At 37.6% G+C, this 67750-nt stretch overlaps 1 protein-coding gene and 5 non-coding genes across 6 annotated transcripts; 1 reads left to right on the top strand and 5 right to left on the bottom strand.

The window, feature by feature from the left end:
- Positions 1-22582: 22582 nt before the first annotated feature.
- LOC140141308 (large ribosomal subunit protein uL13-like) lies at positions 22583-41953 on the bottom strand. Its single transcript, XM_072163136.1, has 8 exons — positions 41885-41953; positions 34103-34175; positions 30335-30400; positions 29567-29668; positions 28617-28702; positions 27140-27199; positions 25314-25436; positions 22583-22861 (listed from the first exon to the last, which is right to left on the bottom strand). The coding sequence occupies exons 1-8, from the start codon at positions 41900-41902 to the stop codon at positions 22778-22780; spliced, it is 612 nt and encodes a 203-aa protein (XP_072019237.1). The 5' UTR covers positions 41903-41953; the 3' UTR covers positions 22583-22777.
- On the bottom strand, positions 25087-25165 carry LOC140141709 (small nucleolar RNA SNORD34). Its single transcript, XR_011857435.1, has one exon. It is a non-coding gene; the product is annotated as a small nucleolar RNA SNORD34 (small nucleolar RNA).
- LOC140141714 (small nucleolar RNA Z195/SNORD33/SNORD32 family) lies at positions 29093-29173 on the bottom strand. Its single transcript, XR_011857438.1, has one exon. It is a non-coding gene; the product is annotated as a small nucleolar RNA Z195/SNORD33/SNORD32 family (small nucleolar RNA).
- LOC140141710 (small nucleolar RNA SNORD34) lies at positions 30167-30246 on the bottom strand. Its single transcript, XR_011857436.1, has one exon. It is a non-coding gene; the product is annotated as a small nucleolar RNA SNORD34 (small nucleolar RNA).
- On the bottom strand, positions 34846-34926 carry LOC140141715 (small nucleolar RNA Z195/SNORD33/SNORD32 family). The gene has a single exon (XR_011857439.1). It is a non-coding gene; the product is annotated as a small nucleolar RNA Z195/SNORD33/SNORD32 family (small nucleolar RNA).
- Positions 41954-42157: 204 nt separating the features above from the next.
- Positions 42158-42229, top strand: Trnaw-cca (transfer RNA tryptophan (anticodon CCA)). The gene has a single exon. It is a non-coding gene; the product is annotated as a tRNA-Trp (tRNA).
- The last annotated feature ends 25521 nt before the right edge of the window (positions 42230-67750 follow it).

Below are 67750 nucleotides of genomic sequence, written 5' to 3'. Positions count from 1 at the left end.
AGGCCTCACACAGTATTTCAATGGTGACGAACTTTGCACTTTACAAAAAACTTTTTTTGATTTTTTTTGGCAAGTTGTTGGGTCTGATTGTCCCCATAGAAATTATAACATACAAAGATAGTTTGAACCTACCTAAGCTTGGAAGTACCAACGTTGTAAATGACAAATAAAATCTCAAGAATTCCAGATCAGTCAAAGTCCATTCCCACAGACGGGAGCCGTCTATATTAGCGAGGTTTATCTGCTATATGTGTGGAATAGGGAGACATGAAGTCCATGTACAAAAACCAGAAATTACATTTCAAATGTACACCAAGGTATTCATTCTTCCCTAACTATTTCACTTGCCATTTGCTCGAGAACTGTAGCTTCGAATTTGCACACGATAGTTACGCATTCGATGCTAGAGTACTTTACTATGTTTTTTCGGTCGGACAGCGGTGCAATTTTTTACACCGGAGGTTATTTATTCTGTTAATGTTGAAATTTGAATGAAAGTTATTTCGATGAGTCAACTGTATCTTTTGAGCAAGATTTGCGTATTTTGGACAGTCTAAAATTTTGCTGAAGTGTAATTTTAGCAAAATTTTTGATGCAATCGCCTGTCGTGATCGGCTGTGTTTACTTCTGACCTTCCATTGCTTTACACGGTGTCATGCTTCAGCGAATCCGACTAGATTTTGAATGCAAAGGTCTCTAGCCTAGAATGTGAAGCTATCGGTGAGCAAATTCTTGGCTAGAGTTCTCGAGCAACTTACCATGTCACTGTTGCCCTAAACATCTTTGAAGTAAGCTTCCTTGGTTGTATTATGTCTCTGGAAATTTATTGGTCCAAATTTGTAGTTAATATCCTGAAATTATGTGTCCTGCTTGTAAGCTACAACATGCTTCAAATGGTGTTGATCAAATCTGGCTCTCAAAATGTCTGACAAAACAATCCTTAACTTTTGACCTTTCATAAAGACATGTGTTATTCTACCAATACCCCACAGAACAGAGACTGTGACTATGAGGTTGATATCATGACATTGCTAAATATGACACATCAGCAGTTGAAACATGTGCAGGTCAATGAACATATGAACTCTCAACCAGTCTCTTGTTCAGCATATTGGGCTATTGACTGCACATGGCAGTGCTATCAAGGACTTGTGCATGTGTCTAAGGTCTGAAAGGTTAAATGATTTTGGGTCATGTTGTGAACATATACAATGGACATGTACTAGCTGAATTTGTCATGTGGATATTTAGACTTTTATCAATAAAGTAAGTACAAATTGGGGATCATATTTTTCAGATATGGAATAAGGACTTTGAGTGCATTTTAAAAGTGGTATGTGGGGAATTTTTATAACTGGTGCAGTTATCATGTTTTGAAATATACACTCTTTGACAGCTCTATCCGTGGCTGTTTGAATGCTTAGTTATACCATGTACCGGATTGTACCCATACGCTAGGTATGGGTACATGAGACCAGGTACAGTACTGGCTGGAATCCACCGGGCAAAAATTGCGTGGGTTTTGCACGGCATTTTGCATGGACCGCTCAAAACGATCTTCACAGATCGTACCGATTTCGGCGCGGTTTGCACGGTTTTTGCGTGGTACCATTAAAAGTTGTGCTAACCAGCCAACTGCCCGCGCGGTTTATGAGCGGGTTGTTGCACGGCATAAGCCTATTATAGATCTAATTTGCTCTTCTTTGTCAAGCACTTGACAAGTGACACACACATTCGGAAGTGGTACTTCAGTTCGCAATGCAATCAATATGTATTGTAGGGCCTACTAGTTACACGTTTAAAATATTAAAATTACATAAATTTGTTTTCATTTTGTCTTTCATAAAGATGTAACTTGTATTAAATTGAGTATAAATTGATTAACAATTTATCATTATTCAATTAATAATAGAGCTAGGGGCCAACTTCGAAAAAAGAAAAATATATCAAGAACGATCGAGATAAAAATAAAATGCGTCGATGGAAGAACATATTAATGAAAATTTACTTATCATTGGGCTTAATTTTCACGATTATCACTTTGTTTGCGACAAAATATCGTAAAAAGTATAGACCCATATTAGGGTGCATCAGATGCCCCTCATGTCAATGGATTCATCTGTCCCTAGTCTTAAAATGTTCCTATTGTCACAAAACTAACATGTGCCAAGTTTGAATTAATTAGGAGGTCGTCCTGAGGGGCCACCGAGAGCCTAAAGTTACAATGTGTGTTCCTATGTAGTAAAGTTCGTTGACCCTGTACAATTCCAATTAGAAGCCGATCGAACAATTTAAAGTAGCTGCCATATCAAAACCGTTTGGATTTAGAAGCTCAAATCTTGGGAGCTAAGCGTACTGATAATCATCTTTGAATCTGTGATGAAAATCCATCTCCAAAGAAATGACTGTGTGTGTTTTATTGTCAAAAGCGCCCCCACAGTCCATATTCGTGGGAAAATCTATAATTTCTGTCTTTCATTCATAATGAATGTGCTAAAATACTTTATTTCACACTGAAAGTTGTTAATATGTATTATATATTGATCTAAAGTTCAGAAAATCTGCTTTGTAAAAGTGTAATGACAACCAGGACATCAACATTTGTAAAATTTGAGGAAAAAATTACCACAAAATGCCTATTTCACTGAAATTTTGTATCGAGGGCGCTTGTGCCAATTCCACACATGCTCATTTTGTTGGTGATTAATTTTTATCACCGATTCGCCGATGATAATCAGTACTATAAGCGCAAAAGATTTGAGCTTTTAAGTCCTAACGGTTTTGATATGGCAGCTACTTTAAATTGTTCGATCGGCTTCTAATTGGAATTGTACAGGGGTCAACGAACTTTACTACATAGGAACACACATTGTAACTTTAGGCTCTCGGTGGCCCCCCAGGCCGACCTCCAAATTAATTCAAACTTGGCACATGTTAGTTTTGTGACAATAGGAACATTTTAAGACTAGGGACAGATTAATCCATTGACATGAGGGGCATCTGATGCACCCTAACCCATATTACATTCTGCCACTACCAGAGTTGAAGAGAGAAATAAACTTCACCAAGCATGGCACCAAACCATCCCGAGCTCCGCGATCGCCTGAGCTGAGTGCCTTCCAGCGGTACAGTATCGGACTATCTTCGCCGCAAAATCATCATCATCATCATCATAAATTCATGTTTCTCGCCGAGTCAATTTATGTAAGTCCTGAGTGCCGTGTGTGGGTCTGAGGACACGGCATTTATTCGACTTTAAAATCATCTTACCTTTAGTTCTATATTTATTAAATCTATCATCAAAAATATAAAAGCTGCAATTTATTCCAGAAAGTATGTCGATAGCCGTTTCATTTATAAATGGCCTGCCATCGAAGAAAGACACAAGAAGAGGTGTTGAGAAGATCAAAGTTCCTTCTTTATTGTAAAATTCCCCATGTCAACCAGAATACAAGGTCATTCGAAGCATTTCACCAGTCGTCGTCATTTTAATTGAAACGCACTTGTTTGTCGCATGCTCTTTATCAAAACATAGTCAAAACATTCCCAGGTGCAAAGCAATGAATTTTGTAGAACATCCATAGGGTCACCGTCTAGAGCTTGGTTTATGCCATGCGCTATACCACATTCCATTCATACCATGTCCGTGAGTCCGTCCACCAAGATGGGATGGTATACCACAACACGTGTGTGATCATAGATCGATCGGAAGACTAGAGATTGCATGATACAATACAACTTGTCCCGGGTAGTTTAGCCTATTTTAAGTTTTTTACTATTAATTATCATATCCACACATCTTTCAATAATATAATTAATATTCTTCCCACGAGACCACTAGTTGACATCGAAACCCGAATAACGAACAAGCCGAATGCGTCGATGTCAACATGAATTTTTTTTATGAATGGGGAGATTATAAATAAACCTAGGAAACAAGCGAAACAACCCAATACGCGATCTCATTGGATGGCATTTCTCAGGCCCTGGTATTTCCCCGGGGTATTTCTTTGCGACCCTGTGGATCACATGATCATTAATTATTCATAATTTTAAGGGCTGTACAATAATTATGAGCCCGGGCCCGGAGGGGGAGGAGGGCAAAGCTTTTTTGGCAAGCGGGGGGGTGTCATTCAAGCAATTTTAAGCAGGGGTGAGGCAAGCAATTTTTGGCACGTCATTTGAAACTCCCCCCCCCCGCTCATAATTAAATAAAATTAAAAAAAAAAAAAAAATGTTGTCAAAAAACAGTTGCTTTTCCATCACTTCTCGCGAGACATTTCTTACCTATTTAAGATAATATTCCACCAAAATCGTTGTTATCATCCCGGGAATTTAAATATCTTTCGTTGGTATTCTAAATTCATGAAATTATCCTGGCACTAATTATAATATCAAATCAAAACATGTGTATACGGCACTTTCCCCTTTCCCACACATCGCATACGGTCTAAATATAGATTGGGGCTGACCTAGATTAGCACCTTTCACCACGCTTGTGGACCAGCTGAAGGGATAAGAATATTTTATTGGTAATTATTTTTCATTTAATCGAATTGAACTTTCCAAGTTTCGCTTTAACATTTTTCTTTGTTTTAAAATATTCACAATGATGTTAATAAAACCGTCAAAATATCCAACAAAATAAAATCTGTGTGTCGTATTGCGTTCTTCATTTGCAGCAATGATTTCACACTCATCAGAATAGTGATAGCCAAAGCACAGTCCACACCCATTTGCCTCATTAATTATTTATTAGCTCAAACCAACGATCCCCTCAACTTTATGTCTGGCTCAAGATCTGCATGCGGTCTGACTAGAAAAATTAAGATGGCACTAAAAAAAAAAAGAGTAAATATTTGGAATTGAAAGAGAGAGAGAGAGAGGGGGGGAGAGAACCGGAGGGGTGGTGGAGGAAGTAATAGAGGAACTTGAAAGAGATGGCAGGGTGAGAGAAAGAATGAGTATTGGGAAGAGAGATGGGTCTTTTAAAAGTTTTAAAAGATACCCAGGAAAAGTCAATTTTATTTTAACAAAACTAATACAAAAAAGGGTAATATTTGGAATTTAAGAGAGGGGGAGGGAGAGATGGATGGAGATAAACGGGAGGAGGGGGTAGAATGAAGTAATAAGGAGGTGGAAGAGACAAATGGCAGGAGGTGAGAGAAAGAAGTAAGGGGAGAGGGTGAGGTAGTAAAAGTTACACCAATACACCAAATGACCCTATTTGGCATAAAATAATGAAATATATGCGGCATTTGCCAATATTATTATTTTCATTATTATTATTATTGATCTATTAAAATATTTTGAGCATAAGTCAAAAAATTTCAATTCTGTGTTTTGTATGAACTTGAGTCAAGTTTTTAGAAGGGAATTTTAATCCAACACTTTCACCATCTTCACGATTTTTCTGTCATTTTCAGTTCAAGCAAATAGGCTAGATTATTTTTCTTTGTAATATTGCCCTGAAGTAAATATTGATAAAAGTTGATGAACCAACCCGAAATATAATAAAGTGATAGTATAGAGCTGTAATCCCTTACATAATTACGCAATCATCCAACAAAAAAAGTGGGCATTTGCTAGGAATTTCCGTTCTTTTGAAGGAGCACCAGTATGATACATTTTGTATGCGTGCCTGATGGATGTGGTCAATTGGCTTCACAGCACACCAAATGACCCTATTGACAATTAGTATAAAATTTCATGAAAAAATATTGAAATATATGCGGCATTTGCCAATATTATTATTTTTATTGTATTATTATTATTATTAAGTTTTAAGGTATTTGACCTCTGGGTGACCCCGAAATGCCCTTCAAAAAATTGAACTCTAAATGTTGACTGTACCACCAAGTTTCATGCCCATACAACAGTTATTTGACCTCAGATGACCCAAAAATGACCTTCACAAAATTTGGCTCTAAATGTTGACTGTACCCACTAAGTTTCATACCCATACGACAGTTTTTGCTCAGATGACCCGTAGATGACCTCGGGTGACCTTGACCTACTAACCAATACAAACTTGTTCTGTATGGGATCAAGATGCACCCACCCACCAAGTTTGAGGAATGTGCGACCCCTAGTCTCCGAGAAAATAGGCGGACAGACAGACTCACTCACAGAGTCACAGACAGACAGAGGCACAGACTACCAGTATTATTATAGACTAGGCGGTTACCCATATTTGGCGGTTCTCGGCTGTCGCGATTACCTGGCTGATGGTGACTGTACTCACCAAGTTTTATGCCCATAGGACAGTTTTACTAATTTGACCTCAGATGACCCCTTGTGACCTCGAAATAACCTTCCAAAATTTGGCTCTAAATGTTGACTGTACCCACCACGTTTCATGCCCATACGACAGTTTTTAGTAATTTGACCTTGGTTGACTCCAAAATGACCTTCCAAAAATTTGACTCTAAAAGGTGACTGTACCCACCAAGTTTCATGCGCATACGACATTTTTTACTAATTTGACCTCAGATGACCCCTGGATGACCTCGGGTGATCTTGGCCCACTAACTGAAACAAACTTGTTCTGTCTGAGGTCCAGATGCACCCATCCACCAAGTTTGAGGAACGTGCGACCCCTAGGCCCCGAGAAAAAAGGCGGAAACAGTGGTTACTGATTTGACCTCAGATGACCCCGGGTGACCTTGACCCACTAATCAATACAAACTTGTTCTGTCCTAGGTCAAGATGTACCTACCCACCAAGTTTCATGCCCATATGACAGTTTTACTAATTTGACCCCTAGATGACCTCTGGTGACCTTGACCCACTAACCAATACAAACTTGTTCTGTCCCGGGTCAAGACGCACCCACCCGTCAAGTTTGAGGAACGTGCGACCCCCAGTCTCCGAGAAAAACAGTTTTTACTAATTTGACCCCTGGATGACCTTGGGTGACCTTGACCCACCAACCAATACAAACTTGTTCTGCCTGGGGTCAAGATACACCCACCCACCAAGTTTGAGGAACGTGCGACCCCGGTCTCCGAGAAAAGAGGCGGACAGACAGACAAACAAACAAACAAACAGATGTACAGATTCTGGTGAATTATAGTAAGATGTATGAATGTCACAAATCATGACATTTCTTGCCAGATTCTTTACGAAAGAAGTTTTTTGTTTTTTCCTAATAATAATGTTAGGCCCATTTTCGAAGAAAAGTAACTTGGTGACGTCAGATACTAAAGAAAAAGGTGGTATTTATTATATAAAGAATAATACGCATAAATTAAATGAAATATTAATCAAAACGCAAATCGTAGTATTTAAAAACAATTACACGTACACATTAATAACAATTATATATAAAGAAAGGTGAAAGAAAATGTTAATTGATTTAAATTTGCCCGTGTTAAAAAAAAAATAATCACACACACCACAGATCCTGGAAAGAAATGGGGTTACCATGGTGACCTTGGCTGAAAGCTGACTAGCATCTATTGTTTGAGCGCCACGCCTCCCCCAATAACTAGATCGAGGGTCACCCAGCGGTTAGTAGAGGTTGTTTACAACTATTTGCGCACTTTCCCACACTATCTGAGGGTCGTGCCTACGTGCATCAGGGGACCCACGTGGTCACGTGCTCACTGTGCAGTAGAGCACGCACGGGCATGTCAAAACCCAGGTCAAAATAAATATTATTGCGTGATTCAACCGGGATTCTGTAGGGAAATATTCTTCGGAGTTTGTATTTTTAAGCTTTTAATATCAGCATTTTCATTTGAAATGAAGTTTGGATCATGGGTTTTGGAATCATATAAAGCAATTAGCTGGAATAAATTGCATCATCAATCACAGAACCCGCTTTTCACGTTCGAAAAGTTGCATTTTTCTCGCGCCTATAAATAGGTGAATGTTATGACATGGTGTGACATCAAAAATGTTGGGAGTGGACTTTCTTATTATTGTTTTTAAAATACATCATTTGATGTTCACACCACATTACAAAGATAACTCGATACGCGGTACGGCAATTGTTGGCCAATTTGAATAATTCAAATAACATGAAATTGGTCATAATCGGCTGATAAAAGATGATAAAATATTGGTCGGAGCAGCAATTGCAAGGATCTCTGGTTAGTCAGCTCATAAAGGATTAATAAGTCGTGCCAGGATCCCGGCCAGGATCCTCTGTGCCAGGAATCAGGATGATCTTTTCAAAGGTGCGGTCTCAAAAGCCTTCCGTTTCATCTCTTGCCAAGGCGCATATCGGGGTTGTTTGGCAGCTGCCGCATGCCGGGCTGGGGCATTGGAAGACCCAAGGGTGCGTCTGGCTTCTCAGTCCTGGGGGCTTCAAGCACTTGGCTATGGATCATTGGATGTATAATCTCACGTGCACTTTTAGTTCTGAAGCGAAAAGGAAATACATGTAGAACAAGTATTGTGAGATCGTAAATATGTGTTTGTCTCAAGGTAAGAACAAACAAGAACAGCTTGAAAACCTGGCCCGGGGAAAACTGGGTATCAAACATGTCGGCGAAATAATATTGAAAACATAAAATAATTTTGACTGCAAATGTATGTACGTACAGACACATCACTGATGTAACGAATGTTGAATTATATCGGCCATCTTCTATGTATCGGTCTGTAAAATTTGTAATGGCAAGACGATTATGTTTTGGGTGAATAATTTGCTATTTCATAAGATTCATGTGTGGGGAAATTTGATGCACAAACCGATGTAAGTGCGGGCAAAAATGTCAGGTTCCCGGTTGGGTTCTTGCCAATTTATCGCGGGAGAAGTTTTAAAGTTAATAATAGCGCTCGTACAAACACAAGTTTGAGCATAAAGCGGGATTTTTCTCAAAAATTTGCTGTTTGTATTTTCATTTTGTACATGTTTAAAAACAGGTTGTCATATTTTTTTTTTATTAGTTTTGTAAATTAATTGCGCATCGTCGATGTTTTAACTTTTGTCATTCTTCTAAACATGGAAATAGTATAGTAGGCATATAGATCTTTTGAAGATAATTTTCATGTTCCAAGCTAACATCAAGCTGTTCCGTGCTTCATGTCATGATGTGTCAATCAATAACGGTGAAGGTACATCTCGTTGAACTACTTCAAGTGATGAAGCACTTGAAGCGAATAGGATTAAGCCGTGCAAAACTCATGCGCGGTTTTGCGCGGTACAGTCAGTAGAGATGCTAGTCACATGGAGAGGTTCATCAGAGATGACCGTGCAACAACTACCGCGCAAAACATCAACCCGTGAATACCGCGCGTGGGTTTTGCACGGCCCGTGCCCGGTGGATTCCAGCCAGTACTGTATCGTTATCTGCATACAACAGCTTGCCACGCACAGCCACGCAAAGAGTATGTTCCACGATGTACACAAATTTAATACTTTTTCTATAGTATAACACATTTAGTTAGTCGTCATAATCATAGCGTCGTCAGTTTTAAAACGCATTAAAACCATTTTTAGAGCATTTTATTTAAAAGGCGCCCCATGAATGTGTGCCAAAAATCGCTTGCCCCCCCCCCCTCTCGGCTTGCCAAAATTTCTTGCCCCCCAATTTTACCCTCCCCAAGGGCTCATAATTATTGCACAGCCCCTTACTTATAACCAGAAACAGTTCAAACAGTCACAGGCGCTAAAGTACAAAGTCCTTCCAAAGGCCGGCTTGTAAATTATTGAAAAACAATACAAGCCGACCTTCCAAAGGCCGGCTTGTAATTTTTTGAAAACGTCTATTTGTCTAGTGAACTTGGTAACTAACTACTTTCTGTGTACCGGTATGACCTCGCTATGCTTTGCGCTTCACAGGAAATGCTTTCCGTACTCAGGGTCTTCAGTAGCCGTGCATAGAAGAAAACACAGAATTATTTTGCTCTCAGTGGAAACATGAAGGATAACATTTTCGGCATTTCTGTATAAAAAATAGCGGATCATAAAAAAGTGTGCAATGGCGTGTCTTCTGTGGAAACACGCTGAAAGAAATGACTCATTAAAACCATAATGTACAAATTCTGTCAAATTTGTTATTACATGGAATAACTGCCAGGAAGGGTTGCTGGCTATATTAAGCTGAAATTATAAGGTAAAGCAAAAGAAATCCCCAGCTATTTTGGCCATTTAAACATGCAGTTCTATGGGAGCAAGTAAATTCATAATAAAAAATTATGACTTTATGTCGAACTTTGCCAAAGTGGTCTTTGCTCTGTTGACACAGTAAATTTGGCTGATTCCATTTGCAAAAAAAATCAGGTTTAATTTTGAAAAAAAAAATCCATTCTCTTTCATGAATGTTAAGGGGGTACGGTACTACACCCCTGGTTTTTTTTGTGCCTATTTTTGCATTTTTCTCAAAAATTATAGCGCATTTAATTGGTGACAAGTAAGATATGTATAGGGGCAAGGACTACAACTACTGCACTGAAAATTCAGCAACTCAAGGCAAGTAGTTGTTGTTTTATTGATCAAATATTGGTTTTCCCTCATTTTTGACTGTAACTCCACAACTGTTGTCTGTGCTGAAATGAAATTTCCAGTGCATTAGCTGTAGTCCTTGCCCCTATAATATACATATCTTACTTGTTACCAATGCGCTATAATTTTAAAGAAAAATACAAAAATGTAGTACCAAGATCGTACATTATGGCTTTTTATAATATTCTCACTAAAATAATTGAATGTATCTGTCTTCATCAGGTTATTGATCATTATGAAAATCCACGTAATGTGGGTTCATTAGACAAGGAGGATAAGACAGTGGGCACAGGTCTCGTTGGAGCACCAGCCTGTGGAGATGTCATGAAACTACAGGTAAGTGTGGTTTCAAACTAAAATTGGGCTGTTTCCAGAGAAGATTTATAGGCGATCATCATCCCATGATACTAGTGAAACATCCGGGTACTTGAGAAACAGTCTACTAGAAATTTCAATTGAATGAACATAGCTGTCTAGAGTGTGATAATTCTCTGTGTACACCGTGTGATGAACGCCCGCGTGTGTGTAACGCGGAAGTGAATCAAACCTTGCCAACTCACCCATGATTGGTTAATATTTTCATTAAATTGTATCCATGGTCGTGCATACGAAATTTGTCGCATTGCGTACAGCTGTTGGCAGCTGTGTCCATTAAATTGATATTTTTACTTAAAAGTATACTGATTTCTTGTACTTTCAGACTTTCATTCCCCATACAAATGTTGGTCGATAGTAACAAAATTGAGCTCATTTGAAACCGGGTACCGATGTTCTTTTCAGGGATCATCAAAAAATGCTTATCGACCCAAGTTTTGGACATATTTTGAGTGTTTGAAACTCGGGTCTTTGAAACGGGAATAAACAGTGAAGAATTGTGTGAAACTCTGTGATTACTAGACTGGTTCTCAAGTACCCGGATCTTTCAGTAGCATCATGGGACTGCTTCTAAATCTTTTCTGGGCTGTTTCAATTGAAATCCATACACCCCATAATGGAAGACACAACCTTTATTATCTCTCACACAGGGAGTGTTAATTTCAAATGGAGTCATTTCAGGTAACCCCATTTGAAATTTACACTCCTTGTGTGGAAGATTAAGGTTATGTCTTCCATAAGGGGTGTATGGATTTCAACTGCAATAACACATTGTTTTAGTGTGGGTGCTATTTTCCAAGTAAGGAAAGATTGGTATATATATAGACAATAATAGAGACTGTCAGCCTTTTCGCCATCTTCTGTTTAAAAGCTGGTAAATCAATTTCAACCAATGTGTACTACCAGCCATGACTTATGGAGCTGAAACATGGTCACTTACTAAGAGGATGGAGCAAAAACTGAAAACTGCACAGCATAGCATGGAAAGATGTATGCTGGACTACACCAAAAGGGACAGGAAAACAGTGGCATGGATCAGGAGCCAAACAGAAGTTGATATGATATGATATGATTTTATTAACCTGCACAACATCGCGACCAAACGGCCGAATTGCATTATACAAGAGCCAATAAACAAATATTATGAAAGAAATCAATTACACATAATTATAAAGCAAAAAAGGCAACTTGGCATGGAAAAACAGCAAAGAGATGCAAAAGGGCACAATGGGAAGCCACCAGCACACAAGTTACAGACATAATCCACACAATAAAGATGAAGAAGTGGCATTGGGCTGGCCATCTTGCAAGATCAACAGATAATAGATGGACAAAAAATGTCACAGAATGGAGGCCTTGGCTGGGCTCAAGACACCAAGGCAGACAGAAAGTCAGATGGAGGGATGAGATAGCAAGTTTCATAGGGATCAGGTGGATGGCAAAAGCAAATGACAGGAAACTTTGGTGCCAACTTGGGGAGGCTTTCGCCCTGCAGTGGGCTGAATACGGTTGATGATGATGATGATGATGAAATCAATGGTTGTGTGACCCTCAATATTGTCATGGATGCAAATCCGTGTACTCATCTCTAGGTTATGATATCACATGATTTCTTAAATGAAGAGCTTTGTTTCAAAACCCCTTACATCCACTTTTGGCCAAATTGAGTTATTGGCATAACATTATAGTGTGGGTAAAATACACATTTTGGTGGTTGTTTGACCTTCATACTACCTTCCCTTCCGAGTTATCGCATATTTCCGTTTGGGAAATCTTAGGGAATTTCCGAAATCTGAACTTAAAATGAATATAGAATTGTTTTGTTTTAAATTTTTTGATGTATAATGGTAGCCTGGAGTGTTCTTTACCTATTAAAACCAAAAGGGACTGTTTTTGGGTCACTATGTTTGAAAAAAATCATTTTAATTAACAAAAGGTGTAGTTTCGGAAATACCCAAAAAATGCCATTTTCCCGAATTTAATTAAAAATTCATAATTAAAAAAGTAAATGAGATATTTCAATTTTTCTTTTTGATTTTCAAAGCATTAGTCAAGTTACATAATGTAGTGCAAACAAATGGGCTCAAATTTGATTGCAAAGGTGGTTTCTAGAAAAGGGCTAAATTTATTTTGTTGCAAAACCCTTACATCCACAAAAGGTGCGATATAAAAGAAATAATAAAATAAATAGGAAGCCTTGAAAATTGTCCCAAACCTATTCTTTTAGTTTCTATTCATCAACACTTTATCCAGTCCAAAATTGAATCAAATCGAACAAGTGATGCTTGCATAATTAAAAAAAGCTGTTTTTCTCAAAAAGTCAAAAGTGGATGTAAGGGGTTTTGCAACAAAGCTCTTCAAATATACTTAAAGGTGATTATATTGATTTACCCACAAGATGGCCGAAAATGACATCACACTGACGGCCTCTATTTTAGATGGGAAGCAAACCTGTGATCAAAAGCTCAACCAGTCCGCTACATTTGTATAAATTTATACAACAGTTCAACAATTTGATCAGTGGTACAAAATGTAGCTCTCTAACTTCTAAGTGACTGGAGGACTATGAGGACTAGACTTCCCAAAAAAGGGCAAGGTGCCCATGCTTCAGTTTAAAACCTATTGAATTTATACATATTTCAACCAGCTCAAATTCAAATTATTAAGCTATAGATGCATAGTTTACAAGAAAATTTAAATTTTATGGATAAAGATGACTCAACACCAATTTATTTATTGCTTTCTTTTTAACAGATCAAAGTAGATGAAAATGGCAAAATCATTGATGCTAAGTTCAAGACATTTGGATGTGGATCTGCTATTGCTTCAAGCTCTCTTGCGACAGAATGGGTGAAAGGAAAATCGGTATGGTCCTTTTGACTTACTGTAATAGTGTAAATTTTTGCATGGTTTTTATAATGCTTTGTTAATTTGAACTGTTTCACATGTTGGTTAGGGTGCATCATGCCCCCCTTTTGTCACCCAGATTTTATGTAGCTAGTCTTAAAATGTGCCAAATGATGAAATAATAAGATTCCCAAAATGTGAATTCATTTGAACGAATAACCTATATAAACATTACACCCATTTTATCTAAATAAATACAAATAGAACAGGGAAGGAATTCCCATCAGTTTTACATTGTAGGTTTTGATTTACCTGAAACAGTCAACAGTCCAAGAGTTAATTTATTTTACCCACTCTTATACAGATTGATGAAGCCAAGACAATTAAGAACACACAGATAGCCAAAGAGTTGAGTCTTCCCCCTGTCAAGCTGCATTGCTCAAGTAAGTACTGGATTTCAGTGAAAACATCTGTTGAAAATATAGGCCTGGCAAATTCGGGTAATTTTGTACTCGGGTACCCGGCGCATTTTTCGGGGCGGGTATGCATTGAATTTGAATGCATTTCGATATCATTAATAGAGTATGACATGAAATCAAATTATCAATTTTCATATTAAAAACACAAAACACTGCAAAATTCTTTTTTTTTTAGGTCAACCATGAATGATCCTAGCATTTAGGTCTAGGTCCGGGACACTTTTTTTTAAAATTTGGTACCGGGCAGTGTATTTCCTGCCGGGTAATGTAATCTCGGCAGGTACCCGCATGCCCGCCTGAAAATGCCAGCCTTAGTTGAAAATGAAATAGTATGTGGAGCTTAAGTCATGTGCCAGGTCCCAAATGCAAATACATTCCAAAAAATTGGGCAGCAAAGGTTTGAGGGGTGGTAATCATTGGCAACAGATATTGCAGCTTCAAGCAGCAGCCCTGCTCTCAGCCCTAGAAAGTTTTGTCAAGTTTTATTCCCCACTGTTAGATGCATGAATAATCATAATACTGTTTAAGGCCAAATAAAAAAATAAACATGTTTCACATCCCCACCCGCTTCCTTTTTTGAGGTTTCTTCAATTTTATTTTTATTTTTTGAAATTCAGCTATAACTTTAAAAAAAAATAGGTCTAGGAAGTAGAGATGCTTTCTATAGCCTTGCTAATATACAAGAAACACTTTTGGAAGGTTTTATGATAATTAGAGGGGACCTACCTCTCAGAAAAACAAATAAAAAGAGGCCTCCTCCTTTTTCCAGGCATTATTGTATGTACACTTAAAACAGCTCTAATTATGGGTATTTACACTGATTTTGCGATAAAAAAAAAAATAGAAAGTCCCTCTTCCTTCTTTTTTTTTCAAAAACCCGGACATGAAACATGTTTTTATTTTACTTGGCCTAATAAAAGTAGAAATAACTGGCTGCTTTTGAAACCATGTCGTCTTATCTTGTAGAGATGTTCACGATAATGTCTATCGCGATAAATTTTCATTATCGCAATTGTGATAATAGCATTGGGTCATTTTCTCACGGTCTCACGCCAAGGTAGTACAATCTCAAGCCTAGGTACCCTGGACCCAGTGCCGTGACCAGTACCCGCTGGAAGTAGTCCTCTGCCGCTTCGCGGCCTCGCTTCGCGCGACCTCATAGTCTGAAGAACTGAGCCAGTTCTATCCCGAGCGCTGTGGCTCAAATAATCATGGCACAAAATGAACATTGAGTCGGCAAATCCCGTACGCACGTGTCACGCCAAGCAATTCCAAGAAGTTGACAGCCCTGGTATGCAATAATGTATAGGGAAGGACTGGGCAATCGCGAAAATAACATTAGCGAAAATGTGTCTCTCAATGCAAATCGTGAAAATAACTGTATGCGAAAATTACACTTATACAGTAGGTCAAAGATAAAAATATGTCCTCCTTATTTATGATCTTTTCCATCTTACTCCTTCCAGTGCTTGCAGAAGATGCCATCAAAGCAGCTCTCAAAGATTACCACGTGAAGCAATCATCAAGAGACGGCGACGGAGAACAGAAAGAAGGAGCGTCGGGTTAATCGACCCTGGTCTTGAACTCTGTGAATACATTCTGGAGATTTAAAGGACTCCTGCTAATTCTATATTACCCCGAAAATTAATATTTGCCTTCATGCCTGCAGATTTGGATTGAAAGTATATACTCAATAACTCAAAGTCCTACTTATTCTATATATCCCGAAATTGATGTTCGCCTTCATGCCTGAGACTTGGAGGATTATTTGAACAGTGATTATAATATATACCATCAAAGAAGTATTTCATATTCGTTGAAACGTCACCTTTCGAATGCTCAGTGTAAATCAACACTTTGCATGTTTGGTACCTTGTGTTAGTTGTGTAAGTGTCTATCATTCTGTATCACAAGTCCCGTTTAAAATAATTTGCAGCAACATGGAGTGCACCTACAACTAACTTATCAAGGTGTTAGTTAGAGCTAAACTTTATAATTTTGATTCATGTCTGAATCAGTGTTCGAAATATGCCTCAAAAAGTTACAGGCCAGCCGGGCTTGACCTTAAAAAGTTACCAGCCAGCCGGGCCGGCAACTAGATGCCAGTCAGAAAAGTTACCGGCCAGGCCAAAAAGTTACCGGCCAATGGCTGGCTGACCGGCCCTATTTTGAACGCTGGTCTGAATGTGAAATCACCCTGCAGTTGGAAGCATTTTTGATGGGCAGGGCTATTCCAGTTGAAAATATACACACCTGTTTAACACATGTTCCACACAGCACAGGGATGAAGATTTCAAATGGAGTCACCCATTCAGGTAACTCCATTTGAAATTCAGATAATTCACACTCCTGTGCGAAGGGTTAAGGTCATGTCTTCCATAGGGGTGTATGGAATTCAACTGGAATAGCATTAGTTTATGTTTTTGAAATGATGATCGAGACAGTAAATTTGAAAGGCTGTGAGTGACCTGAAAGGTATTTTTTTATTGTTAACTCAATTCTCCCATGTTTATTTCAATCTGTAACAAAAGGTTTCAGTTTGATTTCAGTAAATAGCGTATGATACTAAACAATCGCTAGGAGTGTAGCTTCTTTATGACGTTGCTAATCGGCAGAGTGATTACCGATATCTAATCGATAAGTCGCTAGTCTGCCAATGCCAGAGTGTTAAGTCGCAAGCCAGTTACCATCAAGGCAACTTTGACCCTCCGACGCTTACAGCAATTGGACGCTGCTGGTGGTGGCTAGCGATTTTTGAATCACACACTTTGACTGCTGGTATTATATCATGCCTTTAATTAAGTTTGCAATAGAATGAGCAATAGAAATTATGTTACTTTGAAATATCATGAATCTGTATGGTGTAAATCAGGGCTCCAGAAATAGCGGCGCTTGGCATCACATGTGGCGCGCCGTGAGCTTCCGAGTGGCGATGGCGCCGTTTAGATTTTAAAAACAAAAAAAAAAAAAAACAATGCGATTCCCATGTTATCCTTGTAAAGACATGCTAAAATAGTACAAAATGTTGCACCAAATGGCGTCATTTGCACCTCAAATTAAAAAAAATCGATAGCTTCAGAGGGGGGCTCTGACTCCCCCGGCGACTTCGCAGCCATTGAGTGGCGCTTTGCAGGGGTTTTTTTTATTTCATGTGGCGCTTCAACAAATATATTTGAGGAAGCCTGGTGTAAATTCTAAGTTTCAGTTTTCACTTTAAATATGTTTCCACTACTTCATGATATAGTTTTAACTTGTGTATATTCCAAAGTATTTTTATGTCTTGAAGAGCACAATAAAGAGGTATGAAAATGATTGAAATTAAGGGGCTAGTGCAAGGTCATATCTAAAAAAAGCTGCCCTATAGACATTTGATAATTTCTGCATTCTATATTGTACACATCTGAAAATGTGACACCTGGCAGCTATTACAGATGGGGTCTTCTTGCATAAACCCCTTATAATTATGGGCTATTCCAGTTGAAATCCATACACCCCCTATGCAAGATACCTTAAATCTTTCAAATGCAGTCACCCATTCAGGTAACCCCATTTTAAGATCACACTCCTGGTCACACTGTGTATGTTATGGAGGTTATGAATATCTTCCATAGTGGGTGTTTAGATTTCAACTGGAATAGTCTACAGCTGCTTGGGTGGTGTGAATCCACATGATAGAAACCAAGGCCAGTAGTTTTGTTTTGAGAATGGGTCAAATTTGACTTAAGTATGGTTTGTTTAGTTATATTGTAAGCACAATCTGGAGCCTTTCCTTTGGGGTTCTTAAGAATTTTACTAATTTTAACTGACTTAGTTGGGTTCACAACACCAAGCAGTTGAAATTATATGTATGCTGAACACGCACAAAATTGAATACTATATAAAAATAAAATATGTATACGAGGATTGAGGTGGTGTAAAGGTGTTATTCTTATAAAACTGTTGAAAATGCTATGATAGACATGTGTACAATGTACATCATGTAATTACATTGGTCATTAAAACCACTATTATAAAGAATTTTTAAACACATACCTGCCTGTAAGGAAGTTGGTGGAAAGGATGTTGTGATCTGCCAACGAAATTTACCAAGTTATAAGCTCAATATTTACAAAATGTTCTCTCTATTGGTGTTGTCTTCTAAATTTAATCCATCAAATTTGATCAACATTTATAATTTGAGACTAAAAGACTAGTTTGTGCCTTACGTCAAAAGGGTTGATTGTCGATATTGGTTGCCAACCTCCAAAGTACGGCATTTTCGGTCTGATTGACAGGACGTCAGACGCAAACTAGTCTTTTTAATTCGGTCTTGGGTTGTAAATACTCCCTGTTGTAGCAGTCTACGATTCTTTCAAGTGGAACAATAAGCTTCTTGAAAACAATAGTTAATATAAGGAATGTTTTGCATCAGCACCACCAGCCACCACCTCATGATAAAATGTTTGTATAATTGTACATAATGTATTTAAGCATCAAAATGTACGGGATGGCTTCAAGAATTAACCGCTGTTCGACCGCCGTCACCCTGGTACCTAGTATCTATTGTTTAGAACAATATAATGTGGTTTAACTGCCTGTTTTTTCCAGGGTGCCAGCGGTCATTCGACGTTTAGGTTTTTAAACCTTCCCTTACTTTGTGGATATTCTGTTCACATGTCATTGCCAAAAGGCTATTACATGTAAGTTAAAATTCATGGAAGGATTTTGTTTTGTAAAGTTGAGTACACCATTTATTATAGGTGGCGGCTCCATCTCAAAAACTAGCTAGGCCAAGCCATTGAATTGACAGTGGGGCAAGTACAGAAAATTAAAAAAAAACTTGGACTTGCAGCAACATGCCATGTTTTGAGGGTGTTAATCTTGTTTGCAAGTGGATATCATTTTGTGACCAGAGAAATGGGTAAAACTAGAAGGGCCTTTTGTTCACCATCTATCTAGCAGTGTATGTATGTACGTACCTAGCTTTGTCCAAGGCATCCATGGCACCCTGTTTTCCGTCACACTCTTCATCAGCACAACCCCCACCCATGTAGAGAGAAGACTTCCGATTGGCTAGAATCAGAATGGCGTCACAAATTTGGACCACCGTACTGTGACATTTTTGTACTACACCACCTATAATCGGGGCCCAGACAGCTCCAGACTGGAAGTGGCTCAATCGTGAACATACAGAAACTAGCTGTAAATGAGACTAGGTTGATGTACAAAAATGGGAGAGTGCGATGGTTTATATTTGTGGCGCTGTTTCAGTTTAGGTTTAGGTTTTATTAAACAAATACATCGCAGCCAAAGGCTGAATTGAGTACCGTTTTACAAAAATACAATATAAATATAAGTTTGTCCTCAAACTACCGATCTGGAGTGGTATGGGTCTGATTACCAAGAACCGAAGAAAGTCATTGATCATTTAATAGTGTGCTTCTTGCAACTCCAGTTGTAAATTGGAATGACATCAGGGGTCATCTCATTGGTTAGATTTTAAGAAAACTGTCAAAATATTGAATATTTTTATAAAAGCATAAATGCTTGTGAAGTGAAAGTTAATCATAATAAAGAGCATTGTGTGCTGTAAATGAATGAAAGTTTGTTCATTGTATTTCATAATCTGTAACAGCGAGTTATCTATTCAGGGTCCCATGTTTTATAACACCAGAACAGCCTTTTGTCCGAAGGGTCAAGTCTTAAAAGGGTTAAGTTTAGGGTATATATAACTTAGGGGGGCCCCAAATTGACCAATTCAGCATCAATTATGCGCCCCTCCCAGCGATGAAAGTCAACATTTTTGCGCATTTCAGCACAAAATCAATTGAAAGAACATTTTAAGACCGATATTCAACTTTTATTAAGACTAACCAAAATTAATTAGTAGGCTAGGCCTTATTTGTTCATGCGCTTTGCGGCGCAATTGTTTTCAAGAATGGGGGGCATTATGTATCCTTAGCCCTGGGCGCCACAATCCCTAGCTACGCCACTGCCCGCATTTAAGATATTCTCAGGTGGGGGGAGTAGGGGTGCCAATTTTGTTTCTTGCCCCGGGTGCTACCAACCCTTCGCCACTGTGTTTAGGGTCTCTTTTTCATTTTTTTTTTTTTGCAAAACAAATCCCTAGATATGGGGGTAGATTTTTTTTTAAATCCTTAGACATGGGTCCATGTTTCGGAAAATTCAAGAAAGAGCAAATATGACCCTTGAAAAAGGGCAAGGTTTCAAAAGCTGGGCAGCATGCACACCCCATCAAAATAGTAATTCCTGGGTTAATTTCAAGCACCCCTTGACAATTCTTTCCCTTATTTTTGAGTAGAACAAGTCCCAATGCTAGCCAACCCAACCATTCCCATTACTTTTATGGATTGAATGTGGGTGCATGATATCGGTTTGTTGCTCTCGAAAAATTACAATGGCAGTGTGGAAAGTACAGACCATAAAAGAATTAAGGTACCAGTTTTATGTTCACCCCTGTATATCCTCAACAAAGACAAATAAATTATGTTAAAATATAAACAAGCAGCAAATACCTGTACTCAGGGCCCATAGACAAGAAGCAGTACATCTCCTTTATTCGTCCACCTGCTTGCTGCGCCCTTGCCTGTACCCTTTAGCTCCGATTTAAGACCTCTTGTTGAAATTGATTGATAATTAAAAGATACAGTGATCTAAAACCCAAGGTAGGAACAAAGTCAAAAGTTGCACTTTACTTTTCTTATCAATGGAAAGCAGGGTGCTACATGTTTCCTGTTGATGAGTGAACATCGACGGCACAAAATAAAGAGGTCAAGAATCGCATCATATGATAATTTTGTTATTTTGTAATCACATGATACTATTCTCGACTTTGCTTTCATTATTTTGTTATCGATGTGATATCGATATGTTCACCCCATCAATATAGCCAGAATATGCCATTAAAGGGATGGTCTATCATTATTAACTTTGTCAAAATGTGCTTGGGATGCAGGAGTCACTTGGTTAAAGCATTTTCCACTCCAATGTGGAAGCGACTTCAATGCGCATTTTATTGGGCGCAGCTACAAATCGCCGCTCAAAGCGCTGGCCTACACACCCACACGCTTAGAAGACACCGCATAGATGCACACGTAAAACAGCTGCCTCCACGCTTTTGACTTCACTACCACATCAGGGTAGAAAATGCTTTAGCCAGGGTTGGTTAATGAGCAAATCGATGATGAAGCCCTCTTTCAAAATTGAATCTTTCATACTCTGTGGATCGGATTAGGTCACAAAGAGGGTCGGGGAGGGCGTAATCATTAGAAAACAGTTTTCAAATACGGAATAAAGTGGGACCTTGATGCAACATCGTACAAAAGTGGCAAAATTCACGTCCCAATGAAAAACATTTTCAATGATTATACTCTCTCCTGTGGATAATGTGACCCTGTTACAATGAAATGAGTGTAAAAGTCACAAGTTGGTAGTTTGGATATATCCTGGCTGATGTTCTTTGTTTGCCACTCACCTGTACAAGCCAGTAGTATGTCCTTCGTGAATGGCCCATTATGCCCCCATTCATAAAAGACATACAGTAAGCCAAAAAATTAAGGTACCAGTTGTGTTCACCCCTGTATATCTTAAATTAAGAAAAATATGTCAAAATTAAAACAAGCAGCTAATACCTGAACTCTTTAGCTCTGATTCAAGACCTTATTTGTTGAAATTGGTTGAGAATTAAAGAAACGGTGATCTAAAACCTACTGAAGAGACGAAATCAAAAGTTGCCCTTTTGTGTTCTTATCAATGAAAGCATGATGCTAGTTTTAACGTGCTAATCAATGGAAGCACGGCGCCTTATTAGCGAACGCTTTGTGTACAAATCAATAGCGTATGCAATGGAAGAAACTGCAACTTTTAAATTGGCACCTTCCTTGGGGTTTTGGATCGTTGTGCCTTTATGTCTTGAACAATTTCAACGAATGAGGTCTTAAATTCGAGCTAAAAACTGCAGCTATTGGCTGCTGGATCTAATTATGACACCTCTGTCTTTGTTTAGGATATACAGGGGTAAACATAACTGGTACTTGATTTTTTGGCTTACTGTACATACTATTGGCTTGAACAGGTGCGTATGAAATAAAGAACACCAATAATATTTAACAGCTAGGACATCTTAAAATTACCAACTTGCGACTTTCACTTTACGCTCATTTTATGGGAGCAGGTCACGTAAGTCTTGCAAACCTTTTACAAAGGCTTAGTACTAGGACCTTTCAGATATCCTTTAAGAACTTGACATCAAGAGAGAATCACAGCAGACACATTTATGGTTTTGCTTCCATTGAGCATGGAACATGTTATTTTTACTTCTTTGCATTTACACAAATATTTGGTTCGCTTTGATGGGTACGACATTTTGGATGTTTCAAGTCAGTTTCTTAAATGCAGCTCATGTCTGCCAAATCAGTGATGAAGGTTCTAAACACTGGACAAAACTTGAAACCCCAGAATCGAGATTTGGTTTTGTTTGAGGTACAAGATGTGTCTCATGGAATACGCCAGTGCTCATATATACATGTTATATTTTATTTCTTAAACTGTAAACCTTCATCACTGCTTTGCTGTTGTTGCTGCTGCTGTTGATTGCTGTTACATTGAAATTAGTGGTAGACTAGTGAAATCCATATTCTTCAATGACCTTCTGATGGGGGGCAATCTTTTCAGATTGAGTCCTTGCAGCTTTCCACCTCAGATGCTGAAAAGACACAAAGCAGAAAAACAAAATGATTATTGCATTGAACAAATTCTTTGCTACTTAGAGAACAACCCAAAAGATTGATGAATCCATAACCCCCTTCCTTTCTCCTTGCCAGAAATGCAATCCTGAAATGTTAAGTTGTGATCTGCTCCCACGGACTGAGCGTTAAGTTGTTGTAAGTTGATGTACAGGTGTGGGTCAAACAAAGAACATCAACTCAGCGGCCAGGTCTCGAAACAACCAACTTGGAATTGTACTCACTTTGTGGGAGCAGGTCATTACCTCTTTCAGACAATTTTTAACCCCCCCCCCCCTCACATAGCATTTACAGGACATACATCTTTTTTGTTTGTTCCCTTACTTGCCTGCATTGTTAAAATCCAGTTCAAGGTTCCATATACATTTTGAAATACAAAGAGATATAGGGCCCAATTTTTTTTCCCACACCCGTTTCAAAAAAAAGTTTATTCTTCCATCACTTATAACTGTTTACAACATGGGTAAAAGGGCATTTTTCTTCCATATCCACAAAGTATAAAATCTGCAAATTTACATATTCCTGTGTTGTAGTATCTAAGTATGAAAGTTGCCAGTTTACATACCCAAGTATACTATACACGAATCCGGCCGAGCACTCTCGAAAGGGTGCCCTCTTCGCCTCTTACATCGCCGCCATTATGGGGGGCCATTTGTGCAGCATAGCATAAGCAAACAACAACAATACCTTTGATATGCTTCACTAAGTTCACTTCACTGTCACCATCATCAAATTGCCATGGCTGCTTAGGCAGATGATGTTCGATGTAACCCTGAGCACTTTGTTTCTGACTTTTATTGTATAGCAAGTGTTTGTGCAACACTAAAGTTGTAGGTTTGTCTCAGATGGTAATTTTTGTCTCATAGCCACAACTCAAACTTGGTAAGCAATTTTCATCATCACAGACAGTACCATATTTTTTTTTATAAAGATCCATTCATTTTGAATCTGCTTAAGTACACCAAGGCTCCCCGCTAGCCTTCAAAAACTCTCGGACGCACAACTGTAAAACCTGGCCGGGAATTGTGCGTCCCACAAAATTTGTGTGCGTCCGACCGTCCGTACATGTATGTTAATGTGTTGGGCAACAAGGAATACAATTTTACAAAGCCCCCGATTGCCGATATTGCATCGCATTATACATCGCAGTTTGATGCAAATATTTGACTATTTCCTTTCAGTTAATTAAGAAGCTACAAAAGAACAAGAAAATTATCTGTCTTTGACTGACAATGCGGTAGGCCTAGGCCTGGGCCCTACTTCCCGATAAGGCCAATTAAAATAAAATAGCTTTAAAAAGATGAAAAGTGAACATACAGTGAGCATGTGAACTTGAATCATGCGCGAAATAGCTCCTGGATGGCCCCCGGCAATGGCGGACGCTACAGCGCCACCCACGGTTAAGTAGAAACAGCTCCCGTCGGATTCGTGTATAGTTTGAGCCACAAAGTATGGAATTTGCAAATTGTACGTACTACACACCCCTAGTACATGTATAGGCAGCAATTGCAAGTTAAAAACCACATACTAGTAGTATAGTAAATTCATTTTTGTAAACTTCCAGCAACAGTAGGTATCTAATTGAATACCTGAGTGGAAGAAGGGCCCAACTCCATCAAAACTGTTTTTGAGATATGAAGAAAAAACTTAATATTTGGAAAAGTTTTATAGACAGAATGTTTTCATCTTGAGGGAACCTTTAATACATGGCCATACATTATTACATACATTCGAAATTATATATGATGTTTCCATGGCAACGGTACAGGTCTTAATACGAGCTGGAGTTGGGCCCTTCTTCCACTAATATACTGTAAGTGTCAGTTCCGTAAGCAGATGCGTTATAAATAGCTACAGAAATTTGGTAATTATCCATTAATTGCACAAGTAGAAGCATGTAATATGTTAGCAAGAAAGTTTATTGTAGTAAAAAGCAGATTTCATGGATGAACAAAAATTACTCTTTAACCCAATATTTGTGGAAGAAGGGCCCAACTCCATGGAGTTGGGCCTTTCTTCCATGAAAACCACGATTAAGTGTACGTGGAAGACTATTTAGAGAGTGGATTTTGGTTCATCTTTCACACACAAGGAAGAACAGTCTGCTGGCAATAACATGCTGGGTCTAACACATTTTTGTTAAAAATTGGAGTTGGGCCCTTCTTCCACTCAGGTATTCAATTACATGTGTCTCAGTAGCAAATTTGTGTATTTTCTCACATAGCATCAAACAATGTAGGTTATAATAGGCATCATTGACACATAGATAGTCCTACTAAGCAGTACCATAATTCATTCCTCCGTTTTCAAATACAACATTTTACAGTTACAAATGTTTCGGGCTGTTTATAAAAATATGGTACAAATTAAGGTTGCAATACAACTTCAAACAATATAATGTTCACTACATACCATGAGCTTTCTTGTTCTGTTCCAACGCACTGCTGCCTTGGCTTTGCGTTTTCTCTCGAGTGCTTTGACAATACCATGATACTTCCAGCCGACTTCTGAAGCTAGACGGCCCAAGTAGCAGTACTGAAGGTGAAAGAAATTAATGACCGGGTGTCAAGTCTGATGAAATGCTCTATAAGTTGAGCCAACATGGGTTACAAATTTACAAGCTAAAGAGGGTACCAAGCAACCAACTTATTTGCAGGAATCAATTTGTGAACTCTTTTAAGGTGGCTGTGTACTCTCAGACATGCATGTAGTAAAAGTGCAATAACTTTGTAATTATTCGCACAAGACATATAAAAGTATACATTTTTATGACGGCAAGACATCAATAAATCTTAATATAAATACAGATTTGGGGTAAAAACAACAATTATGAAGAAAATCACAAAAAGTGAGTTTTTGGCAATATTTGTTAGGTACATCATAACAAAAAAACACTCTTTCCAAAATATTTTATTTTGTTTTTAGCTCAATCTTGAGGCTCCATTCCAAAAACAGTTTTTTTTATTTTTTGATATTGGCCTTATTTTTGAGATATTGACCATATAAGGCATCAAATTGAACTTTTAAAATTCACAAACGCCTATTTGCACAAAATGATGCCTAAAATCGGAAATAGACCAAAATATAAAAAAATGAGAAAACCGTTTCTTGAGTCGATCATGCTTTTACGATGATCATATTTGCTCACCTATAGATGCTGTATTTATTGAGTTATCGTGTACCTAAAACGTCATTTTACCGAGAAAATGAACATTGAAATAATGGCCGTTGAAGTTTAAAGTGGTCACATTTTGCACTTTCATCGAATCTCACAGGAGAATGCGGGTTTTTATTTTTCTACCTTACATTACATAAACATCGGGTAAATCCACGGCCCCTTGAGAAGTTTGAGCGAAATCCATTCATAACTTGATATTTAAATCGGGGAAAGAACTTGAAAAACCCACATTTTATCAGCTAAAACGGAGCCATTTGACCACTAGGTTTTTGTGCTTCCGTGGTGTTTCCATAAGATGCGCCAGCGCATGCAGATAAGCGTCAGCGTATGTGTAGCGATTTGTGCGTTAACAAATTGCGCGACACGCAACGCGATGAGTTGTTATCGCTGCGTGTACCCTGCTGGTACAACAAAGATTTTCTTTCCTTTTCAATTTCAAACACGAGTGGAATAGTGAAATAAAATCCTTAAAATATTGCAGTTGGAGTTTACAAATCTGGATTTTCATTCCTTGTATTTATAAAAAACATAACAAAGTACAAACATATCAAAAAAACTCAATTTTGCGAAAGAAACAATGTCTAGAGTACACAGCTACCTTAAGATTAACCATGCAGACCCTGTGTACATGGTACCGAGATATTGAATTTCAAGTCCCCCTTCCAGTTTTTCTACCTGTGAATTCCCAATTCCATAATACAATTAATTCAAATCAACAATGATAAGAACTTCAAAGTCGCCGTTACTTTATCATTAATTGTTAGGATTTCCCCTCCCACAAAGTGTTACAGTAGTTCAACAATGTTTGGGATGGGGTACATCAAGCTGGTTTTAGATCTTCGCTACACAACAAATGACCTGTAGTGTTACAATTCGTCTCAGTTAAATTTTGGTCTCACACTAGATAAGACTAGTACTCGATCCGCTGAATTTAAGCATACATCACTGATGAATTGTAACACAAGGTCAACACAAAACATTTGTGTAGGAACTGCCTTGGGAGCAAAAAATATAACTTTGCAAGTTTCCTTTTACCAGAATTTCGGTGAAAAAAACTTACCTTGCGTCCAGGTTTGAGACGTAGTATTCTCATGGCGCTGGGAACTCTGAACTTCTTTTTCTAATAAAGATAAGAGAATGACGAAGAGACAATAAGGTGATCAGTTTAACGGTTAACCCGACATTACAGAATTAATTACCATGGCTAAATTCAGACCTGAAACTGACCATTTGTGAAAAAAGAGGAAAATGCTTTAAAAAAGAGGGAACAGCACAAAAACATGCAAAAAAAAAGCTCAAATTGGGCTGAAAATAACAAATACCGTAATGCATAAATTTCAGGAATAAATTACGAGGAAATCAGCTAAAAAGAGGAAAGTTTCAGGTCTGTAAATTAAAATGTATCAAAATTAGCCATTCTTTCATTCTAAACCATTTTTAATTGAACATTTAATCAAGCATTTCCACTGATCTTGTCAAATATCCATCAGATCCAACTTCAAAACAAAGTTGAAAAAAATATGCTGTTCTCGTGTTATGATTATCTCACAGGTGTTATGATTATCTCACAGCCAATAACCAATGCGGACATTAGTAGGTAATAACAGAAGACAGGGCATCACTTGTATTTATTTACTAATCATAATACTAACCCTAAAGTCTCACACTAATCCTAACCCTAAACTCGAATCCTAACCCCAATTTGATTGTGGTGGTACCCCGTATTCTGCAATAACCTGAATATTACAGAATCTGGAGATTGTTTGGCAAAGAGGGCTTTTTAGGTGTAGTTTTCATGTTTGTCTCAGATGCAAGTTTGTCTCACGTTCATTACTCAAACTTGGTAAGCAGTGTAATTTGTCATCATCACAGACAGTACCGAATTAATATAACTTAAGTACACACAGTATGTAGTAACCATCATTATCAACAGGCACCGCAGTTCAAAAAAGGTCAAATTCTGTCAGGCGCTTATCGGTTCATCAATGACGAACACAATCGGAAAGATATAGATGAGTTGATCTCAATGTTTATCAACAAAGGCTAGAGACTGGTATATCGATATGCTCAAACGAACTGCATGTAACCACTACACCGTTCAATAGTCTTATTGTGATGTGAACAAAATAAGATGCGCGTGCATACTGCCAGGCAAAAAACAATGAAAATTGTGAAGATGCGTGCGCATACTGCCAAGCAATGACATCAGAAGTCAACTCATCTATAGCCCTCACTGGAAAGACCATGAACTTCTTTGCGATGAAGACGACCCAAGAGGCCAGTGCTTAGGTATCAGGTCATGTGCAGGGACAAGCGATTAGCGCGGAACTTTTTTTCCGCGTAATTGGCTATTTTTTCATGTGCAGGGACAAGCGATTTGCGCGGAACTTTTTTTCCGCGTAATTGGCTATTTTTTTTCCTATGGGCAAGGATACATGATTTGCACTGAAAAAAAAGTTCCGTGCAATTCGCTATATTTTTCCGCGCAAATCGCCTGTCCATCAAGCAAATGTTTTGTACTGTTCAGAAATGTTTACCTTGTCGTATGGAGGTGGCATACCATCAAAGACCTTCAGTCTGGCTAGGGCTTGTGCACCACGGGCTTGCTTGTGTGGCAACATACCTGAAAATCAAAACCCAAATTTATTATTATTTAAAATGCTTACTGTAATTGACACACTAATCAAATGTATACTATGGCAAGATGAAAAGCAGTGCTGTATTAGACTAATTTGCTGTGCGTCATTATTGTAACACAAGTAATGTACACGATTGTATGCGACTTTCTGGCATTTTGCATCTGTAAGGCATGTACGGCTGTGTTGTACATCACGCTCAGGGCAAGCAATCATGATCAGTCATAGTGCGAACTGGAACACTGAACATTTTTGACAACTTAGACTTTTATACAGGAGTTGTGTTGTTTCCAGCGTCTATCTAACAAGAGACTGAGAGAAGAAGAGCTCATTCTATCATATTTGGATATCAAAAGAGCAGATTTGATATTACTGGCAATGTCTCAGATGGTAGTGCATGTAAGGTTGTTGTCTCACAGCCTTGGCTCGAAGTTGGTGAAATCATCATCATCGACATTTGGCACAAAATTTCGGAAAAACCATACTGGGTTTTATGTAAGTTTCCTTCGGCAAAAAAGTATCCAATCTACGATCTGTTATTATACAGGAAGGTTGTACAAGTAGATTTTACTCTCCTTGCATATAAATCATATCAATAAATAGTTCTTCTGTATGTATTGTCTGTAATTTATGTCAATATTAATGGGCCAGCCCTACTAATACCGCAGGGCCTCAATTTCGTGACAGTTGGCGAGTACCAAAAACATCTGAATTGCATTACTTACGGAATGATTCAATGAAAGAAGTTGATTCTCGCAACAAATGTTACGAGAATCATTACGAGAGTCGATTCTGTGATTCTCGCCAAATCTGAGGCCTTGGAATGGAAAGCAGTATCATACTGAACCTACCCCTTACAACTCTCCAGAAGATCCTGCTCGGTGCTCTGAGATGGTATGGACCACGTGAGGGTTTGGTGTTGATCCTCTTGCGCATAAACTGCAAGTACTTCACTGCGAAAGTTAACAAACAAAAACATCTTTGTAAATCACATTTTAACAAGAGTAAATTTGAAAGCATTCTGAATTTTTAAGTAATTGTAGTTGAACATCTTGGTGGTCTTTGCTTATTTATTACATTACTTTTAAGACTTCACTTTTTAACATGTGTTACACAAGCTATTCCAAAGGGGGAAATTGTGAAATTGAGATCAGGGCACAAGCACACATATGGATCAAAAACCAACCCTGTGCGATACCCGAGAAAATGGGCAATATCAATACATGAGCTCATATTGTTACAGGTTGAGAATGTTTGGATTTCACCAAAAGAAAACTGAACTGGGCAACATGAAGAAAATCAAATTATGAGGAAATTATTTTCCTTCTTCCCATTTTCCAAAATGTCCCATCAATGACTTGAGTGGATCAGAATGCATCCAATTATCTAAGTAACTGTTATAACTCTAACGACTATTTAGACACTTAGTGATGAAGTGGCCGCGCCTGCATGTGCGTCTCAGTCAAATTCAGTAATTTTGTTCTCACAGCATATCAAACAATGTAGGTAAAGATTAACATCACAGACGCAATCCAATGCTCTAGACACGGTTGTTACAGCTTGAGCATTCAAAGCAAATTTTAAATTGTATATAATTCAATGTAATCCAAAAAACTTACATTTGTTCCTGTAGAATGAACCGGAAATGTTGATGCCATCACATCGTACTATTACAATCTTCTGACCTGTAATGAATCAAAAATTTGTGTATTAGTAATAGGAAACATCCTTTTCTGAAGACACCACGTCAACAATGCCTAGAGAAGTTGCTTTTTGCCTTATCACAGTACCGACATCTTCCCCCATTTCTTTTCTCCGATGATGGCACCAGATGAATCAACGCCCTTTTGAGCGCTACTAACCAATCATGAGATGGGGGAGTTTTGATTTACAGGATCGTCCGACGTGAATGTGGTTCTTTATTTCCAACTTTTATTGTATATCAAGTGTTTGTGCGACACTGATGGTGTAAGTTTGTCTCAGATGGTAATTTTCGTCTCACAGCCACAACTCAAACTTGGTAAGCAATTTTCATCATCACAGACAGTACCATATTTTAAAAAGATCCATACATGATGATGTTGAATCTACGTCAGCACACACATAAAGTAGTGACCATCAACGGGCAGTCTTTCCAAAGAGTCAAATCTGGATAAATTCTGATCACAAAATGCCTCACTTTAAACTTTCAAATTTTTTCAAACCATCTTTGAATGTAAAGCAAATTCTGCAAATTAACCCTAACAGGCAAATTAACCCTAACAAGGAACATGCTTTTTTGCTATTGGAAGGCAGAGAAGGAACCAAAAAGGAGATAAGATGAAGAAAGATTTCACTTGGCACCCCCAGGAATTGACCCTGGGACCCCTCGGGTGCCACGCACACGATCACCGACCTCATGCCACGGGGAGTGGCTTGCCCGGCCAGCGATTTGGTGCATGGCATCATGTGCAATCCTTGTAAGATTTTGTAAGATTTAACATGATTTTCATACAGTACTTTTACCACATCAAAACAAGTCAAATGTGTAAACAAATTCATTAATTAAAGATACTACAGGAAAATTATTTGTGTTCAACCAAGAACTTACACTTGTGTGACTGAGCGTAGTGCACAAATAACCTCAAGTGCACAGATCTCCATGTCAACATCATCAATTGACCTTTCACCATGTCACAATAGTCAAATGTGAGTGGCTAAAAAGACATTGGGTCACATACCAACCAGTTTATAAATAGGACCAGATGGATGGGTTAAGTAGTGATGTATGCATGTATAGTCGCAGAGTAACAAGCGTAGGTGTATTTTCTTGATTGAACACAAATTAATTTTCCTCATTTGTGAAATTACCTGTCAATCATACTATTTGTTTACAATTTGTCGTGATTGAAATTTCTAAATGCAGTGGCAAACAGTGTGCCATGTGGTAACTTTGCACCATCAAACAAACAGAACTGTCTAAAAGTTGAGTCTTATTAATATAGGAAACTTAATTCGCTGAATGCACCATTCAACACCTCATTAATAAACGCGATGCGTGCGATCCAATCATATTTTATTATTTGTGAAAACGCGAACGCAAATCGAGGTCATTAATATCTCACAATTGACCGCAAAATGCGTAGTTGTTCCAATGTCGCACACAATTGACTTCTGCGTGCGCCGTATTGTGCGTCCAACGAACTCTGCTTGGCGCTGGCTGCCGATTTGGATTGCGCGCTACCATATTTGCACAGATTCTGATACGCACTTTTGTTATTGGTCGTTTTGTTTTAGCCTGATCGATTTGGGGAAAGGGAAGATGTAAAATTGTTTATTTTACAAACTTTTGAGGAAAATTTTTGTTATTTTGTAAAGTTAAAAGATCAAAGTGAGCGGTTATGAACGAGGTTAATAACTTTGCATCGGTTATATAGTCGGGCATTGTGAAAAATCTAAACATTTTGCTTTGGACCTCGGACTCGGGATATTCCTCGGTTCCAAAGGCAAAATGTTTAGATTTTTCACAATGCCCTCCAAATAACCGATGCGCAGTTATTAACCTCTAAATATAAAAAGTTGCTTTTTGCCTTGTAAAAGTACCTACTATTTTATTTTCTCTGTCGATGGCACCAGATTAACCAACTTCCTTTTTGCGCTCTAATTAACCAATCACGCACAAGAGAGTTTTGATTGACAGAATCGTCAGATGTAACCCTGCTTTGTTTCCGACTTTTATTGTATAGCACAGGCTGCGACAAATAGCTTGCCCGATTGCCCGGGGCAACCACTTTTTTGTTCGGGCAACTGTTATTTACAGAAGCTCTGCCCGATCGGGCAAGCTTAAATCATGAGTAGCAGTAGGCTTATTTATCATTTGTCAAAGTACACACATTATTATTCACAAATCACCACTTTATCATCAACATTTCCTGACCTTTTTCTCCTACTTTGGGCCATAAATAATCATAAAACATGTGTTCGAAGTTTATACATTTCACAACAGACCACCCATATCGGTCTTCCTTAAGCATTAAATTCAGTCACCTGTTTCGTAAAATGTAAACAATAGCTCGATCAAATGCATCCCGGAACTTCCCCCCCGGAAGTCATTAGATTGTTAGTACTGCGCATGCGACCAACACAACAGAAGTTTCAGAACACATGTAAACCGGTCTAGGTCAGTTCATCCACAGCCACGTGGCTTGCATTTACATTTTCACTGCTAAATTTTAAGGTTGCATATTTCGTGCTGATTTTATTTTCATAGAAGGAATCATTCATGCACACTCTATTCCCATCTAAGGCCATCTTCATTTCATCCCGGAAATTTTAGTGAATTGTAAATAATATTCATATTTTCCTAAATATAATCATTATTGGGATTTGGGTTGGTGTTTTTTTCAGTACCTTTTGTGGGGCGAAAAATATTACAAATGAAATACGAAAATAAAGTTAGAAAAAAGCAGTACACATGTCATGAAACAACAAAACTTTTTCAATATTTATTTTCGACATTTTTATAAAATAAAGATGCAAGAATTTTAATAATTGCGAAAATCTTAAAGCTTGAAAATTTAATCTTTTATGTCAATGTCAACAGAGTCACACGCGTATGCATACAAGCGACCTTTTGTGTCATTGGCCTAGATTCTCTGGACATGTTGCGTCTTGTACAATGCTTTTGTGGTACTCATTTGCATATGTAATTGATACTACACATGTACTATGTTAATAGCACGCTGCTCACTGTCGATGTCGCTGTGTGCTTGAGTAAAAGCTTTGGGCTAATTGATATTTTCAAGTAAAAGAATGGATAAATATTTAGTGATGGTGAGTACAAATTATTTTAAATTATGTGTTAACTTTATTGTAGGCCAAAATTGTACCATCATAAGGCAATGACCCAAAATTATTTGGGCAAGTTCGGGCAAGTACTTTTTAGACTAAGCTTGCCCGACCGGGCAACCTGAAAAAGGGCAATTTGTCACAGCCTGGTATAGTAAGTGTTTCTGCAACACTTGTAGGTTTGTCTCAGATGGTAATTTTTGTCTCACAGCCACAACTCAAACTTGGTAAGCAATTTTCATCATCACAGACAGTACCATATTTTTATAAAGAAAGATCCATACATGATGTGCAGTTGAACCTGCTCAAGTACACACATTAAGTAGTAATCATCAACTGATCAACAGGCACCATAGTGCTAACAAAAAGTCAAATCAGACGAATTCTGATCACATTAAAATGCCTTGTTTCCACAAAACTTTCGAATTTTGCAAACCATATGTACAGCAAATTCTGAAAATTATGGAACATTTTACATAAAATTTCTGCCATTTAAGCATCTGACTTTTCCATCAACCCCATAAGCGAGTAATCGCTTAACTGCTGAGTGCTGAGCTTACCTTGAAGCAGATTTTTGGCCACCACAGCGGCCAGACGGCCCTGCAGATGGCCTCGCCCATCAATTACGAGGAGCTGAAAAGAGAAAACCCATTATACAGTGGTTAACACAATTGTCTAACAGAACCAATATAATTTCATTAAACTGAAAAATCTGGGATGCCACAATATTTTACACAACTGGATCTGCAAACAAAACCGGCAATTTTGAAAGTTCAATTGGTCTGGAAAATTACAATGTCAGTAAAGCATGTTAACAGTTAAAAATCTGTAATCCTGTACAAGCCTGGACACCTGTCAATCACTTATTACAAATAATGAAATCCACACAGGCGCACTTGGAACTCTTCATGGCTAAAGTAATATTCAGATTTCCTTTTACAAATTAAGCGTACTGCTAGCCGTCCGGCGTGTATTATTTTGCACAAGGTCCAATGCACACGCTTGACGTCGCGTGCGTATACGCGATGGTTATGCTGTCAAAGGAAATCTGAATATTACTTTATTTACATTTACTTGAGAAGCTCTATAGCTTTGAATTTGCACATTCGAGACTAGACTCCAATGGCAAATTCAAGGCTGCTAGCATCGAATGTGAATTTATCTGTTAGCAAAATTTAAGACTTCTTGAGTAAATTTGTGTGGGAGCCAGTTTCTTGTTTTGGCAAAACTCAATCTGACACTGGTGCGAGCACAGGCATTGACATTCTGAACAATGTGAATATTTCTGATAAATTAATAGTTGGCTGTCTCAGATGGTAGTGCATGTAAGGTTGTTGTCTCACAGCCTTGGCTCGAAGTTGGTGAAAGCATCATCATCGACATTTGTTAGACCTAAATAATACTAAACCTTAAAATCATCTAGCTAGTCTTATTGAGTACGCAACAAATTAAAGCAGGCCTTTAATATGTCTTAGATGGTATAAACCATTTCCCTGAAATAAAGGACACTGACCAAGCTGTTAAGGAAGGAGGTGGGCGAGCAAGGAGTGTCGTTAGACATTAATGCCTGACAAAAGATATATTTGGAAACATAGGAATACATAAGGTGCAATAGTTTTGAATTGGGTAAAACGTATTAGATTTCAAGTATGTTTTACTGGTACTTAGTCGTAATTACGTATAAACTTCTAGGAAACTCTAGAGAGAAGTCATAAAAATAGCTCCCCTGGATTACAATTAAGAGGAGTGATTTATAGCTCATACCCAAAGCAATTAAGGAGAAATGACAGTTCCAGCTCTCCTCAAAACAATACGCCTGACAAAAGTTTGACTTTGCAATCGTGTAAACAGTTTTGTTCTGATAAGGTCATGAATCATACTGAAATGGAAGCCATTACATTCACTCCTTTCAAGCAGCAAAATAAAGCCTATAAACACTCTTGCATATTTCACAGTTAATAAAGGAGAGAATTGTACCGAAAACTCCTCACTGCAGAGTGCAGTAGACTTGTGGCATGATTGGCGTCTCATGGTTGATCACTCGTAATCTGTGCACCAGTACTTTACGTTTCAATAAATCATGCCAAGCACTAGCTGACCTAAATAATAAGCCTGTAGACTTGTGGAATCTCATGGTTTCTTGCTAAATGATTAGCCTTATTTTTCAATACTGTTATCAGAAAACCATACAATTTTAAAATGGTTTCCAATAAAGTTGGTGTGTACAATGTACCCGGTACATTTAATTTTGTGATAAAAACCAAGACCAAATTTCTTTTCTCATCAAGGGGGTACTACACCCCTGTCCAATTTTGCACCTATTTTTGCATTTTTCTCAAAAATTATAGTGCATTGGTGACAAGTAATATAGGCCTATGTATATTATAGGGGCAAGGACTACAACTACTGCACTGGAAGTTTTATTTTGGCACAGACAGCAGTGTGGAGCTGCAGTCAAAACTGAGGGAAAACCAGTATTTGATCAATAAATCAATAACTACTTGTCTTGAGTTGCTGAAATTCCAGTTTGGTAACTGGATTCCTTGCCCCTATAATATGTGTAACTTTTGTCACCGTACCAGTGTTTTATTAGTTTTTGAGAAAAATGCAAAAAAAGTCATAAATTTATCAAGGGGTGTAGTACCACCTTAAATCCTTATTACTAGAGCAAAAGGCACAACGTCAACAATGCCAAGAAAAAATGCTTTTCAAATTGCCTTTTACAGTACTGACATCTTCCACCATTTCTTTTCTCTGATGAATCATGAATCAACATCAATTTCATTATTTGCGTGCTACTAACCACTCACAGGCCAGGGAAGTTTTGATTGACGAAATCGTTCGATGCAACTTTATTTCTGACTTTTATTGTAACAAGTGTTTGTGTGACACTGACGGTGTAGGTTTGTCTCAGATGGTAATTTTTGTCTCACAGCCACAACTCAAACTTGGTAAGCAATTTTCATCATCACAGACAGTAGGCCTACCATATTTTTTATAAAGAACCATACAATACATGATGTTGAATCGAATTGTATAAACAGAATGGGGCGACCACGCCATATGTTAGCGATGAAACATTGCTAAAGTTGGCGATGTAACATTATTCTGCAATGTTTTCAGCAAGATCACAAAGGCAAATGATTCTTCACAAAATCTTATTTTGCCAATCTATCTTCTATTTTAAATACCGTACCGTATCTAAAATCTCACCGGGTCAAAAAATGTGACATGATCAAGGGAAATGAGTCACATGTCGACCCTGGTTGAAAATGAGTTTTACATAAATAGGACATAAATAGAGCTTTCAAAAACTGAAAAACCCCTGTTGATACGACTTTTCTTCGCTAAGTTACTTCCATTTATCAATCGCTGAAAACATTATTTATGATATTAAACAAAAGAATTTTAACACTTTCTTTACCAACAATATCTCAAAATCAATATTAGCGATATATCTGACTCATTTCCCTTGTTGGTGTCAGTGCACAATATCTATTATCAAATTACGTAATTCTTGGCCAAACTAGAACACTGTGAACGCTAGTAGCTCCGCGATAAACACACGCGAATATAGCGCGGTACAGAAGAAAGTATACACGCGCCTTTCACTGCGTGCACGCTTAGTACACTATATGGACGCAACACGCATATAATGTGTCAATTTTCTCAAAATGTGTGATGACAAAGTTGGGAAAAATCTGTATTTCGAAATGTGAAACTTCGCCAGTTGTGCCCGAAGTCATCTGAATTTGCTGACTTTTATAGAGGAATTTTCCTTGCTCACCACTTGAAAGTAGGTCCATAAGTTATTGACGAATACACTTGCATGCATACATGGATTTGTGAGTACAATTTGAGAATGGAAATTTTCTCAGAAGAATAAATCAAATTTTTAAAGAAATTGCCATCTTGAAATAACTGAAGAATTGCGTCGTAGCGCCAAACACGCTTGAAAATGCACGATTCGCAGCGAAAATTACTGTCAAAACACGCATACATTATGACTTAAATGTGTTCATGCTATACGGAAGCTTCGGAGCTGGTACCACCGGTTTTGCAAGCTACGTAAGTTTACATCAAAAATAGCTTTAAAAAAAATGTGAATTCTGGAAAACATTAGACTGCCTAACTAGCCTGTATCTCGTTTCGGCCAAAGAACGTCTGTAATACATACCTGTTTTTAATGACTTTGCAACAATGTTTCTATTGTCAGCAATAACAGCTTGCATTCACACTTTTGAGTTTATATGGTGAATTTTACATTACACATCATAAATAAGTGAAATCAGAATATCCTGAAAGGAATTTAGGTAAAGAATTCAACGACACTGACCTCGCAGCAGCTAATGTTTTCATGTAAACATGGCGTCATTAAACATTTTTAGCCTACGTTTCGTATCCTACTACCGGATCGTTGAAACAACAAAACCTCAATCCCCGGCCTCATTCACGAATTCACTCACCTTCCTACACCACCAGTTGAAATAAAACTCGAAACATCCCGTGTTATTCCTCAAAACTACATGCACCTCGACATTAATAAAAAATTGAAATCCTAGTAGAAATCCGTTATCGAAAATTGTTTGATATAAAAACGTCACCAAAAGTAATTTTTCTGAAGAGTAGATGTACCGCATGTCAAAATGGCGGCCGCAGTCGCATCCCCCAGCTTTGTATCGTGTACCCAGGTCACGGTATGTCTACGTGATTTAACAGTCAAGGTCAGAGAACAGCGCAACCTGTCTGCTGTAATATAATGGCTCCGCCCAATGAACGGCGCTGTCAATCATCCTTTTGCCTTTGTCGAACAGACTTTTACGCAGGTAAGAGCTCACGCTGTCCTCACTTTTAGGATCGACGAGCGTCAGGCCGACACAAGCTGGTTGTGTAGGAGACTATCATCGTGATGCCCACGTTGCAACCATTGGATTACGGAAGAAATATTCATACCAGGACTGAAGCAAATGTGGCCATTTCTATGTTTGTACCGGCATGTACCGCCATTTTTCAACACGGAGCTAGCGGAAAATACTGCAAATTGGTCCAAGGTAAGCAAAGGGTTGGGAATCGCATTTTTAACTTTGACTAAACTGTTTCGGAGTTAAGGCACGCTAAAAGTAGACCATTTCGGGGCTGTATTTGGTGTACATGTGACGCGTTTTGAACAGAGTAAAAACGACCACTTATTCGCTATTGCTGAAGTATACCCGCCGAATCATGTACCAATACACAAGGTATTGGTACATTAGACCTGCCTGCATGTCTTCGGTCCTATCCTTCAACATACTGACATTTACTGGCCCGAAGACATGCTGCGGTAGATTTTGGTCCTTTTTGCAAAAGAAATTTGCCGTCTTCATCGGCCCATAAAATAATTTATATATAAACTCAATACCTACATCATCTATAATATGTACCTTTACATCACAAGCTTTCCATTAGCTGTTGTTGAAATTTCACTTCATTCTTCCTTTCCTCGTAAAAAGCAATTCTTTCGGAGCACTTTCTCTTCCGAAATTTTTTAAGTAGAGACTCGTCGACGGAAGTAGCGAGGAAGTAGGTTAAAGGTCAAATTAATGGCCACGTGGAGGCGTGTTTACAAACCAGCACAGACGCAGGAAGTGCACAGAACGTTTAATAAGAGGCAAAGTTCCTGCGCTTTGTATCGTTCGATCGTGCCCATGTGATTGTGCCATTTTTGTGCGCGCGCATGCTTCTTCTTTCAGATGATGATGGACTTCGCCAGTTGGTGAATGGTTTGTATTATTTTCTCGTCTATGATTGACGTCACGTTACGTTATTTACGTCACGTTACAAGAAGCGACCGTTATAAAATGTGAACAGCACGTTAAACAACATAAACAGAGGTATTAAAATTCAGAAAAAACGTGGAAAAAACATAAAATATACCATTTTTAACAATCATATCAAGACATCCATATGCGGATAGTTTGCGGAGTGTCTGAAGATCACATATTGCACTACATTTGCGTAAGTTATTTATGTGCTTTAGAGAAAGAAGAATTTTAAGTTTTTGGCAATCGGGAAATGGCCAGTATAAGCTCAAGCTATCGTATTTGCGAAACGGACATTAATATGGCGACCTGTAACTCGGTATCCGAGAATGTCATAATGTTAAATAAAGATACCGAGTTACAGTTACTGGAACTAATTGGTACATGAGATCAGGTATAGGAAAACATGAAATTGAATTTGAAACAAAGCTTGTTCGACGGAATAATAAAATTAAAAGGTATGTTTGTACAGTTGAAAACAAGTTTAACCTTGTTAATCTGGATCTGGATCTGGATACGGTTGAGTCGGCAGTTTCAACTAACAAAAGTCGTACTATCGCCAACTTTGGTGGAATTTCTTTAGGTCAGGTCGAAATGTGCGCGCGAAAAATGTGAGAGTGTGCGAAAAAAGTTATTTTGCGAGCCTCCTCTTGAAACTGGGTAGGGTTGGTGCTGTCGTGATGTCTTCGGTCAGGGTGTTCCAGTCTGTAGTCGGGCGTGGGAAGTAGGAGTATTTGTAAACATCTTTGGTTGCGTTGCCCCTTTGCAGTTTGGTTCTTGAGTATGTCCTTGTCCTGGTGTCGTTGCAGTCTGTGAGGTATGTGTCTCGGTCAATGCCCACAAGTCCGTTCTGGATCTTGAACATCATGGCAAGTCTTGATTTTCACGCCTTTCTTGCAGCGTAGTCCCACTCCAGAGTGTTCAGCATACTGGTTACGCTGCTATCTCTCTTGTAGTTGTTCATGGTGAATCTAGCTGCTCTTCTCTGTATGCTTTCGACCTTCTTGATGTCTACTTGGGTGTGGGGGTCCCATGCACATGATGCATATTCCAAAGTCGGTCTTATGAGCGTTGTGTAGGCTGTGGCTTTGATTTCCTGGGTGGTGAACCAGAGGTTTCTCTTTACAAAACCAAGCGTTCGTTTGCCTTGGCTGTGATTTGGTTTATATGTGAAGTCCATTTCATGTTACTGTCTAGTTGAACTCCTAGGTATGGATGGTCATTTACTTCTTCAAGTTCCTCTCCACAAAATTTGAACTTTGGCTTAGGGGGATTTCTTTTTGGTAGTGATTTGCATGACTTTACATTTCCCTGGGTTGAACTTCATCTTCCATTGGTCTAGAAAGTTTAATTTGATAGATTAGCAGTTTTAACCTTTAATAGCTCGGGTGGTCTCAAAACTAGTGACAAGTCTAGATACAGACTTTAAGGTACATATTTCGAGGTGCATAACAGACACAAAATTTGTGTCATAAACACCAAATTGGTGTCGATGATAGGCATGTTCACAAAATTTTCAAGTAGGATATTTCACATGAAAATTATTTTGTTTAAAAGGTGATTATTTAACTTAAAAATGAGGGGTCAACCATGTCTGTAGGTCAAAAATTAGCGGTTATGGGCAAATGTCTGTTTAAAAAAACAAACATGTAATGCATCATTTTTCACCACGGCGATCCATTTTACACAAAGGCGATTTTATTTTATGAAATCTAACTTTCACTGCATGCTGACTTCTGTATCAAGGATAAAGTACCGGCACATTTTAGACTACGCCGCCAAGTTTCTGGTGTCCAAATTTCAAATTTTTGTATTTTTTTTTTTTTTTGAATGTTGTACTCTATAATAAGGAATGTGGACATGTCTATCGATGACCTGACATGCATGCATTCTTTTGTGATGGTCTTTCAATTTGTGTCGGTGTCCTTGGCAGACTTGACTATGCTTCAGTGGTCATGAAAGGATTGAATAGATAACCTCTGCCCCACTAATCCCCAGCTATTGTCTGAAATTGCACCTCGGAAGATATATTATAACAACTCAGTCCCTCAAATGATAGTCATATAACGACCAAAAGATAAATGACTGACTATCATTGAGGACTGAGCCTGAGACTGAGTTCCGCAGTCTATGACAAGTCAGGAATCCAGGATCGCCGACATTTTTTTTTTCTCGAAATTTCGCCGCGCCATTTCATGTGGTCATTTTGATTGACCAGACCTCAAATTACTCGGGTGCACTCCCGACTCATGCATGTTCATTACTGGTTCAATATCAAATATCAAGTAAGCCAATAGAGCGGCCTCGCGACTGCCGAATTCTACATCCATGCATCATCATGTGCATGTGCAGTGTGTGCGTGTTCATTTTTTGATAGGACTTGTTTTGATGGGACTCAAAATTGAACTTCCTGGCAACATTTCTTCATTTGATCTTCCACTTTTATAGAAAAGTGGTTATTCTTTACATTTGTTAGCACTTAGCGATATTTTAAGCATTATTTAATTACAATTACAAACATTTTTCTGGGCACTTCTTCCGTACCTTCTCAAAGCTCGACATGGCCAATGGAAAAGAGGAAGTTGGACGGGTTTCCCAATCTGAGGTCAAAGGTTAATTGATGGTGATATTTTTTTCCTCGGTTTTGCACATTTACGTATCTTTTAAGACCAAAAATGGTAAATTATGGAAAGCAAATCTAAATATAATTTTATAAAAAATATTTTAATACCAGCAATCTTGTTCAGGCAATATTGTATTTGGGAATCTAATGATGAATTTGATAAATAGGCTACATGCTCTCAATATGCCAAGCTTGACTCCGTGGCGCAACGGTAGCGCGTCTGACTCCAGATCAGAAGGTTGCGTGTTCGAATCACGTCGGGGTCAAAGAGCAAAATTTTTGTTTCCCACTGTGACAGACTTATTTTTTTACAAAAAATATATCATACTTATATTTTTTTAACTGTAAGTTATAAAAGGTTTTTTTTTCTGATTTTCTTTTAAATCTAACTAAAAAAAAAAAGAAGAAGTTTTATAGTGACATTTGAAAGGCTCAGAATTTTGAAGGAATTTAGCAGAATTAGACTGGCATGCTGGGATATTTCTGCATAAGTTAGGCCTAGCAAATGGGTATGGATTTATACGAGGAATATCCTCATTTAATTTTGATTTTTTTTTAAACTCGCTAGTCTACCCAAATACAAATTTTATTTAAGAAATGATATTTTTTTTTTTAATTTTGTGATCCTAGCATCCTCTTTTTATGACATTTTATTCCCCAAAATTCCAGTTGATTCCGATTTTGTTTTTGCGAGTTGTGCAAAATGTATGTGTATTTATGTATTACACTGCTCCATACGCCACTGTTGTAATTTCGTTCTGCAAGAGATTTTTGGTACATAAACATTAGGCCTATGTATAGAGGGATGTAAATTTTTCAGATATTATTTATTTATTCTTCTTGTTATTGTACATGCTAGGTTTCAACTTCGTATCTTATGAGCGCATGATGACATGGGTGTCAGGAGTGTGACCATCAAAATATCGTATACACAAACACATCTTTCAGTGTTTTCATTTCTTTTCTTATAACTTTTTATTTGTCTCTTATTTTTTTGGTATCATGGTTGAACTTATTGCACTAAAGAACCATATTGACAAATTAAACATTGTTTATAGAGCTTCTTGACTCTTGGTGATAAAAATAAAGGAAGAGGGAGATGGTCATTAAAGAGGAACACTTTTTTGTGAAGGTCTTTCTGAACGTTGTTTCTCCAGCAAAATAGTATCTATTATGTGATACCAAAACCTCATCAACAATGAAAAAATCGGGGGATGATGCTGTCGATCGGGTTACGGACATTTTTTTTCAAAAATCTACATGTAACCTTTTTTTTTTTTGGGACACCCGGATATATAGGTTTTCCTGGCCAATTTCGCAATTTGTGCGTTCGATTTAATAAAAGTGTCATTCGCTTTCGCGCAAGAGTGAATGATTGCAACGAATCCCGATTTCTTTTTCGCATTATGAGCAATCAATTTCATTTTAGTTCAATCAAATTAATGTATGATCAGAACAATTCATTATTGTGAATTCAATTTCGTTCTCGAATGTTTCAATTTCACCATTAGACGTCTAATTTAAAGGAATAGGCAATCAATTTCGCAAAAGATGCACGGGGGACTGCGAAACGTTGTTAATCCTATTTTCAATTTCATGCATTGACAATCTAATTAGCGAAAAGGAATCCCGGAAAGGAATTCAATTTGAAATTATGCGGATTATCAAGTATACTGACATGGGCCTATAGGCCCTACGTCTACGTTGCAGCAGAAAATGTTTAATGGGTAATGCTTGTAATGAGAAGTAGGCCTATAGGCCTACAGTGTTCATTAAAGCACATTAAGGGAGCGATCGTTATTTATTACAGAGGGGGGAATGGGAAAATTTAGGGGGGAACACACATATTTTTTTGGGTCTTTAGGGGGAACCTGACATTTTAGTTGAACCAGGAGGGGGATTGTTAAATTTTAAATGGAGAAAATTGGGAAAACAAGGGGAACGCGAAAATTTTGAGCGGACGCGAGGGGGGAACGCGAAATTTTTTGTCGATATTTTTAATTTCTAGATGTTGTTTTGACTGTGTTCATTCAGTTTTTATTCTTATACGATAGATAAAGGTTATATTATACAATTAAAAATACGAAGATTTTAAAAAGATCTATCGTAAGAAAAAGTAGCATTAACTTAAAGGAAAAGTGTCATTATATTTTTATAATTTATATGATTAACTAGACTGAGCTTGATTGAACTATGGGACATACATCACTTTATGGTTTCTGAACTAAACCGAGGAACATGCTTTTAAATATTAGAATTAGTTATAATTCATTTTCTGTTTTACTAGGCCTATGCATATGGCAATTTTAAACATTACTTAAAAATGTGTTTTCCCTTCACATTTAATATAGCAACGTGCTTGTTTGAACAATGTTGACGATACATGTATCTAATGTTCAATATAAACACGATAAATAGCATTTTTATATTTGAAACATTGTAAAATATTTAAGAACTTCTGGATTTGATTTTGCACTTTGCGAATTCGATTGAACATTTTTCCATTTTGTTTCCGCATATATGAATTTGTATTTCCAAATAGGCTCTGAATTCAAGGCCACATGAATTTGGCTGCACAATTTGCGAAATTTGCTGCACAATGTGCGAAATTGGGTGCACTATTTAGAATTTTGAATGCGTATTAAATGAAATAGATTGCACATTTGCTAAATTGAAATTGAGAATGTAGCGTTCATTCGATTTCGCGCGAAAAAGAGCTAAAAGGAATGACACTTATACTAAACTGAACGACCAAAGTTTGAAATTGGACGGGAAAACCTCATCAACAATGAAAAAAATCGGGGGGATGATGCTGTCGATCGGGTTACGGACATTTTTTTTCAAAAATCTACATGTAACCTTTTTTTTTTGGGACACCCGGATATATATATTTAAATTGAAGTGTATCAGGCTGGAAAAGGCATCCATCATATGACATTTGGACCTTCGTGTTGAAGATTTTTACCCAGGTAACAATATAACGTTGTAAGAACGTTGAGAACGTCGTGACAAGGTTATAGGCTTTGGTCGTCTCGACAATCTTGTTTTAGCCCCCACCCACACGTCCAAATGACCAAAAGTGTATACACTTTTTGACGTCGATATAACGTAAATGTAACGTTCTTTAAACGTTGTAACAACGTCCTGAAAACTTAACTTGACCTTCGTATCCCATCCAAACTTTTGAAAGCCAATGGGGTTCTTTGTAGAACAAAAAAAGTTGCGCTTGAAGAACCTTTAAGGAACCTTTAAGAAAGAACCCTCAAAAGGTTCTAAGTATACAGAAAAAAAATGTTCTTTTATCCAAAAAAATGTTTTTTGGTACCAAAAAGGGTTAACACTACTTTTCTTAACTTTGTGATGAGTCCCTGAATGAATGAATATTAGAATGTCCCTTGGCCTATTTAAATCTTTAAGGTTCTTTATAGATCTTTTTAAGGTTCGTTTTAGAACCTAATTACTGCTTAGGGTTCTGCATACATCGCTCTCCTTTTCCACTGTGAATTTGATAGCATCGTGCACCGAGTCAATGCGCTATTGCTGATAGCAAGTAATTCATCAATGTCATATATCATCTACTATATTGACAGTGAGTAATAGCAAGTAGTTCATTAAAGCGCTGTCTACTGCTGATAGTATGTTTGGCCTCCCTTTAATTTATTGCTTTTGCAATATTGGGCTATGCCAGGCCTATGGGCCGAATGGTATAAATAAAATAAATAAATGTAGTTCGTCAATGTGCTATATACGTACAGCTGATAACAAATAGTTCTTCAATGAGCTATCTACTGTAAACAACAGTGGCGTAGCCAAGGTGGGGGCAAAGAGGCAGCTGCCCCCTATGAGAAGTCTTGGTCCCTCTTGCACCTATCTATACTGATGATAGCAAGTAGTTCATTAAAGCGCTATCTGCTCAGCTGATAGCAAGTAATTCGCAAATGTGCTATCTACTGCTGATAGCAAATATAATTATAGTTAATGAGCTATCTATACTGATGATAACAGCAGTGGCATAGCCAAGGCCTGGGAGGGAAGGGAGGAAGCTGCCCCCTGTGAGAGGTCTTGTCCCCTCTTGCCCCTATCTACCAGTGATAGCTAGTAGTTCATTAAAGCGCTATCTTATGCTGATAGCAAGTAGTTCGTCAATGTGATATCTACAGCTGATAGATAGCGAGTAGTTCTTCAATGAGTTATCAACTGATGATAGCAAGTAGTTATTCAATGCGCTATCTACTGCTGATAGCAAATAGTTCACCAAAGCGCTATATTTACTGCTGATGATAAGTAGTTCGTCAATGTGTTATCTATACTGCTGATAGCAAGTATATAGTTCGCCAATGTACTATATACTGCTGATAGCAAGTGCTATCTACTGCTGATAGATATATGCTGCTGATAGCAAGTAGTTCGTCAATTAGTTATCTACTGATGATAGCAAGTAGTTTTCAATGCGCTACCGTATATAGGGGCCTACTGCTGATATCGATAGTAAGAAATTCATCAAAGCGATATCTTTTGCTGATAACAAGTAGTTCGTCAATGTACTATCTACTGCTGATAGCAAGTACTTCATTAAAGTGCTATCTACTGCTGAAAGATATCTACTGCTGATAGCAAGTAGTTCGTCAATGAGTTATCTACTGCTGATATCGATAGTAAGTAGTTCGTCAAAGCGATATTTACAGCTGATAGCAAGTAGTTCGTCAATGTGCTATCTACTGCTGATAGCAAGTACTTCGTTAAAGTGCTATCTACTGCTGAAAGATATCTACTGCTGATAGCAAGTAGTTCGTAAATGTGCTATCTACTGAATGATAGCAAGTAGTTCATTAAAGGGCTATTTACTGCTGATAGCAAGTAGTTCGTCAATGTGCTATCTCCTGATGATAGCAAGTAGTTATTATGCTTTATCTATTGCTGATGATAGCAAGACAAGAAATTCATCAATGTCACATCTAGGCCCTACTACTGATAGCAAGTAGTTCATTAATGCCATACTGCTATAGCAAGTAGTTCATCAAAAGCGCTATACTGCCGATGGCAAGTAGTTCGTCAATGTGTTATCTACTGCTGATAGCAAGTAGTTAATCATTAAAGCGCTTTCTACTGCATACTGCTGGTAGCAAGTAGTTCTACTGCTGATACTGTGATTGCAAGTAGTTCGTCAATGTGTTATCTACTGCTGATAACAAGTAGTTCATTAAAGCGCTATCTACTGCTGATAGCAAGTAGTTCGTCAATGTGCATGTTATCTACTGCTGATAGCAAGTAGTTCTTTCCATGAGCTATCTACCGATGATAGCAAGTATTTATGCAATGCGCTATCTGAACTGAAATATTGCCATTTCACGTAGACTTCTCATGGCAAGATTTTGACAAATTTGTGTAAATATCTATTTAATAGCTGTAGGAAGAGAGATGTCTATTTTCATCAGTACAGGAGAGTCTATTCTTCCGTTATTCGCCCCCAAAGGGGAGGGAATAATTTTACCCCTGTGGGGGATGAATTTTGTGTTTTGAAAAAGAAAAAAAGAGAGTGGAAAAAAAGAGAAGAAATCAACAGGATTCAAGGAAAATTAAAATAAAATGAACCAATTTGGTGACATTTGGGGGAAAAGTATATAACTGGAGCACGTATTATTATGAACTGAAATAGATGGTTACTGGCTGGCAGTGACTGCTCTACAGGGTAGGCGAATATTCACCAGGTGTCATTTAGTTAAGAATTATAATGGTACATAGCATTAGTATACCTGTAGCACTACCTTGGCTTTTACCCACTCCAATCCCAAAAATAATTATTTTGAGGGAAACCAGGGAATGCTTTAGCACAAAACAGGGAACAGTTGGATCAGTAATTATGATAGCTGGTTACTGCTTTGCATATTTCATGCAAAAAGCAATTTCTTTTCAGTTTGGATATCTAACTATCTCCAGGGAAGCATTTGCGATTCTAAGGGAAGACAGAACCAAATAGATCCAAATCCTTGATTATTCTTCCCTAGATGCAATAGTTCAGCGGCAATCTCCAAACACTGCTACAGATGAATTTTAATTAAAGATTTTATAAATCAGGAGTATGAGTCACCACATATAAAAGAGCGAAAAAGCTGAAAACAGTTAGCAAAAAGCTGTAATTTGGGAAGATCCTATACTTTTATACAAAGCAAGTGTACAAAAAAAGCTGAAAACCAAAAAAAGCTGAACTCGCACACCCCTGAAAATAGCCCTCAAAATAATAAAGAGCATAGAGGTGTTTGACAGCCCGAAAGCCATTATTCCTTAGATGCAATGGTTCAGTGTCTAGACTGTACAATCTAGGGAAGACTTTGATGTTTGTAGGGAAGACAGAATAGATCAATTAACTCACAATTAGCCTAACAGATAGCATAAACGTTTCTGGGTCTGAGTGACAAATTTATCCTCACATATATTCAGTCAGGGATAGGAGGTAACAAGGAAAATAACGAAAAGTACATGTAGATAGCAACAAGCATACAATTTCACTTTTGGGTCCATTTTTGTGGGATTCCAGTTGGGGAAGAATCTGGCTGGGGAAGGATGTGACACACCGCAGTAGGGTAATGGAATACGGTAGTCTAGATTTCCTGGAAGAAAGTAGATGTACCGTATCATAGTACGTTTAATAGTATTTTACAATGTATTTTAGGGCCGGAATTTCCGTTCCCTCATTGAGAGAATTGAATTGAATTGGATTGAATTGAGTTATATTGAACGCTAGTAATGGGCTATTGCATTTAAAATCAACACTACCCATGATTACTTAGCTAAAGTCTACCACAGAGGGAGTATGAACTTTTAATTGAACAGACAAATTTGGTTACTTTCCATTTGAAATACTCACTCCAATTGTGGAAGATATAGGTGAAGCCACAATATATAGGGGGAGTATGGGTTTCAAAATGATTAACTCTGACCAATTACATTTGAACAACATACTCCCGCAGACCCCCGGCGCAGACCCCCGCTCCAAAATCTTCCATATAGGTAGTATGGATTTCAACTGAAATAGCCCAATTCATCAATGCCATATATACTGCTGATAGCAAGTAGTTCGTCAATGTGCTATCTACTAATGATGGCAAGTAGTTCGACATAATTGTGCTATCTACTGCTGATAGTAAATAGTTCATCAAAGTGCTATCTACTGCTGATAGCAAATAGTTCATCAAAGTGCTATCTACTGCTGATAGCAAGTAGTTCGTCAATGTGCTATCTACTAATGATGGCAAGTAGTTCGACATAATTGTGCTATCTACTGCTGATAGTAAATAGTTCATCAAAGTGCTATCTACTGCTGATAGCAAATAGTTCATCAAAGTGCTATCTACTGCTGATAGCAAGTAGTTCGTCAATGTGCTATCTACTAATGATGGCAAGTAGTTCGACATAATTGTGCTATCTACTGCTGATAGTAAATAGTTCATCAAAGTGCTATCTACTGCTGATAGCAAATAGTTCATCAAAGTGCTATCTACTGCTGATAGCAAGTAGTTCATCAAAGTGCTATCTACTGATGATAGCAAGTAGTTCGACATTGTGCTATCTACTGCTGATAGCAAGTAGTTCATCAAAGCGCTATCTACTGCTGATGGCAAGTAGTTCATCAAAGTGCTATCTACTTCTGATAGCAAGTAGTTCATCAAAGTGCTATCTACTGCTGATAGCAAATAGTTCATCAAAGTGCTATCTACTGCTGATAGCAAGTAGTTCATCAAAGTGCTATCTTCTGCTGATAGCAAGTAGTTCGACATTGTGCTATCTACTGCTGATAGCAAGTAGTTCGACATTGTGCTATCTACTGCTGATAGCAAATAGTTCATCAAAGTGCTATCTACTGCTGATAGCAAGTAGTTCATCAAAGTGCTATCTACTGCTGATAGCAAGTAGTTCATCAAAGTGCTATCTACTGCTGATAGGAAGTAGTTAGACATTGTGCTTTCTACTGCTGATAGTAAGTAGTTCATCAAAGTGCTATCTACTGCTGATAGCAAGTAGTTCATCAAAGTGATATCTACTGCTGTTAGCAAGTGGTTCATCAAGTCGCTATCTACTGCTGATGACAAGTAGTTCATCAAAGTGCTATCTACTGCTGATGGTAAGTAGTTCTACAAAGTGCTATCTACTGCTGATAGCAAGTAGTTCATCAAAGTGCTATCTACTGCTGATCTACTGCTGATAGCAAGTAGTTCATCAAAGTGCTATCTACTGCTGATAGCAAGTAGTTCATCAAAGTGCTATCTACTGCTGATAGCAAGTAGTTCATCAAAGTGCTATCTACTGATGATAGCAAGTAGTTCGACATTGTGCTATCTACTGCTGATAGCAAGTAGTTCATCAAAGCGCTATCTACTGCTGATGGCAAGTAGTTCATCAAAGTGCTATCTACTTCTGATAGCAAGTAGTTCATCAAAGTGCTATCTACTGCTGATAGCAAATAGTTCATCAAAGTGCTATCTACTGCTGATAGCAAGTAGTTCATCAAAGTGCTATCTTCTGCTGATAGCAAGTAGTTCGACATTGTGCTATCTACTGCTGATAGCAAGTAGTTCGACATTGTGCTATCTACTGCTGATAGCAAATAGTTCATCAAAGTGCTATCTACTGCTGATAGCAAGTAGTTCATCAAAGTGCTATCTACTGCTGATAGCAAGTAGTTCATCAAAGTGCTATCTACTGCTGATAGGAAGTAGTTAGACATTGTGCTTTCTACTGCTGATAGTAAGTAGTTCATCAAAGTGCTATCTACTGCTGATAGCAAGTAGTTCATCAAAGTGATATCTACTGCTGTTAGCAAGTGGTTCATCAAGTCGCTATCTACTGCTGATGACAAGTAGTTCATCAAAGTGCTATCTACTGCTGATGGTAAGTAGTTCTACAAAGTGCTATCTACTGCTGATAGCAAGTAGTTCATCAAAGTGCTATCTACTGCTGATAGCAAGTAGTTCATCAAAGTGCTATCTACTGCTGATAGCAAGTAGTTCATCAAAGTGCTATCTACTGCTGATAGCAAGTAGTTCATCAAAGTGCTATCTACTGCTGATAGCAAGTAGTTCATCAATTTGCTATCTACTGCTGATAGCAAGTACTTCATTAAAGCGCTATCTACTGCTGATGACAAGTAGTTCGTTATTGTGTTATCTACTACTTATAGCAAGTAATTTATCAAAGCGCTATCTACTGGTGATAGCAAGTAGTTCGTCATTGTACTATCTACTACTGGTAGCAAGTAATTCATCAAAGCGCTAATTACTGCTGATAGCAAGTAGTTCGTCAATGTACTATCTACTGCTGATGGCAAGTAGTTCATCAAATCGCATCTACTACTGATGACAAGTAGTTCGTCATTGTGCCATCTTCTAAAGATAGCAAGTAGTTCATTAATGCCATATCTACTACTGATAGTAAGTAGTTCATCAAAGCGCTAATTACCGCTGATGGCAAGCAGTTCGTCATTGTGCTATCTACTACTGATAGCAAGTAGTTCATCAAAGTGCTATCTACTGCTGATATCAAGTAGTTCATTAAAGCGCTATCTACTGCTGATGACAAGTAGTTCGTAATTGTGCCATCTTCTACTGATAGCAAGTAGTTCATTGATGCCATATCTACTACTGATAGTAAGTAGTTCATCAAAGCGCTATCTACTGCTTATGGCAAGAAGTTCGACATAATGTGTGCTATCTACTACTGATAGCAAGTGGTTCATTAATGCCATATCTTCTGCTGATATCAAGTAATTCATTAATGTGCTACCTACTCCTGATAGCATTATAGTTCGTCATCTCCAAAAAATTAAAACTGGCTAATTTCTCATAGACAACTTTATGCGCACCACAAAACGAAAGCACGAAGACCCATACCGACCCCACCCCCATGCACACAAAATACAGTCACTATTTTCAGTGAAATAGTAATTCAATTTTATGGGAAATAACCGTAAAGTTTGATTTTTAACTTGGGCTTTCGCGATTAATAAACTGATTGATTCTAAAATCAGAATTGTTCAGTATGTCGCAATATGTCGCATTCAATAATACAAGCCTTTACTGTTACTGTCACTAATATAATTATATAAACTTTTTCATAATCATTTACTAGTATTTTGATGTAATAAATATCAGTATAATTATTTCGAGTTCAACTTAATGTGTTCATTATGATTAATAAATTTTTTTATATATATATATCAAAAATCGACTATGGCATAGTCTATAAAGTTTACGGAAAGTGCTGTAAAAAACCATAATATTTTACAGTGTACGGAATTGGAAATATATATACTAAATAGAATTGATTAATGTGATACACGTATATATAATCTGTATACATAAAATATAACATAGACAATGTATCTAAAAAACTACCAAAACGGATCCTGTTTCCCTTCTTTCTCAGCCGCTGAATACCGCGAGATCACCACTTGCAAAATTACTTACAGGGCCTCATGAAACTTACAGCTGAGGTATATTGCAACAATTTTTTATTTGAGAACCTTTAGGAGGAATTAAATGCTAAGTTTGTTCTCCCATTTTATCCCGTTCATAATTGTATTTAAAACTTAAAGACCGGTCATTTACATATGATTGTCTCACTCCTGCGCGACTCATATTTTAGGACACTTGTCAAAATATTTTACTCAATTTTAATTCATTAGATATCAAAGATGACCTAGGGGAGTGGTGGGTGGAAGAAAAAAGGTTATGCGACCATTGTCACATTTCTGCCCATTTCGTCGTAACTAAAGGTCGCAGATAGGGCAAACTATACATTTATGCAAGGATCGATCATTTCAAAAACAGCGCTATTCCATACTTGATCAATTTATTAAATAACGAAATGCTCACAACTGTTTTGCATATTCTGACTTTTTAAATATGGTAATATTGAGGCAATTTTAGCCTTTTAATGGTGTGTATTTATAATGTTTTTGAATGATGTCTTGAATAAGTGCAATATTTTATTTTCTATCAACAGCAGTTGCTGTATTTTTCCATGTTAATATTGGTACTATATTTTTTAATGTTTAATTGTTTTTAATATTGTAAACCACTTGTAATTTGACCTGAGGGTCACGATTTGTGTGTGAATAAAATATACTATATGGGGAAAAAATTGGTCCACCTAATGTCCCATTTTGCCCCACCAGATTTTACTCGGCTATAATACTAATACCTGACAACTTGCGACAAGTGACCACTACAAAACAAAATGTACATCACCAAGAGTCTAGTAGACTAACGTTTCACAAAAAATGGTGCCTGTCGGCCTCCGGCTTCATTATTTTATTAAGGAGTCTTTAAGGCGTCCCTTTTTACCTCACTGCGAAATTGTTGCTGTAAAGAGGCTGGGGTAAAATGGGACAGCTGGGGTAAAATGGGACGCCATTGATTTACTAAGGGATTTCTTTTGTTGGGGCAAAATGGGACAGTGCGAGTTAGCACACAGTAAATCAATGGCGTCCCATTTTACCCCAATTTGGCACATTTCTAAAAGAAATCTTTTCTTATAATTTTCGAAGAAAAGAGTAACAATTTAATTGAAAAAGGTGGCTTAGAAGTTATTTTGAGAAACACTAATTCGGGCCATTGATTCAGATATTTAGCCTCAAGTCGTGACCTCTGCTTAGACGTGACAAAAAATGGAATACTTATTTTGACGTGTTAAGCTTATGGCCCTCAGAAGTTCCTGTTTAATGAAGAATGGTACTTTTAAATGGTTGGAAATATAAATAGACATTAGTATCAAAGTTCTTTTGTTGCAAAAAGTGACCATTTTAAGGTATAAAAGTATTTCTGAAATCACTGTCCCAAATTACCCTGTGTCCCAATTTGCCCCAAGTTATCCTACTATACTATTTTTTATTTGAGAACCTTTAGGAGAAATTAAATGCTAAGTTTGTTCTTCTTCATATTTTATCCCATTCATAATTGTATTTAAAACTTAAAGACCGGTTATTTACATATGATTGTCTCACTCCTGCGCGACTCATATTTTAGGACACTTGTCAAAATATTTTACTCAATTTTAATTCATTAGATATCAAACATGATCTAGGGGAGTGGTGGGTGGAAGAAAAAAGGTTATGCTATACATTTTTGGATTCCTTGTGACCAGACGAGTACTTTGGTATATTTTAGATTAAAAAAAAAAAAAAAAGAATTGGGATGTTTTATAATTTTGACCCCTTTTTGACATTAAGTGACCCCTACCAAAAATGACAGACACTTTGAAGAGGGCAGCCCAAGTCAAATTATTATTATTATTATCATTATTATTATTATTATTATTATTATTATTATTATTATTATTATTATTATTATTATTATTATTATTATTATTATTATTATTATTATTACATATCAGCCTTCGAGTGATATAATATTGTATATACGCATGATGTTCGCGCTACACATTTAGCTCATCGGGTTCACATCCAAGTCAGTCTGATAAAAAATAATAATGATAATAATTGACTGGCTTGATTTCGTGTGATATACAAGAATATATAACACTTGATATAAATATATTTTTCTCTCTCCTGCAATATATTCCTGAATCACACTTATTAAAACAAACAAATGCACGAAGACCTGAGCGCAAAAAGGCCGTAAGTCCACTTGGCCCCTCAACATGTACCGGGGTACACACTAAAGTTACGTATAGTTTCTTATGGTTTTATAATGTTTTATACATGTTCCAGGGTGAAAACATCATGAAAGGTTGTGAAAGATTTGTTTTGGCCCCCTAAACGAAACTATACGCAACTTGAGTGTATACATGTTAAGGGGCCAAGTGGACTTACGGTCTTCTTGCGCTCAGGTCTTCAGTCATATGGAAAGGTTTGGCTACAAAAACGATTCTCTTATAAGCCATCTATGCACAGTTTCCACCTCGATACACCTGAGCACACAATTTCGTCCAAGCTAGCAGTGAATTGTCTCTTCACAGTCTTTCATTACACTACACCAGTGGCGTACCGTGGCCGCCCCAACCCCGGGGGGCTGAAGAAAAACAATTTTGCCGCCCCTTCGTTAACCGCCCGAAAAGGTTGACCCAATTTTTTTCACGGTCGTTTGAAAAAGTGAAGAGCAAAAAAAAAAAAATAATAAAAGGATTTTAGGCGCTAGCGTCCAAAAAGCAACATTTTTTAACACTTTTTTAGGGTTTTACAATTTTTTTGCCGCCCCTGTTTTTGCTGCACCTTCCTCTTCCGCCGCCCTTATTTTTTGCCGCCCCCTACTATGACCCCGGGGGGCTGGCGCCCCCAAAGCCCCCCCACCTATTCAAGCACGATTTTTGACCAAAATGTAGGTTTTAAAAGTCAAAACCTTAAGTGTTCCTGACAATATTTTTCACATTTATGTCATCAAATGAAAAAGCACACTTAGCGTCCTTAGAACGAGCAATGACCAATTCCCTTTAAATTTCAAATCTTGTGCAAAAAGTTACTATTTTCGCCTGTTTTGTCATACGGAATTTTAAATTCAAAAAACTATGACTTTGCTAAAGAGCGCTTACAAATTGATATGAACAAACAAAGCCATTCAATAAAGTGCTCTGCAGAGAGCAGACTTTCAACAAGATTTTATTTTTATTACCACTTCTTGTACACTAAAAAGCTAATGACAAGAAAATAAATAAATAAATAAATAAATAAATAAATAAATAAATAAATAAATAAATAAATAAATAAATGAATAAATAAATAAATAAATAAATAAATAAATAAATAAATAAATAAATAAATAAATAAATAAATAAATAAATAAATAAATAAATAAATAAAAACAAATAAATGAATAAGTAATTAAGTATATAAATATGTAACGCAAAGAGTTATATCAGTTGCAACAAAAAGTGCTTGCTGCATTTCCAGAGTTTAGGCCGTGTAAAATTAATATTTTGGTTCTCGTCCCCTCCCTCCTCAATTTCTGGGATTTGTCAGATTTTTTTTTTATATATAGATTTTTCAATTTTTTTAGACTTTGGAATGATTTATTAAATCTTCATACATATAAATAAGTTTATTAGAGAACAAGCATCACTTCCAAGTCTTTTTGTGGTACTCTAGGGGGTTTATCCCTCAGAATCTCACATTTGAAAAAAAAAGGGCCTCATCGTTTCCTTGAGCACTGTTGGAGAGGACCGAAAACTACTGACAATGCTAATTTTACATTGAAAAAAAAAAAAAAAAAACACCTCCCTCCCTCATCAATTCATGAAAATCCTCTGGACGAGAACCAAAACATTAATTTTATACGGCCTTATTAAAACAAAGTTTTGCTACTATTGATTTCATGCACACTTAACGTAGCGATTATCAGGTACAAAAATATATAAATACATTTTTGTGCTCTTGAGAACAGAACGTTAATGGCTTAGCAATAGTGCAAGCTTTGTATCCAAGCTTGTATTTTATTAAACGAAATACTTGAGATATGTTATTATTATAAAACTGAATTGATATTACTATTATTTATTACAGCGCGATAATGTCAACGGATAATATTATAAAACGAATTTATAGTTGGATAAGGTTGCGGCAAACTGTTGAAATCTAGATTCTGTAGCGCCAATAAAGTATCCCTACACGTGGAAAAAATAATCGTAATTTCCAAACTGCACAATATTGGGGTAAATTTGTTTTTTTAATAGATGCACTATCTAATCCTGCACTATCTAATCCTGCACAGCGCACATTATGACACCGCATTGAATCCAGTGTGACTTCAAGAAGCAAAGTTACAAGCATTTGATTAGACGAAGGTACAGTTTTAAAAGTGACAAACTGGCCTATTCAAAAGTCCATAGACATCTGGTTTCAGAGTGGTGAATGGCTAATTTATGCGTTTGGCTTTAAAAGGAACAAAAGAAAACTGAAACAAAAGAACAGACAAATAAAATGAAAGTTATGAAAAGTACAGAGAAGTAAAAACTGAAATGAAAACTGCTTTAAATGACGCTTCATTGAAGAAACTGTGTTGTCTCTTTGTTGCCCTTGTTGGAATCTTTTTGCGCCTTGTATAGGCCAGTTTGTCACTTTTAAAACTGGACCTACGTCTATTCAGTTGCTTGTAACTTTAGTTCTTGAGGTCACATTGGATTCAATGCGGTGTCATAATGTGCAGGATTAGATAGTGCATCTATTAAAAAACAAATTTACCCCAATATTGTTCAGTTTTGAAATTGTGATTATTTTTCCAAGTGTAAGGATACTTTATTGGCGCAGTATATATATTTTGTGTTTCCTTTTGCCGAGACGGATAGTTTGTGATCATTTGCACCCGGTGGGTTCAGTCTTCATTGACAATGTGTACGCATGATGGTTCCAATTAGGGGTACTTTTCAAGAAATGTCCGCGGAATTTTCGAGGACAAAATTGTTCGCGATTGTTTAAATTAGGGGTGTTTTGGAGCAAAATTGTCCTTGAAATGAAAAATAGGGTGTATTTCTAGGACTTTCGTCCGCGTTTTACCGCTACAGTTTTCGTTATTGTCCTCATTTCCCCGTGAAATAGGGGGCAAATTCAAAAGTGTCCTTAAAAATAGGGGTATTTATTTCGGAAAAATGTCCTTGATTCCTCGTGATAAGGGGGTGAAATGAAAATGGGTCCTCAAAATGATAAAAATAGGGGAGGTATTTGGGGGCAAATTTTCCTTGATTTCGCGCAAAATAGGGGGTAAAATGGCTGCAAATGTCCTCGATTCCCCGTGAAATAGGGGTCATTTTCAAATCCTGGAACGGTCATACGTCCTACCTTTAAATTCAAACTGAACCCACCGGGCATTTGCATTGCAATTGGAGCATTTTGAAAATTGTAGGCCCTACATGTACAAATTGTACAGTTTTGTTTTTGCCCTTTAGTATTATTACCTGCATCTCAGTAATGAATTAGACATTCTAGTGATGACCATTTAATTCTCTACTCCTTGTGACTCGAAGAAGAACTTGTGATATTTTATAACTTGCTTGAAGCATTTCAATTTTTTCCCTTGTGTGACCTTTGACCATGGCTCCCAGCGGATTCTGAATCTACACCCCGATCTACACACTCTCGTGGGCGCCAAAAAAAGAAAACCCTGTTCTACGGGCTCGACGGACTCAGATTTTGAACAAACTGGGAACAAATATTTCCTGAACAAGTGAATACCGACCCAAATTTCGAAAATTTCAGGAACCATTTGTTGGTATTTTCCCAAATTGTAAAATATTTACAGATTTTGGTGATTTTTTTGGTCATTTAAAAATAATACTAAAAAGCCCAACCGACCGATCCTACTTAAAAATCATCAACTAAACTGCTAAGCAAACAAACAATAAGGTTGCACTCAGTCATCTACAAATGCATCAGTTAAGAACACTCTTAACACACACCCCACAAAATATCCCACCCACCGCACCCGCTACCCGCATACAAATACATTTCCTAGAAAAGACACGTGTGGATGTTTTTAGTTTTGTTTTGACCGAACAAATGAATGTCGACCCAAATTTCGAAAATTTCAGGAACCATTTGTTGGTATTTTCCCAAATTGTAAAATATTTACAGATTTTGGTGATTTTTTTGGTCATTTAAAAATAATAATAAAAAAGCCCGACCGACCGACCATACTTAGGGATTCAATCATGTTTCACCGTTGTTTATCACCGTTTAACAACGATGCGGCCGCGTCGTCTGCGTGGTTTACTTCGCGAGGGCAGCTTTAGCTGCCCGAGCGAAGTAAACCACGCAGACGCGCCGGACGCGAGTTGTTAAACGGTGATGAACAACGGTGAAACATGATTGAATCCCTTCAACAACGAAAAAAGCTAAAGATCGTATAATTCCCGATTATTTCACGAGGAATATCACTTAATCATTGCCACTCATCTTTGCAAAAACTTCGATGATTTCTCTGTTGATATCAGCAATAAAACTAGGGCCTACAGAATAAAACGGCAATGTTTAGCCGCTACCTGAAAAATACTGAATTCAACAGCTCTCAGATTCAACTTGCAAGCTTGCACACGCATTGCACCATAGACATACCATGTTTGTCTGGGCATTGCACGCACAAAAGTTCCAGACATGACGAATTTTACGCGCTCCCGCGTAATGCGTAGTCTCGCTCGCGTTCGCGTATACGCTACAGTAAAAGTGTGGATTCATCACGGTTTAACAACGGTTGGCTCCTGTACAAAGGTATAGGAAGAGTTGTTGAATTAAAAATCATCAACTAAACTGCTAAGCAAGCAAACAACAAGGTTGCACTCAGTCATCTACAAATGCATCAGTTAAGAACACCCTTAACACACACCCCACAAAATATCCCACCCACCACACCCGCTACCCGCATACAAATACATTCCCTAGAAAAGACACGTGTGGATGTTTTTAGTTTTGTTTTGACCTTTTGTTCTTTTCTTTCGATTGTGCAGAGAATACATTCATAGAAATTGTTCGTTGGCATTACTCAGTAAGTTGATGTAAGCATGGAGGTATATAAATAAATGGAGAATGATCGCCAGAATTCTAATCTCTTAAGTGGAGATTATCCTATTACCTCTATTCAATGAGTCACCAAACTTGAATGACTAGCCACTTCAGCCAAGCTATTGATCTCCACGATGGTTATGAGACTCTACCATGGTTCATTGATCGTCACTCCCAAAATTTTCTCATAGGAATTGACCCTACATTGACCCGTACCGGAAGGCTTGTAAAAGAGACTGTATAATGACGTCAGCTAGTCAATTAGCTGTTCAAAGTCGCCAGTTTTGATAGCTTATAGTTTCAATGTATGATTGTGCGAAAACCCGATGAAATTTGGATGTTCTGTTCTCAAGTTATGAAACTGTTTTCTACACTAGTTGTGCCGTAACTTGACAAATATACTTAGTTTTCATGTTCATATATTAAGCTTTTAAGGGGGTTTGAGGGAGTTCAAATATAGTGCAAATGAAAGCAAAACGTTTTTACCTTCCGATTGTGAAAAAATTATGTTGGGCCAATTTGGGCCAATTGAGTTAAGAGCGAGTAAGATTTACCGGAAGTACTTCGGAATTCAGCTAAAATCTTTTCATCATCATTAAACTTCTCATTTTATAATAAATAATTATCAGTATTTAGGCCTAAATGATTATTAATATTATTAGGGGCCATCATTTTCTTTGGAGGGGGGTTCCAAATAGGCCTATACGGGGGGGCACAATATGACCACAGATATAGGCCTACAGATAGGGTGTTTATTTTATTCAAAAGACTGCTTTCAATGCAATTTTTTGGCGAAAATGACATTTTGATATCAAATTTTCTGAAACATGAGCACTTTCCAATAAACATTATAAGTAACTGCATTTAGCACCCCATTGAAATAAATGACCAGTGAAACAGACTTAACAATGTAATCAGCTTATGCGCCTGTCACACTACACCGAATAGGTCTTCCGTACAAGAAACGGGTGGTATTTTAGTAAATCCGTTGTTGTTCGTCAATGATCGTTTTATGTTCTTTTTATGTCCTGCTATCATCCGCCAAATGCGTTTCGTGTTAGGTGATGTTCGTGAGTCCGTCGGCAAGTTTTGTGCATGCACAAAACTTGAAACGGAGTGTACCGAATACACATGTTCGGTATTTATCCGATGTGTGTTCGTATGGTGCTGCATATTGCCGGAGTTTGTTCGCTCTCCTTTCGTTCATGTTCGTTCTTTGTTCGTTGCACTCGGCCCGTGTTCGTTGCAAATACGTTCCTGTGAGGCCTTCACCACCGGATAGCATATTTTTGCATTCGGTGATGTACGTTGACCCAGACCGTGTTAGTGTCACACTACACCGGATCGGTCTTCCGTATAAGAAACGGATGGTATTTTAGCAAATCCGTTAGTGTTCGTCAATGTTCGTTTTATGTCTTCATATGTCCTGCTATTATCCGCCAAATGCGTTTCGTGTTAGGTGATGTTTGTTTAGTCCGTCGACAATACGTTTCAAGTTTTGTGCATGCACAAAACTTGAAACGGAGTGTGCTCGAATACACATGTTCGGAAGTTGTCCGATGTGTATTCGTACTGTTCTATATAATACCCTGGGTTTGTTCGTTATTCTTTCGTTTATATACCGCAGGTGTTTGCAAGGTTTCGCAGGCGCTTGTGCCGGATGTAGGCCAATGGCGAACATGTGCATCGATCATGGGGGGGCTTTCTGAAGGGTGTGTGACGCAATATCATATTCCCCCAGTACTTTAGTGACTGACAAGTAGAAAAAAAGGGGAAAGGAGAGAAAAAGAAAAGAAAGTGAGAAAAATTGAAGAGAGAAGAGAAGAGAAAAAGTTAAATTGCACGTAATTTAGTATATAGGCCTATGCATGTAAGTAGTATTGAGGGAGGGGCACTTTCTGAAGGGTAGAGGACGCAATATCAAATTCCTACCAGTTTTAGTGATTGACAAGAAAGAAAAAAGAAGAGAAAACATGGAAAAGGTTAAATTGTACATTATTGAGTAGGCCCAGGATAGTATATAGTAAGCCTAAGTATAGGCCTGTGATTATTATAGGCAGTGCTTAAATGTGGTTCCTTGGCCCAAAAGCCTGTGGAAATTACTGCCGGCCCGTCGATATGTAGGGCCCGTGACATTTTGTCACCAAAATCAGTATTTAAGACGGACTTAGGTCTATTACTGACTTTAACATATCAATCCATGCATGCTTTACCTGAAATTACGAGTCTGAAGTCTTATATCTAAGTGTCAGTGGATCAGTGTAACATTTTAAATTTTGCAAAATCAGTTCGGGCGTTCTTTGTTTTTTGTTTAAGGCAATAATAGTGTAAAAATGATGCACCAAAAACAATTTTCCAAATTTTCCATTTTTAAAACTAAATTTTTTACACAACAGGCCTAGGCCTAATAATGTAAATAGGCCCTACAGTCCCCATGCAAATGGCTTCAATTGGACCTTCATTTTGAAAAATGGACAAGTCTTCCTTTTTGCTTCTGCTATGTACATCCACGTGTTATTTTTAAAACAATTGTTTATATTATACAATAATGGTGAAAACTTTTCAATGGCTTCAAGTAGGCTTTCGTTTCACCAATTTGCGGCTGTTTCAAACTAAAATAGTATCCAATAATAGTGCTAAAATTGATCCAAAAAATGACAAATGGCTTCAATTGAGCCTTCATTGTCCAAAGGTTTCTCACCTCTATTGCCCCCGGACGCTGGTTGCCCTGATATATCAGATTTGTAGCCCTTTTGTACTTATTAGCCAATATTTGACAATTTTCGTCAAAGTTTTCCCCTTAAAAGTTATCTTTCCCCACTTTGTTCACCCTCTGAAAAAGTGTTTGCTACGTCACTGCCTCTAAGGGGTCAAAAACCCTCTCAAACACCCTCTCCTCCCCCACTTTTCTGATAGGGTGGACGTCCCTGTTGGTGCCACATGCCACGGATTCGCCGGTCATTTGTCGGACGTTGAACGATTGAATATAAAACGCCTGCAGGATTATTAGCGGCCACAACGCATAGAGAGACGAACGGGAATCGGACCCCCAAATCCGGACATTTGTCGGACGTTGACCTCCAAATCCGGTCATTTGTCGGACGTTAAACGATCGAATATAAGACGCCTGCAGGATTATTAGCGGCCACAACGCATAGAGAAACGAACGGGAATCGGACCCCAAAATCCGGTCATTTGTCGGACGTTGAACGATCGGATATAAGACGCCTGCAGGATTATTAGCGGCCACAACGCATAGAGAGACGAACGGGAATCGGACCCAAAATCCCACCGAATCTTCTGCCGGACTGGTGATTTTTCCACCGAATAAAATATTTTTGTATTCGGTGATGTACGTTGATCCAGTCCGTCGTAGTGTGACAGACCTATTAGCATAATCAATATCACCTGAAATTGCCTATTCAACAATAATTGGTCATAACCAACGTAGTACAAAAGATGCTTGGCTAGATCATTCTCCATTTATTTATATACCTCCATGATGTAAGTCGTTGCGTCAACTTTCCGAGTAATGCCAACGCGTACAATTTTGAGTAACGCTGACTCGATATCATTATGTTGGTCGCACTCATTTGCACTTACTTTATTGAGTTGTTACAACTCAGAAAATGAAACTAGGTTAGCATAATTTTCTAGAGGTGTGCTATAGTATACAAAATTTTGCACTGATTACAAAAATAAATATTTGAATACTGCTAATTGTGCAGAAAATGATCCAATTACGTGAATTAAGTAACAAAGTACCAAATTGGAATAACTCAAAACAATAAGTACCAGTAACTTAATATGAACGAGTTACATCAACTTACATGTTGATAACTCAACTAATTGGTTCTATTTATTTATTAAATTGACCACTAGGTTTTTGTGCTTCCGTGGTGTTTCCATAAGATGCGCCACGCATGCAGATAAGCGTCGCGTATGCGTAGCGTATTTGTGCGTTAACAAATTGCGCGATACGCAACGCGATGCGTTGTTGCGCGCGTGTACCCTGCTAGTACAACAAAGATTTTCTTTCCTTTTCAATTTCAAACACGAGCGGAATAGTGAAATAAAATCCTTAAAATTTTGCAGTTGGAGTTTACAAATCTGGATTTTCATTCCTTGTATTTATAAAAAAACATAACAAAGCACAAACATTTCAAAAAAAATTTTGCGAAAGAAACAATGTCTAGAGAACACAGCTGCCTTAAGATTTATTGATGTCTTGCCTTCATAAAAATGTATACTTTTATATGTCTTGCGCGAATAATTACAAAGTTATTGCACTTTTACTACATGCATGTCTGAGAGTACACAGCCTCCTTAAGTAAAGAATATTAACAGATTCGTGTAAAATGTCCTCTTTTTTGGCTTTAATACACAGCGTTCAGCTCAACCACTAGCAGGCTATATTAGCACATCTAAGACAAATTTGCCAAAACCTTTTTGATGATTTTTACGATCCTCCCGATGAGCAAATCACTAAATTGGTCTTTAAAGTTTGCGCTATTACAAAGCCATTAAAATATTCTGTGCTCAATCAAGAGTGATAACAATTATTTTTATTTATCGATATTTTCTGGCAATTAGCTTTATACTTTACACGCGTACTGATAATTTATCATACCATGAGAGGATAATGGATATCTTATCTTACAAATACAATTGAAGATTTTTACCCTTTCGCAAAAAAAGTATATGAAATAAAATAATTTAATTTACTAATAAAGATATGATCATACCTACACTCATAGAAATGACTTGTTCGCCTTGTTGGCGCAATTCAAAAGGAGTAAGTTTGGACAACTCAAAAATAGTGTAAAAGTTGCCAAAACAAAATTCATTTTAGTTATCCGAACTTAAAAATGCTGAAAAAGCTCAAAAAGTTCCGTCAACTAATCAACTTTTTAAAAGTAATGCCAACTTCTTAATTCAAGTTCAGGGAACTTAAAAAAATAAATAAATAATTTACGCGAAAGAAACAATGTCTAGACTACACAGCTGCCTTAAAGCTATATTGTACTAGCATTTCCAGAAAAATAGATTAGTATTTCTTTTCCATAAAATTTTAGCTTTTATTGTCAGATAGGCCTATGTCCCCCTTTAACGAGGTAAAGCAAAGAAAATTGGAAATTTACTACCGTCGCAGATGTCGCCAATCCGGGTCGCGAATGCATGTCATTCCGTCCGCTGTGCTATGGTACGATCCTTTGATGTGTGTATAACCGCCTCGCACGCCATATACGTACTATGACATGAATATCACATACACATTCACCTAATATTTCCATCGTAATAATTAAATGACGTTTTATTCAAAATCTCGGATTTTGACAAAACTACAGCACCCAAAGTCTCGATTTTCGCAGGATATGTTAGTTTGATAATGTACATTACAATCGTTTAAAATAATAGAATTTGGAAAAATATGGAGGGCGTCCTCCTCAGCAAATGTTACAATATAGCTTTAAATAGAGAGATTAGATGTGTATACTGCGCCAATAAAGTATCTTTACACTTGGAAAAATAATCACAATGTAAAAACTGAACAAAAAATCTAATCCTGCACATTATGACACCGCATTGAATCCAATGTGACCTCAAGAAGTAAAGTTACAAACAATTGAATAGACGTAGGTCCAGTTTTAAAAGTGACAAACTGGCCTATACAAGGCGCAAAAAGATTCCAACAAGGGCAACAAAGAGACAACACAGTTTCTTCAATGAAGCGTCATTTAAAGCAGTTTTTATTTCAGTTTTTACTTCTCTGTACTTTCATTTTATTTGTCTGTTCTTTTGTTTCAGTTTTCTTTTGTTCCTTTTAAAGCCAAACGCATAAATTAGCCATTCACCACTCTGATACCAGATGTCTAGTCTGTGGACTTTTGAATAGGCCAGTTTGTCTCTTTTAAAACTGGACCTTCGTCTAATCAAATGCTTGTAACTTTGCTTCTTGAAGTCACACTGGATTCAATGTGGTGTCATAATGTGCAAGATTAGATAGTGCATCTATTAAAAAAACAAATTTACCCCAATATTGTGCAGTTTGGATATTATGATTATTTTTCCACGTGTAAGGATACTTTATTGGCGCAGTATATTTGAATGGGACTTTAACTTTGTCAATACTGCTGTTTTCTTCATTTTTGCGAAATTTTTCATTTCAAAATTAACTAATGACAATTTGAATGACGTATCCTTCTCTTTTAGGCAATTAATAAATAACTTAAATATTTTACACTAACGCTGGGATCACTGAATGGGCCTTTAACAACTAAAATTATTCTCTGTCGCCTGGATTGTTATTCAGTATAAGCAACATACCTTTGTTACCCCTAACACCAGTAAAAACCACAAAATACCACGATGAAAAATTCATAACATGCATGCATCCCAGGGTCTGCGATGACGCAATCACCCGAAGTGTGATATGCTCACGGAATTGCTGGCCGGGCAGCAATAACCCGAGCAGCTACCGGTCCGCGATCGTTCGCTTGGCATGCGAGGGGTCAAAGGTTCGAATCCCGGGGGTGCCAAGTCAAAAATTCTTCTTCTTCTTGAAAAATTCGGATCTTCTCTGACTTCCGATACCAAAAAGCATGGGTCAGTGTTAGGGTTAATGAACTGTTTTTACTGTTGATCGTACATGGTAAACATTTAAGGCGGGTTGGATGGAGCATGACCTAGAAGTGTTTGCACAAATAAATGAGACACACAAGATGATTATGGATTATATATTTCCTATAAGGTGCAAAACAAAAACACTGTTCTATGGGCGGCCGACGGACCTGTCTAGAAGGGTCGGTTGGTCAGACGGGCATTTTTATTTTCTTGTTGTTCTTGTGGTATGTCAAGACTAATTCGGCATTTTTTATCATTTCTTTGGAAATAATACGGATTTGGAGAGCCTAATTTCAATTATGTTCATGAGAAAAATATGAGCTTTCACCTGATACCAAAATCTGCATTTTGATGAGGTAAAGTGGGTCATTCAGGTCACCCATCTTTAATATTTGTGAACATCAGGCTATTTTCAAAAATCTACATTTAACCTTTATTGGGACACCCGGTGCTGCGTGCAAAACCACATACTATTGTAAAATACATTTAATTTAACCTAATACTATGTGGTTTTGCATAATTTATGCAAAAGTAGGCCTACATACTTTTGGAAAAAATCACACATTAGAAAAATTATATCTCTCCTCTCGGCCTGCCGAGAATCGCTTGCCCCCCCCCCCCTTTCGGCCTGCTAAATAATCTTGCCTCCCCCTTTTGTACATGGCAAATTTGCCGCCCTCTCGGCTTTCCAAACATTGCTTGCCCCCTTTCGACTCGTCAAAAATTCTTCCCCCCCCCAATTGTACCCCCCACCAGGGCTCATAATTATTGCACAGCCCCTAAGTATGTAAAATTGCATCGGTACACTGCATTTCACACTCGCCTTAATATTAATGTATGGTTAAGTCGACGTAAACATTGTGGCAAACTATTAATAAATAACCAAAAGGTTCTTGGGTTCTTCTTGTGTAAGAAAGAACGACTCTCGGTTTATTTGTCAGAATCTACCGTCTTTGCTAGCACCGAGTCAACAAAATAGCTTTTAAGTCATCATTTCTCCGCCTACACTTGCTTTAACTACCAGCTATTAATAAATAACCAATAAGGTTCTTGGTTTCTTCTTGTGTAAGAAACCCGGGTAAGAAAGAACGACTCTCAGTTTATTTGTCAGAATCAACCGTATTTGCTAGCACCGAGACAACGAAATAGCTTTTAAGTCATCATTTCTCCGCCTACACTTGCTTTAACTACCAGCTATTAATAAATAACCAATAAGGTTCTTGGTTTCTTCTTGTGTAAGAAACCCGGGTAAGAAAGAACGACTCTTGGTTTACTTGTCAGAATCTACCGTATTTGCTAGCACCGAGTCAACGAAATAGCTTTTAAGTCATCATTTCTCCGCCTACACTTGCTTTAACTACCAGCTATTAATAAATAGCCAATAAGGTTCTTGGTTTCTTCCTGTGTAAGAAACCCGGGTAAGAAAGAACGACTCTTGGTTTACTTGTCAGAATCTACCGTCTTTGCTAGCACCGAGACAACGAAATAGCTTTTAAGTCATCACTTACTCCACCTACACTTGCTTTAACTACCAGCTATTAATAAATAACCAATAAGGTTCTTGGTTTCTTCTTGTGTAAGAAACCCGGGTAAGAAAGAACGACTCTTATTTTACTTGTCAGAATCTACCGTCTTTGCTAGCACCGAGACAACGAAATAGCTTTTA

Source organism: Amphiura filiformis, chromosome 19 (assembly GCF_039555335.1).
Source record: "Amphiura filiformis chromosome 19, Afil_fr2py, whole genome shotgun sequence".
Lineage (NCBI taxonomy): Eukaryota > Metazoa > Echinodermata > Ophiuroidea > Amphilepidida > Amphiuridae > Amphiura > Amphiura filiformis.
This window is presented reverse-complemented; position numbering and strand designations above follow the sequence as displayed.

Excerpts from the sequence above, each read along its gene's own strand:
- LOC140141308 (XM_072163136.1), bottom strand. Across the intron at positions 27,200-28,616 it reads TGCCACCTCCATACGACAAG|AAAAAGAAGTTCAGAGTTCC; the intron begins GTAAACATTTCT and ends TATCTTTATTAG. Across the intron at positions 22,862-25,313 it reads ACAGAACAAGAAAGCTCATG|CATCTGAGGTGGAAAGCTGC; the intron begins GTATGTAGTGAA and ends GTGTCTTTTCAG.